The 56,466-nt window shown below is 52.3% G+C and overlaps 1 protein-coding gene across 2 annotated transcripts; it reads left to right on the forward strand.

Moving 5' to 3' along the window:
* The first annotated feature begins 10,084 nt into the window (after positions 1–10,084).
* IL4R (interleukin 4 receptor) lies at positions 10,085–33,651 on the forward strand. Of its 2 annotated transcripts, none has more exons than XM_058680429.1 (10): positions 10,085–10,215; positions 22,839–22,926; positions 23,554–23,692; positions 23,928–24,088; positions 25,876–26,024; positions 28,154–28,310; positions 29,098–29,197; positions 30,609–30,687; positions 31,317–31,366; positions 31,868–33,651. In XM_058680429.1, exons 2-10 carry the CDS (start codon positions 22,857–22,859, stop codon positions 33,279–33,281), a joined length of 2,319 nt encoding a protein of 772 aa, XP_058536412.1. In that variant the 5' UTR covers positions 10,085–10,215; positions 22,839–22,856; the 3' UTR covers positions 33,282–33,651. The 2 variants fall into 2 exon arrangements, with proteins under 2 accessions (XP_058536412.1, XP_004587175.2); XM_004587118.2 differs by having other exon boundaries at positions 23,937–24,088.
* The last annotated feature ends 22,815 nt before the right edge of the window (positions 33,652–56,466 follow it).

A 56,466-nucleotide genomic window follows, 5' to 3' on the forward strand; every position in this document is an offset into this window, starting at 1 on the left:
TGTCCACATCAAGGACCTGGGTTCAATGTCAGTCCAGTTCTGGCTCCTGATGCCCCCTGGGGGACAGCTGGTAACGGTCCACAAGCACTGGGGTCTCTGCCACTCCTGTAGGAGACCCACATGGAGTCCCTAGCTCCTGCCTGCAGCCCTCGCTGGAGGCCATTGTGGGCATCTGGTGTGTGAAGCAGCAGATGGAAGCGCTTGCTCTATGTCTCCACCTCAAATAGATTTAAAAAAAAAGAGAGTTCTACAGAGGCAAGGAAAACACTTAGGTGAGAAACTTGGGTCCCACAAAGACTGTCAGAGAAGGAATATACTAAGTTACAATAAACATACATGTGTGAAACATTCCCGATGGAACAGATAACTGTTGAGGCCACGTCAGCCGGGACGTGTTGGGTGCTGTAGAGTGTGCAGACAAGCAAAAGGACAGAGACAATGATGTTAGGGCAGACCACAGGGTTGAGTTGTTGGCAAGGGAAGGAGGCGAGCAGGAATTCGGTATCGTCTGCTCGATTTCCTTTGAAACCCACAACGGGTCCAAAAAGCAAAGTCGAGGCAGTGTTTGGAAACCATCAGGATGAACTTGAAAATGCCTGTGTGTGACGCAGAGTGTGCTGAGCCAAGTCCAGGAACCCCTGGGTTGCAGGGTGGGTGGGAACTTGCACTATTTTGGGCTCCCAGACCTGACACCGCGGGCAGGCACTTGAGTCATGGAATAGGGCACAAAAGCCACACCTGTTTCTTGCTATCCCTGTTGGATCTCGGCAAGGTCTTGTTTCCTGTAGCTTTCTGTTTTGAAATCATTCCAGGCATACACAAAAGTTGCTAGATGAAGAATTCCTGTAATCCCTCCTTTGCTGGTTTCCCAAATGTCTCCACATCTGACCGCATATGTGGCCTCTTTTCCTGTCTTTTCCGCAGCCTTCCTTCCTCATTTCACAAAACAAACCAGCCGAGGGGATAAGCTTAGATTTCACTTCGTTCTCTGCTTCCTTTCGAGAATGGCCGGTGACAGCTGTGTGTTTGGCACAGGGATGAAAGCGCCCCTTGCAATGCTCATATCCTATATCCGGATCGGAATGCCTGGCCTGTGTCCCAGCTCCTTGCTGACCATCCACCTTTCTGCTAATGCGTCCCGTGGTTCTGTCACTGACGTGGGATCCAAATGGAGCTCTGGGTTCCTGGATGTGATGACCCAAGTCTGACTATTGCAGACATTTGGGGAAAGAACTGGCCAATGGAAACTCTATTTTTTTTTTCTTTGCCTCTGTGCTTTTCAAATAAATTTTTTTTAGAATTAATTCATAACTGGCCTAAGATAACTTTATGCAAATTAATAGCAACAGCCTTGGTAAATGACTGTAATACAGTAGGGGTTGAGAGCATGAATTTTGAACATGCTGATTTGAGTCCCAGCTGCTCTAGTTCCAACCCTGCTCAGTGCCGACGTACCTGGCAAGCAGCAGCAGATGGCCCGAGTACAAGCCCGGATAGAGTTCCAGGCTCAGCAGCTTCGGTGTGGCCCAGACCTAGGCTATTGTGGCCATTTGGAAAACAAACCAGCAGATGAAGAGCTCTCTCTCCCCCACCCAACCTTCTCTCTGACCCTCTGCATTTCAAATAATAAATAAATAAATCTTTTAAAAAGTGTTTATGGTGGGCCTGGCTCGTTAGCCTAGAGGCAAAAGTTCTCACCTTGCATGCACCGGGATCGCGTATGGACACTGGTTCGTATCCTAGGGGCCCTGTTTACCATCCAGCTCCCTGCTTGTGGCCTGGGAAAGTAGTCGAGGATGGCCCAAAGCTTTGGGACCCTGTACCCCTGTGGGAGACCGAAAGGAAATCCCCGGCTCCTGGCTTCAGGTCATCTCAGCTCTGGCCGTTGCAGCCACTTGGGGAGTGAATCATCAGATGGAAGATCTTCCTGTCTTTCCTCTTCTCTGTGTATCTGACTTTCCAATAAAAATAAATAAATCTTAAAAAGAAGAAGAAGAAGAAGAAGAAGAAGTAAACCTAAAACAAGCAGAAGAAAAGAAATACTACAACACTAGAATAAAAATAAATGAAGTTGGAAACAAAAGTTGAGAAAAATCACTGAAACCCAAGGTGTTTCTTTGAAAACAAAATCCAGGAAAGTAATACCCCTCTACCTAAGCTAAACAACGAAAAAACAGAGCAGATACAAGTTAAATATCAGAATTGAAAAGAGGAACATTACCACTCACCTCAGGGACAGGAAATGGATAATAAAAAATCTTTTAATATGTACATATTCACAAATCTGATAACTTAGCTGACATAGAACAATTTCTTGAAAGGAACTACCTAAGGTTACGGTGTAAAAAAATGGGATCAACAAGTCAGCATCTTTCATAAAAGAAAGCAACACTTCCAGATGGTTTCCATAATGAAATCTACCCAATAGCCAAGGAGGAAGTGACACCAATCTTTTATGATCTTTCCCAGAATTGAGGAACAGAGTCCTATTTCCTAACATCTTCCGGGAGGCCCGCAGATCCTAACACCAAAACCCAAGATAGACGTCGCAAGAAAGAAAACTTACAGACCAACATTTCTCATCATTTCTCGTACAGGAGCATGAAACATGCTCAACAGAATCCTAACAGATCGAATCCAACAATGTGTAAAAAGCCCGAGACGTGACAATGAAGCAGAATGTTATCCCAACCAAAGCGGGTGATTCAGCATTCCAAAGTCTATTAATTTAATCAATCATATCAACAGGTTAAAGAAGAAAAAATTATGGATGGCTAACAGATCCAGAAAAAAAAAACTCTTGTGAGAGTCCCACACCCATTCAGGAAGAATGTGCTCAGGGATACAGGAACAGAGGGCCGTTTCCTGAGCTTGATGAAACTGTCTACAAAACTACACTTAACCTAACACCCGGTGATGAGAAATATGGTGATGCTCCCCTAACAGCCAGGAACAGGGAATGTTTCAGGATCCCCCTTCAACATCAAACTGAAAGTCCTGCTTATGGATGATCCAAACAGAGAAAGCCAAGGTTACACAAACTGGGAAAGAAGCAGCCAAACTGTCTTTGTTTGTGAATGACATCATTGTCTATGTGAAGGATCTTGGAGTCAACCCAAAAATCCTCCTAGATCTAGTGCTTGTGAGTAGTAAGGTTGTAGGCTACAGGGCAATATACCAAAGGCAATGGGATACCAGGAATGAACAGTTGGAATTTGAAATTTAAAATATGATGCTATATACTTTACCGCCAAAAGAAAAAGAGAGGAAGGGAGAGAGAAAGACAAAATCTAAAAAAGAAAGGAAGGCAAGAGAGGAAAAGAGAAAAAGGAAGAAAAGAAAGAGAAAGAAATTTTGAAACATCACTATTGAGTACTGGATCTGTATAACAAAAACTTGGAACTCTGATAAAGTAACCAAAGATATAAATAAAGGAAAAGGGGGCAACACAATGGCTAAAAGAATGGTGTTGTAGTGACCAGATACACCAGCATAGTCAGTGATCAGCTCCACCAGCAGTCAGGTGGGAAGGGGAGTTCAACAGGAGCTCAGAAGGTGAACCCAGGCATAGAACTTCCCCATCCTAACAGAAAGTGGAAACAATGGTCTTACCCACTTTCCCGTAGCCCTTGACCCTTTGCGCCCTGATCAACTATGTAAAGATTATCAAAATAAAATAGTAATAAAATTATCGTTAAAAAAAAAAAGAATTTCCCCATCCTGCTGATATGCCTGATTCAACTACAGCAGAAACAGAGTGGCAGAGCCTCAGCAGGTGGGTGTTCAGAACCCCAACAGTGCCACATCAGGCACCATTTTGCGTACTAAAGACCTGTAGACCAGTGGGCAACAAAGCTTCGAAACTGGCGCTAAGAAGAGGAATCTGCTAACCAGAATTGCAAGGACCAAAAGAGAGAGACAGAGGCACAATGAACATTACTGATGCTTCCCCTGGAAAGGAGCAAAAGCCTTTGTCAACCTCAGAGTTAACTGGGGAATACATTGAGAAAATTGGGGATAAAGAATTTTAAAAACTTGTTATAAAGCTTCCTAACAACAACAAGAAGAGCATACGGGAGTTGAAGAAATTTAACCCATATGTCACACAGAAATAGTAACATTGAAACAAAATCAATTTAAAACTCAGTGGAAAGCCTCAATAATAGAATGAATGAGGCAAAAAAAAAAAAAAAAGAATCTCAGAATTGGAAGACATTTCCTTCAATAATGGAAGAAAAATAAAAATGCTGGAAGAGGAACTGAGTCAAGCTAAGGAAAGTATTCAAGAGTTATAGGAGTTCCAGAAGGCACAGAAAGAGAAGCTGGGTTTAAAATGTATTCAATGAACTAATAAAGGAAAACTTCCCTGATTTGGAGAAAAAATTGGGAAACAAAATACAGGAGGGACACAGAACTCGCAACAGGGTTGACCAAAAGCAATCTTCGCCATGACACATGATAGCCAAGCTCTGTTCAGGTGAAAACGAGAAAAGATCTTTAAATATGCATGTGAAAAATTGATTAACATATAGAGGAACCCCAATCCGGATCATCCATGACCTCCCAGAGGAAACTCTACAGGCCAGGAGCGAATGGAGCAACTTATTCTAAAAGGAAAAAGTTGTCATCCCAGAATAACTTACCCAGAAAAGTTTTCCCTTGTCTTTGAAAATAAAACTCTTCCACGGTGAAGAAAAGCTCAAAGAATTTGCCTCTTTCAGACCTGTCCTAAAATGATACTTAAAGATGTTTTATTGACAAACGAATAGAACCTACCCAAACCAAAAGCACAGTGGGTTAAGCTGCCACTGCTTACAACACTGGTAGCTCATGCCAGAACTTGGGCTCCAGTCCCAGGTGCTGAGCGTCCAATCAAGCTTCTTGCTAATTAACCTGGGAGGGCAGTGGATGATGAGCCAAGGACTTCAGCCCCTCCCACCCGCAAGTGTTTGTGCAACTTTATTCGTAAGTGTCTCAAACTGGAAGCAACCAGCATATCTTTCCGTAAGTGAATAGATATTGGGTCCATGCATACTGGGGAGTGTTATCAAGCAATGAAGAGAGACAGAGAGAGGGGGAGGGAGAGAGAGAGAGAGAGAGAGAGAGAGAGAGAGAGAGAGAGAGAGAGACAAACTAGACATGGAAGAATACAGATGAAGTGTGAGGGACACCCCAGGGGACACCCCAGCATGATGCTGCCATATCCACACCACACTGGGTGCTACAATTAGCAGATGCTGAAGACCTCTAGATAAAACGTTGTTTATAATTTGCATGTAACCTACCTGCACCGCGCTGTGTCCTTCTGATGATTTAGGGCACCTAATGCAGTGGCAATCCTATGCAAATAGCCACACCAAGCAGAGAACAATGACAAGAAAGAGACCCTGTTCAGTGCTGACACAAGGTTGGCTTAACTGGTGCAATCTGTCTGAGGCTGACTTAACCCACAGACAGGACACCCATGGGCTAACGTACATCCTGAATCTGACCATATGACGTTCTGAAAAAATAAAACCCCTAAGTCAGCGAACTGCTGAGTGGATCCCCCAGGTGTAGGATGAATAGGGGGAAACAGAGGGGACGTCAAAGGAGGTGGAGCTGTCCTTTCTCTATAGGTGGTCACATGATGCTGTGCACCTGTTACGACCCTCAGGTCTGGACAGGAGGAAGAGCTAGGCTTGAGCCGTTATGCATGAATGTTGATGCAGGCATGGATTCCAGACGCCAACCACAGAGGATACTGAGGGCAGGGGCGGGAGTTGAAAGTGAATGCACTGTGCCATTTACTTCATTTCCTTGTGAATCTACCACCATCCAAACAAGGAAAACCAAGTCAGTGTTTGAAAACTTGGAAGACTGCCTTCAAAAGAAGTGAGTGTATTACATTAGAAGGTGAGATAAGCTGAAATGAATCGAGATTCGGGAAGCCCCTGGCTTGGAGTTGGAGTTGGAGAGGGGGGTTGTAGAAATTTGGGAAGCACCCAAGCCTGAGCCAGGGCAGCCCCGCTAGGGGAGGCAGGAGCGTGGCTGGTAGAACTGGGTGCCAACCTACACTTCTATTTATGGTCTGGGCTGGGTCTCACCAAGGCCCTGTTTGCCTTCGCATTCTCATTTGATCTAACCTCAGGCTTGTAGCAAAGCTGCCAAGTGTTAGGCTCAGGGGAGATTGAGGGAGAGAAAGAAAGACTTTTTGTTCAGGTAAAGACTTTTATTAGGGGAGTCTGATGGACTGCTCCACGGTGGGAGGCATCCTGGGACCAGTTCCACATGGTGGGGTGACCACGGGAGGGTATACAGCTCTGGGCTTCATAATCATAGGCATGGGAAATGGGAGAAGGTGGCAGCTCCTTGGTTTGCACATGCATGTGACATGTAGCATGGGGTACTCATCATGGTGGCCATTGACCTTTTGCACAGAGACAAGGTCAGGGTGATTCTACATTCCAAACATTCCTGGATGGGAATGTTGGCTGGACTTGGGCAGGGTGCTGGAGTCACTTCTCCTCCCAACCTAAGTAGATGGCAGTTTCCCAAAGATCTTCAAATCTGTCCATATCGGCCCCCTTCGTATCTGTCTTCCCAGCACTCAGCTGTCTCCCTTTCACCAACAGGCCGAGGGAGCAGGCTCTAATTGCACTTCTTTCTCACCCTCCTTCTAGTAAGGACCATCAGGGAAGGAAGCCTTTTGCTCAGCAGTCAAGGCATCCCTTAGGGCACCTACAGCCCATCCGGGGATGCCTGGGTTCCAGTCCTAAGGCTCCTGGTTTTAGTTTCCTGCCAATGTGCATGCACCCTTGGAGAGCAGCAGCAGATGGGTCAAGCAGTTGGGTTGCTGCCAACCACTTGAACATTCCAACCAAGTTCCAGGCTCCCAGTGCCAGCCTGCTTCAGCCCCCACAGGCATTTGGGGAGTGAACCAAAATGTGTGAAAGGAAGATCTTTCCTTCATCTCACTGTATCTCTGTCTTTGTTTCTGAGTCTCTCTGTCTTCCATAAAATACAAATAAAATAGGGAGGAAAAAGAATGACCATAGACTGCTATAGAGGTGGCAGAAGCTGCTCTTGTTTTGTTTTGTTTTTAAAAGATGTATTTATTTTATTGGAAAGGCAGATTTACATGGAGAGACAGAGAGAAAGATCTTCCCTAAGTTGGTTTACTCCCCAAATGGTCACAATGGCCAGAGCTGAGCTCATCCAAACTCAGGAGCCTCTTCCAGGTCTCCCACATGAGTACAGGGTCCCAAGGCTTTGACCCATCCTCCAGTGCTTTCCCAGGCCACAAGCAGGGAGCCGGCTAGGAACAGCAGGGAGATGAACCAGTGTTCGTAGGGGATGGAGGTGGAGGATTAGCCAATTGAGCCATTGAGTGCTTTCAAGTGTACCTTGCATTGTCACCCTCCCCTGGTCCTAGAAGGTGGCCTGTTGTCATTCTCACTTTACAGAGGAGGAAACTGAGGTCCAGGACTGGTGACCTGCCTTGCCCAAAGTCACAGTCCATGAGACACAGAGCCAGCTGGTGACAAGCAAGGAAAGAAACAAAATCAAGTGGAAACAAGAAAGAGGAAGGGAGCCCTGCTTGGGGCCCAAGAGGGGTTCCAGTCACACTCCCCAGGGGGCACCAGAGGGGTTCCAGTCACACTCCCCAGGGGGCACCAGAGGGGTTCCAGTCACACTCCCCAGGGGCCATCAGAGGTGGCCTTGGGCTGGCATGTCCAGTAGGGCTGGGTACAAACTGAAACACACCAAGACAAAGCAACAAGTCCATCTTGCAGAACCAAAGTCCAGGCTTGGCCAGGGGTCAGTTACCAATCATGTGGACATATAGTGAGTGTGCATGAGTGTGTGTGGTGTGAGTGGGTGGGTGTATGCAGATATGGGAGTCACATCTTGTCTCAAGCTCCCAGCAGTCCTTGGGAGGGTCCCTGTGTCTCTGTCCCTTCTCACTTGCTTGAAGCTACTTGCCCCTCTCTGCTCCAGCCAGTTCCTAGGGACGAGAAAAACTGGGCTGTGTCTCCCCAGCCCCAACCTGGGACCCGGCATTAGGAGGTGACAAGAAGCAGCTGCTAATCCCCATGCCACGTTCCCCTCCAGGGATGCCCATATCATACCTTCCACCCTTTTCCTCTACTCTGATTTCTTCCAGCAAACCGTCCCTGACTCCCAGGGCCAAGTCTGGGCTTCCCTCATGCGGTTGGCCATCGTGTCCCAGGTCGGTTTTGTGTCTTCAAGTCTGTGTCTTCAGCTCGTGTCACAGACACAGCGGGGCCGAGATAGACCAAGACACAGAAAGCAGCCAAGTCTTACCCAAGGGCCTAGTGTGGGCTTCGCTGGCCCCTGACTCTCTCTGCACCAGCCCTGGAAGCCACCGATCTGCCCTTTGGGGTGAGAGCTTGCCTCCACCCTCAGACTGGGAGCAACTTCAGGACAGGATGGGGTAGGGCGTACCTCTGACAGGCAAAGCAGCCCCCTACCCAGGGCCTTTGCATTGCTGCTCTGGGGAGATCCCCCTGCTCCCAGGGTCTCATCTTACATGTCGCCTACCCAAAAAGGAGTGGCCTTGACTCATGACCACACTAGCAAGCCCCTCAATTTCACTGTTTTTTTTTTTTTACAATTATTTTTATTGGAAAGGCAGATTTATAGAGAGAAGGACAGATAGAGAAAGGTCTTCCATCTGCTGGTATACTCCCTGAATGGCTGCAATGGCCAGGGCTGAGCCGATTAGAAGCCAGGAGTCAGAAGTTTCTTCTGGGTCTCCTACAAGGGTGCAGAGTCTCAAGGCTTTGGACCATCATCTACTGCTTTCCCAGGCCACAAGCAGGGAGCTGGAAGGGAAGTGGGGCAGTTGGGACATGAACCTGTACCCATATGGGATGCTGGCTCTTGCAGGTGGAGGATTAGCCAATTTTACTGTCTTCTTGGAGCCCCTCCTCCCCCCTTTTTTTTTCTGCCATTCTGTTCCATTGTGGATTTTCTTTTTTTTTTTTTAATAAAGATTTATTTTTTATTTTTATTACAAAGTCAGATATACAGAGAGGAGGAGAGATAGAGAGGAAGTGGAGCTGCCGGGATTAGAACCAGTTACCATATGGGATCCTGGCGCATTCAAGGCGAGGACCTTAGCCACTAGGCCACGCCACCAGGCCCTCCATTGTGGATTTTCTCCCTACCTCTCCTACATTTCCTGGAAAGGCAGATAGAAAAATCTCATCTCTGGTTCACTCCCCAAATGGCTGCAAGTGCTCACCTTGGTCCCAACCCAGGTCTCCCTCCCCTGACTTCTCCACCTGTCCCACCTTCTGTGGGTGACAGGGACCCAAGGACCTTGAGCCATCACTGGCTGCCTCCCAGGGTGAGCATTAGCAAGAAGCTAGAATCAGAAGAGGGGCCTGGGGGTTCACACTCAGGCTCTCTGAGTTGTAGGAGACTGGTGTCGCAAACAATAATTTCACCGTGGTGCCTGACCCAGGCCGCTGGACCACACTGTCATGATGTTCAGGAGTGGGTAGGGAATCTGGAATTGAATCCTGGCTTCTCAGCTTACTGCTGTGCTAATTCTGAGCAACTTTCGGCGTGCCTCCAACTCCTCCTTTGCAAAATGGGTGGGTCACAGAATCACATTTCTCCTGGGGAGCTAGAGGATGAAAAGGGGTCCACCTCGTGCAGCACCTTGGCTCAGGGGTAGGGCGGATTGCATTAGCTGCTGCTGCGTCACAGGGTGATTTTACTATCTAAATTCTCCTGGCCGCTCAATAAACATTTATTATAACAAGGAACAAACATCAGGCCCTTAGAAGCTGGGCTGCCGGTAAGGAGGTTTGGAGTCACTGTTGCCCAAGATCTCTGCCCCACGCCACTCCACGCAGCTCCTGTCCCCTCCACAGGTGCAGGGGACAGAGGCACAGCCAGTCCCAACTGGCTTTGGGGGCTGGTGGGCCTTTCCTTAGGGAAGGTGCGGCTGCTCGGACCGCAGCCAGGGACCGGGACTGGAGGGCTGACCCTGGGCACCCGTGGAGGAGGCGGAGTCCGGAGTCCTGGGCCTGGGCGGTGCATGTAAATCCGTGGGGCGCCGGGGCGGAGCGCAGGAAGCCGGGGAGGGCGGCGTCCCGCGCCCAGGAAAGCCCCAAGCCCGGCGAGCCAGCGCCGGGCAACCCAGAGCTCCCCTACTTCCCGCCTGGGCGCCCTGTCGGCGAATGGGACTGGAACGCTCAGGTAAGACCCTGGGGTGAACTTGCGAGTCCCAGCTCGGGGAGAGAGATCACCCCGTGAAATGCTCGACCACTCCGGCGGAGGCCCCCAGGGCGATCGCGTGCGGGAAACACCCGCGAGCTCGAGGCCAGTTTCAGGCTCTGGCTGTTTTGCCGAGGCGGGCAGCATGGCGCAGGACCCGGAGAGTGTTGTGTATTTGTATAGGGATTGGGGGCTGGGGGACTTGACGCTGAACTTGACGTTGTCTCTGAGCCCCCCAGCAAGGGACCGCCTGCCAGGGACTTGATTGGGGACATCATGGGCGCTGTGGAATCGAGCTTAGAGGACCGGGCAGCCACCGCGTCTGGGCAGCCGCTCCCTGCCTTGCGCCCACGACGCGGTGGGGATGGAGGGCAGGTGGGCAGGTGGGGAGGCCCTGGGAAGTGTACCGTCAAGAGCCAGACCCGTTTGACCTTCGGCCTTCGTCTTCCAGTGTTGCCGCGACGTGGTTGTTCCGATTCCGTGTTAAATCAGGCTATTTCCCAGAACTGTCGCAGCGGGGAGGGGAGGGAGGGAAAGAGAAGACGCCGCCTTGACAATTCGCAGAGCAAGAGTGGGTGGGGGTGTTCTGAGGCCAGGGCTGGCGGCTTACCAGCTATGAATATCAAAGGACCCCCAGCCCAAGGACCCCCAAAATAGGTAGTGGTTGATGGGTTTGTTTGCTTATAATACAGATTCCCAGGCTTTTCCCCTTAGATGCAGATTCAGTAAAACCTGGGACTCCGATTTTTTTTTTTTTAATGAAATCTAGATTGCTAGGAGCTAGATGGGACTGGAGGATAGGGGGCAGGCCAGCTGGGGCCCAGGGAATGTCCCCAGGCCAGACCCATCCCTACCTGAACCCCGCCTTTGCCCCTCCCCAGCCCAGTGCGAGATGAGGACCCTCCCTCCCTGCAGCTCCTCCCCTAATGGCCTTCTGGAATTCCCATGTTTTTATCAAAATCCTGGAGTCTGATGGGCAACCTGAGGTTCAGCGGCTGGATGGGGGGAGCTTTCCAGCCAGTCGAGGCCTGCAGTAAGATAGGGTGGGTGGCACCCACCCTGATTTCTTTTAAAAAGATTTCTTTTTAAAAAGAAATATCCATTAAGCTCCATGACCCTTTGGCTGGCTTGCCCCTGGTACTGGTGTTTGCACTCTGAGGAGTAGCTGCACCTGGAGTTAGAGGGAGGCGGTCTGGCAGGGCTGGGAACTTAGCAGGGGGTGACCGCTGGCTCCCACCCCACCAGAGCAGTGGACAAATCTTCAGGCAGGTTGTGGCAGGGGAGGGGCTGGGCCCTTAGCCAGCTTCACACATGGGGTAGGTGCCAGCTGATGAGACCAACCTGCCGGGATGTGGACCTGGCGTGGCTGGCTGCCTGGAAGGTGGGGCCTCCGGACCTCCATCGGAAGGCAGGAGTGCAGTTTTCTTAGTATTTGTAAAATTGGCCTCGCATGCTGATGGTTAGTGATGTTGAGTCTAGGATGTCTAGTTTATTTGAAAAGTCATAAAGTTTAGAGACACACAACAGAGAGTTCACCCTCCCTCCTCAGATGCCTGCAGCAACCAGGGATGAGCCAGGTCGGAGCCAGGAGGCCAGGGTGCCATCCAAGCACTCAAACGCTCACCACCTGTTACCTCCCAGTATGGCACACTCGTGGAAAGCCGGAACAGGGAGACCCGGCTCTCCAGTGACGTAGGATACAAGTGTCCTTGGTGGCTCGGGAATTATGATGCCCAGCACCCGTCTTAGCACCCGTTTTCAGTAAGACGCTTAGCACATTCTCCAGCACCTGGAAGGCCCACACCAAGTACTCGCAACCGCAGTCCCATCAGGAAGTCCAGTGGGAGGCTCAGGGTCCAGTGCTGACTGGGCAGAACCTGCAATGGTCTCCCCCTCATTCTCAGGCTGCTGGTGACTCCTGGCCATTTGGTTCTGTATGACAGGACAACTGCCCACTCCGCCCCAGCTCCCCTCAAGGCTCCAAATCCTGAGCTTTCTCCTAATAAAAGCTAACGGTGCTGAGCCGGGAGTGAGCAAGACGGTGCGTGAGCAAGTTTGCGAGGATCTGTGGCCTCTGGTTTTTGGTGCTTGCTGTGGAGGTGTGAGCTGCCCCATCTCGGAGTGCTGTGCCAAACCTCCCCTGACCCCGGGTCAAGGAGGGGGCAGGTGGGGTGATGGCCTTGCTGCAACCTGAATCATCTCCGAATCTGAAACTCATCTTGACAACAGAGAGCTAGATCTGAGCTTCCAATTTGCCAGGGACAAGATTCGAGGCAGAAAAAGTCGGCTTGTGCTGGGAGCTGGCGATCTCACGGAGTGGTAGGGAGGCGTGAGTGGGGAGCGTGCCTTCGGGTCTCAGGGTACCTTCCCTGCTTCTGGAGTCAGCAGAGGAGTTTTTGTGCACTTTAAAGAAAATATCTATATTTATTTGAAAGGCGCAATGACAAAGAGAGAAAGATCCTATATCTACTAGTTGAGTCCTCCAAGCACTACAATCAGCCTGGAACTCCATCTGGGTCTTGCACAAGGGTGGAAGGCACTTCAGGACTTGGATCTTATCTTCTGGTGCCTCTCCAGACACATTGATAGAGAGGGGACTGCACCATTGGAGGTGCCTGTGGGGCACACCAGCACTGCAGGCAGTGGTCCACCTGGCTAACCAGCAGGACGACTTTTCAGAAGCCGAGAGGGGAGTGGGGGAAATTTAGCAAGAATATGGCCTGGCTGAAGGGTAAGCAGAGCTTCAAGGTGGGTTTGGAAGTGGGGGTGGGGTGGGAGGTGCATTTGAACTTGGCGGGGGGGGGGGGTGATCAGGGGACCTCTTCTGGGGACTCCTGTCCCTGCCTGGAATTCTCAGGTTTCAGTTCTTTATCTGTTGAGTTCAGTGGGGGTCTCATTAGTTACAGCCATGGGTTCACGTTAAGCAGAATTTGAGAACAAAGTATGTTTAGTTAGGGTTTAAGATCCAACCACTCCCGAGGGAAGGAGAGAGAGAGGGGTTTCACCATACAGTGTACCTGCAACTTCCGTTCCTCAGAAGGGGAGGGTGAGCCCAGGAGTAATTGGTCGGGCCCCCCTGGAGGAGGTGACCTCTGAGAGACACCCCAGGCCCAGGGAAGGGAGTAGGCAAGGAGCAGGCAGGACCCCACTTCTGGCCTTCCTGCCGGCCTACATGCTGGTGCTGTATAAACGCGCCTGCTCTTGCCTTTCCAAGAAACGGTGATGGCTCTGCGGCTTCTGCTTGAGGCCTGACTGACTCACTCTCTCTTGGGGTCCGGGGGGTGGGGGAAGGGGAGGGAACTGGAGCCACCTCACCCCATGTGGGCTGCTTCAGGGACCTGTGTGGGCTGTGTGCCAAGACCAGGCAGGGTGCTTCCGGAAGCCTGGCTGCATGCTAAGGCCAGGCCAGGAGCTCCGTGTAACCTCACGGCAGGGGCTGGGCTGCCTGCTTCTGAGGAGAGAGGAAGCAGGCAGTAGGCAGGGCTGAGGAGCTGGGGCCTGCTAGGGTCTACAGAAACCCAGTTCCAGGAGAGGAGGGGCCAGAGCCTGCAGCCTGCAGAACGCATCCCCCTTCCCTTTGCCCAAAGCTTGAAAGTCTGAAAGTCACCAGGGCTCCTAGGAGTGGAGTGACAACTGAGGTCTGTGTGTCTGTGTGCACACTCGGCGAACGTTCTGGAGATGAGGATACGGGAGACCCAGGAACAAGGTGCTAACACGGGGAGGGGGGACGCTTGCTGCTGCTGGTCCAAAACCTGAAGGCAGATGAGCAGGGTATGCAGGAGAGGAGGGCTCCAGATGGGAAACACACCTGTGGGGGCCCTGAGGTAGGGACAGTGTTGGTGTACCTGAGAACGGGTGTGGTTGGACGGAATGGAGGTCAGGGTAATTTGCAGGTGCCAGACACCTGCCTAATCTCCCTGAACTTTCGTCATAACACGGTGAGTTCCAGCCACTGTCTGTAGATGCTATGACGAAGGCACAGAAAGGTTCAGTAACCAGCCAGGGGTCCCACAGCAAGGCAGGGCACCTGAAAGGTGTAGAGTCCTCAGGCTGTTCGCCATTGTGTGTGTGTTTTGTTTTAATTTAAGATTTGTTTATCTTTATTGGAAAGTCAGATTTACAGAGAGGAGGAGAGACAGAGAGGAAGATCTTCCGTCCGCTGATTCACTCCCCAAATGGCTGCAACAGCCAGACCTGAGCTGATCCAAAGCCAGGAGCTTCTTCCATGTCTCCCAAACAGGTGCAAGGTCCCAAGGCTTTGGGCCGTCCTCGACTGCTTTCCCAGGCCACAATCATGGAGCTGGATAGATAGGAGGCCGGGCCGCTGGGACACGAAGTGTGTCCATACAGGATCCTGGCACGTGCAAGGTAAGGACTTAGCCACTAGTGGCTAACACGCCAGGCCGTCACCACTGTGTTTAAACACAGTGAATACTACCTGAAGTGCTGAGGACCCTCCCACCGTGAGGCAGAAGGGATAGCGCCAGAGCTAGAGAGCTAGACAAAGCAGGTGATAGACAGATACATAGAAAGAATGAATGCATGAATGGAATGTAGGAACTATTCTCATTCCTTGGCTCTCTCCCCCAAGGTTGGGCTGGGGCTGAAACTGGGAGCCAAGAGCGTAGTCCAGATCTCCCAGGTGCAAGTAGGAATCCAGTCCCCCAAGCTGTCACCTGCTGCCTCCAGGGTGCACCTGAACTGAGAACTGCAGGCAGGAGCCAGAGGCAGACGTGGAACCCAGGCACCCACAGTGGGTCCTGGACTCAACATCTGCTCTCGAGTTGTACGTGGTTACCCTATTGACTGTGCACCTGCCATCCCCGTGCCCAGCCCCCCTGTCAGTGTGGTCTGGCTGTGGTTGCTTCCTACAAACCCCACATTGCACAGGATCTGATTCGTCTGCAGATCAGCTTTCGAAGGAGCAGTAGCTCCCCAGCATGGTGGGTGGGGCGGGAGTTGCCAAGTGAAGGGGCACAGCAGGTCTGTGAGGCAGGCCCTGTGCGAGGCATGGGCAAGCAGGGGTGAATGGCTGTCCAACCGTTTCCCCAAGGTGGTGGCTGAGGCCTCCACTGCTGACCCTGCTAGGAAACAGCAGATTCCTGATCCAAACCCAGAAACCCAGAAGCCCATGCCACGGACTGTGGTTCCGAGCTTCTTGGCCTGGGGGATTCAGTTTGAAGGAACCCAAGTGTCCACTGGACAACCAGGGAACAGAGGCCCCGATAACCATTTTTGCAAATCTCGTGGGAGGCCTGAGGTTCTTGAAAGAGGAAATGAAACTTCTCCAGGAAGAGCAGTGATACAGTGCCTCCAACCTGGGCCTCAGTGGCCTTTATAGACCAGGAATTGGAATCCAGCTTCCTGGGGGACCCCCTACCCCACTCGCATGGTGACCTGGCCCTGACCAATACTCTACCATCATGAGTCAGGCAGCCATAAAGGTCACAGCCTGTTTGCTTGTCCCGTCAGAGAAGACCCAGGAGCTGGTACTTCTGATAATGCAGTCTGTGGTCATACCTTATCATGGCCATATGCTGCCCAGGGATGGCATGAGGCTTTGCCAGTTAAGTCTCCCACCTGTCTCACTGCATGAGCTGCTATCAGTCAAAGTTCCCTCCATCCTGAGATTGCCTGTTGGAGGCTAGTGTGTGTCTGTCTTGTTCCCCGATCCGCTCAAGGCTAAATGGTTATCATTTTTCTTCTGCATACAGCTTTGGCTTCACCCCAGGAGTCTGGCCTCACTGCCCTTCTCTGCCCAAATAACATCTTATTTCTCTTTCCATTTCCATTTTAAGGGTTACTTCAGAGTATTAGGTGCTTTTCAATGTTTTTTGAGGCGGGTGGAATTTTTTTTTTAAAGTTTTCTATTGTTGGCTCCTATATTGGGTCTTTAGAGTGATTGTATGTGTAGCTTCTATGACAGAGAATGTGTTGAGGTGGCCTTGGCTAGACTTTCTGGTCAGTATTTCTGAACGAGTCTTGTGTGTTTGAAAAGAAGGTATGTTTTCTGCTGGATGGGAAAAATCTATGAGATATCCGCTAGATCAAACTTACTGCTGAGAGAGGGATCTGCCAATTCACTCCCCAAAACCCCTAAAGACGAGGCCTGGGGCAGGTTAAAGCCAGTAGCTCCACCCGGCATCTCCCACGTGGGTGGCAGGGACTCAAGGACTCCAACCAACCACATCACCTGCTACCTCCCAGGTGCGTTAGCAAGGAGCTGAATGGAAAGTGGAGCAGCTGGGACCTGCACCCACGTTCTAATATGAGATGTTAACATCCCATAGCCCTATAACACCTGCCCCTTTTGTGGAAATTTGTAGAAAAATGGCTAGGAAAAGGCTATGTCAGTGTCCCTTTGTGTGTAACTGTCACTGAGTTTATATACATTTATTGGATTTACTTGAAAAACAGAGAGAGAGATCTAAGTGTCACATGGAAGGTCCAGACTGGGTTCCTGGCTCCTGGCTCCAGCCTGGCCCAGCCCTGGCTGTTGCTGGTGTTTGGGTAGTGAGTCAGCAGGCAGGACATCTCTGTTTACTGCCTGTCTCTGTCTCTCTGCCTCTTATTAAACAAAACAAAACAAGCAAAAAACAAGAGCAAGGCGTGACCACTCCCCCTAGGATGTGCCCTCTTGTCCCTTGCCATCACCCCCCACAGCAAGGACACAACCCTGACTGAAGGTGCGTGGAACCCGCACCCGTGCTAGGAACAACCTAGAGTATGACAAATGGGAGAACTTGACCGAGAGCCTCCTCTCAGCACACCTGTCTGCAGATAGGCAAGGGAACAGCTGAGCTCTGATCTGCGCCCCTGCTGGCCCTGCCAAAGGGGCAAAGTCCCAGGCATTGTTGAGGCAAGTCCACTGTGGAGGGCAGGGCTGGCTCCTCTCCAAAGCTCTCTGAGCTCCCCGCCCCCCCTCCCCGCCAGGGAGGCCTCAGCCTCCTCCTCTTTGCAGGGGGCATGTTGTACCACACCTTCCTGCAAGTGGGAGAGACACACCCAGATTATTGAGTTCCTGGTTGCCTACTCTGTGCCAAGGACCTACAGCCAGGAGGCATGGGTTCAAACTCCAGTTATTATTTTTTTTTTCAAGATTTATTTACTCCCCAGTGACCACAACGGCCAGAGCTGAGCCATTCTGAAGCCAGGAGCCAAGAGCCTCTTCCAGGTCTCCCACGTGGGTGCAGGGTCCCAAGGCTTTGGGTTGTCCTTTCTTACCTTCCTAGGCCACGAGCAGGAATTCGGATGGGAAGTGGGGCTGCTGGGACATGAACCAGAGCCCATGTGGGATCCCGGCAAGTACAACGCAAGGACTTTAGCCACTAGGCTACTGCGCTGGGCCCTCCCATGCACCATTTCTACCATATGTGGGGTTGGGGAGGGGGTTGGGATTCACAGCAGTGCTGTGTTTCTCAGTGTTGGGGTCAGGGTTGAACAAGCATGGGAGTGGGGGTGGGTCTAATGCTACGCTGGGTCTGATGAGTCAGGGATGGAGGCTGAAGTTGGGGGTAATGGGATCCATGGGCTGAGTGGCCTAGGGTGCCTTGGCCTGCTGGGAGGGGGGACCTGGGGACAGTTGGTGGGGGAGACATCTGCCAGCCTCAGGTCCCCGGGAACTGTGATAGTCTTTGCTAATACAAGCAGATGGAATCAGTGTGTTGGTGTCAGGTGGCGTCCCTGCTCCTAGGGCCTCGAATCATCCCCACAGGGTCCCTGCCACCCAGCTGGCCTTCAGGGACACTCCATGCCAGAACTGATGCATGTTGACTTGGTGGTGAGAAGTGGATACTGAAAGGCTGGGACGTGGCAGGGGACCCTTTGGACAACCAGCAGATGTTTCTGGAAGCCCCTGGTGTGTGCCAGGCTCTGTGCCGGGCTCTGGAACAGCCTCTGGCCTTGTGAGAGAGGGCATGCCTAACCCAGGTGGTGGGATGGCACCTTTTGGTACGAGGCAGGTCAGGCAGCAGAGAGCGGGGGGCGGGGGCCCTGGCAAACTTCCCTTCTCAAACTGGACTTGGCTTCCGGGATCCAGGGTGGGAGTGCTTGGGTCCCAAGTGTCAGTTGCAGATGTTTGCACTGCTGTGTCACGACAAGACAGTCACACCTCCAGAGCCCTCAGCCTTTGTGTCCAGCCTGAACCTTCAGGCTCTGCACCCCTGGAGCCACTGCCCAGCCCCCAGTTCCCTGCACCCCATGTAGCCCCAGACCCCTGGAGCATCACTCCTGCTTCAGACCCCTGAGTGCTTCTCCCCACGGAACCTGGGCTGCTGTCTACCCACACCCGCCTTCTCTCCCAGAACTTCCCCTTCTCAAGGGCCCAGCTAGGCAAGTGGGAAGCGCGCCCCCTCCCCAGTCTGGCTATTCTTGTTCATTCTTCTCTCTTCTCATGCCTCTCTCACAAACCTTTTGAATCTGTACAATGGGCTCGGGCACTGAACTTGCCTCCCAGGGAGGTCATCGGGCAGCACTGTCTAGGTGTTGAGCAGAAGGTGACGTGCAGGTGGCTGTGCTGTGAGCACCTGCCCTGTGCTGAGTGGGCGGAGAGTGTGGGGGGTGGCGGTCCCTGGAGGCAGGGCAGGTGATCGGAGCGGAGCGCAGGTGCCAGAGCTTTTTGCATCAGGGGACCTGCAGTGCCCTCACCTGCCTGCGCTTGTGTCATGCTGAACCCCTTGAGCCCCAGCGGCCCGTTTCTTACACTGGCCCCTCCCCCATCCACACAGAGCTCAGGCGGAATGCTCTGTGCCTCCTGCACCCTTAGCCCTCCGCCCCAACACCTACCAGCCATGCTGTTGGGGAATCCTGCTGATGGAACCTTCAACCCGGAGCCAGGTTCCAGCCAGTCCCTTTTACCATCCTCCTCCCTACACCACTGGGGTAAGCCCCTGTATCTGGCATGGAGCCAGAACAGCAGCCTCCTCACTGGCCTTGTCTCTGCCCTTGACCCATGACCTTTCATCTCCCACCCCCAGCCAGAGGCTCTTTGTTTTTTTTTTTTTTTAAAGTTTGTTTATCTGAAAGGCAGAGAGAACAAGAAAGAGGGAGAGAATCTTCCATCACTGAAAGATCTTGGTCACTTGCCAAATGCTTGCAGCAGCCAGGGGCAGCCAGGGCCAAATCAGATGGAAACCAGGAGCCCAGGACCCAGTTTGGCTCTCCTCCAACGTGGGTAGCAGACACCCAAGCACTTGAGCCATCGCTGCTGCCTCTCCAGACATTATACTGGAGCTGAGCCAGAGGCCAAGGAGCTGGGACTCGATGCCAGCACTGTGATATGGGATGCAGGAGTTCCCAACTGGCAGCTTAGGTAGCTGTACCACAACATTGCCCTTCTTCCCACCCCGACCTTTTAAAAGCCCCATTGTATCACTTTGCTTGGAAATCTCTGGTGACTCCCAGTCTCACTCACACAATTTGTGAAAGAAAAGAATGAATAAATGGATGGTGGGTGGCTGGATGGACAGATGGTGGATAAATGAGTGAGTGGGTGGTGTAGAGCCTCTGTAGAGGCTGGCGCTTAGCAGGTGCTGGGGAAGTGCCAGAGGCTGAGAGCTGGGAGCAGACAGCAGGCACTCAAGGCAGGCTGGGCACTCTGTCACTCCTGCTGAGCAGGGCTGGAGCAGCCTGGCAGGACCCAGGTTATTTGGGGACATCACCATCTGCGGTGAAGCTGCAGATGCAGCGGCCGATGCTATAAACCCTGGCTGGCCTGCTGCTGCCCTGGGAGCAGCCAGCATGTCCCTGGGCCCCTGCCAGCTGGGCCCAGATGTCCTAGACACCAGAGTAAGCTCTAGGGTGGCTTCAGAGCAGGAACTCTCAAGACAGGTTCTGAGTCAGGAGGCAAGAAGTGCGGGAGGCCCCTGCACCTGGCTGAGCTGGGCAAGCTGTGGGTACCTGCAGGTCACCACAGTAGGCTGCCAGCTCTGGCCATGGTGACCATTTGGGAAATGAACCAGTGAATGGAGGATGTGTCTCTCTCCATCTTTCCTCCTCTCTGTAAAATCTGCCTTTCAAAGGAAAAAAATAATTAATCCTTAACAAGCAAAAACACCTCGGTCCTCTTGGGCATTGGATGCTCTCAGAGGAGACCAGCCGTTCACATACCTGCACAGGTGAACGCCTACTGCAAACGGCAAGTTATCATTTACAGCCTTCTCTGTAAGCTGGCAGCCTACTGTGGGCCACTTCTGTGAGCCATGGATGCCCTTCTGTGAGCCCTGTCTTTCCCACAGGGCTGTTGGTCTTAGCGAGTTGAAAAATCTCTATCTGTTAAGGCCATGAACCCTTTGTGATGTGGCTTTCTGCCTTTTCCTAGGTTTTTTTTTTTTTTTTTTTTTTTTTTTTTTTTTTTTTTGTCCACGTTCCATTAATTTTTAAGATCTTTGATCTAGGGATGTTGAAATTTTTTTTTTTTTTTTTTTTTTTTTGCAGTCGAATCTTGTTAACTTGGCCACGTGCATCTCAAAATGAAATGAACATTCATGTGTGTAACTTCACTAATAAGATTTGAGATGGTGATAACTTCTGGGCCACAGGTGCTGTGATAAGGGCTCCAAGGAGGCCTCTCCAAAGTATGGACGGCTTGAAGGGGGAAGGGAGCGAGAGAGGGTATCCAGTTGTCAGGGGACAAAGAGAAGGACATGAGGAGGGGGCATCTGAGGGTGGTGGGCTGGATCATCAGGGATCTTGGATTTTATTCTTCATTTTTGTAAAGCTTTTTATTTTCAGATCGTTGCAGATGCGTGTGCAGTTGTAAGAAGAGTACTGTCTTTCTGTACCCTTCAGATCCCGCACTGGCGGTCGTTAGCTTACACATCCTGACCTGGGTGTTGCCAGGATGGTCGCTGGGCTCCCTGAATGCATGTACACGTGTGTGTGTGTGTGCACATGTGCTCACAGTTAAATCACTGTGTGTGTGCACATGTGTTCAGTCTACACAGCTGGATCCCATGGGGGGTTTCTGGACATCCACCCCGCAGACAAGAGACCCACAAGGCCTCGTCACCACAGGGAGCCCTCCTGTGCCCTTTTATGGCTGCATGCAAGGTCCGGCCCGCCCACCCCCGCCCTCAGCCTCGGGCAGCACTGTGTCTGTTTTCTGTCACACTGCTCACAATCTCAGGAAGGTGTCATGGGTTCGTGGTGTGTGCAGTGGTGTGTGATTGCCTTTTTGGGATTCGCTGTTATCACACAGAGGCCTGGATTTCATTCTGAGTTAACCCTTTGCCTAGATGAGGGGGCCTTCTTAAAGAGAATTGTTTATAAAATTTGAGGGTTCAGCGTGATAGGTCAATGGCTAAGATCCTCACCTTGCATGGGCCAGGATCCCATATGAGTGCCAGTGTGTGTCCTGGCAGCTCTACTTCCCATCCAGCTCCCTGCTTGTGGCCTGGGAAAGTAGTCAAGGATGACCCAAAGCCTTGGGACCCTGCATCTATGTGGGAGACCCAGAAGATGCTCCTGGCTCCTGACTTTGTATCGGTTCAGCTACAGCCATTGTAGCCACTTGGGGAGTGAACCAGCAGATGAAAGATCTTTCTGTCTCTCCTGCTCTTTGTAAATCTGATCTGCCTTTCCAATAAAAATAAATAAAAGCTTGGCTCAGCACGGGGCGCTCTTTCCAGCAGCCATCACTTGGGAGTGGGTGCCTCATAAGACAAGGAGAGCAAGCCAAGGGTAGGTGGCAACGTATCACTGAACTGAGGCAGGGGACCCCTGAGGTGCTTTCCAGCCCCTGCACGCCCTGAACAGCGAGTGGAAATCATCACCTCGGCCACATGTGTGGCCCCCAAAGCTGATTCCTTTGCTCAAACGCATCTTTGTCCCCCATGCTGCTAAAATGCAACACCCAGGGCACGTGTCCTGGTGCAATGGGTTATGCTACCGCTTGCAGTTCCTAATGGGTGCCAGTTCAAGTCTCGGCCACTCCACTTTCCGTTTGAGACCTGGCTGTCTCTCTCTGTCTCTGTCTCTCTCTCTCTGTAACTCTGCCTTTCAAACAAATCATAAGTAAATCTTTAAATTTTAAGAAAGAAAGGGACTGGAGTGAGGGATGGGAAGCAGGTTGGACACAAGTGTTTGGAGAGGCCCCTATCTGGGAAGTGGAGCGCAGTCCCCCACCCACCCGCCACATCTGCTCGCGTGGGACTCCCCAGCTTCTGCCCACAGGGGGTTCTCTCTTCCTCATGCAGCCCAAGGCGTTTTTTTGTTTGTTTGTTTGTTTGTTTGTTCCAGAAGCCTGGGTACACTGAGGCAGGCCATTGTGTTCTGGTCACCAGTTCAGGGCTCTGCTCATGTCACTCAGAAGAGATGGAGGCCATTTGGGATCCCATTCGCAGATAAGGAGACCAAAGAGGCACCAGAGGGCAGCTTGCTGGCTCGGGGTTCACAGATGGTCCAAAGTGGGAGGTTGACCCCTGGATGCGGGCGTGGAGGGGCCTGGCTCTCCAAGGGAAGACCACCCAAAGAAGTAGCTCTTGAGATGTGTGATCCTGGCTCAGGATGGAAGGCTTCTTGTAAGCAGGGTCAGAAGTGAGCTGCCTCCTGAGGAAGGTGACAGGGGTCCAGGTGTGCGCTGACCTGCTCTCGCTCTGTCTCCACAGGCCCCTCCCCATCTCCCGATGGGGTGCCTTTGCTCTTGGCTCCTGCTCCCTGTGAGCTGCCTGATCCTGATGTGGACGGCAGGCTCTGGTAAGTCACTCCCTGTATGTCAGTCCTTCTGGTCTGAGGGGCCTGGGGTATGTCCCAGAACTAAAACATAGATCCGTGAAGATTGCGTCGTTAGGCGAGGGGACGGGGCGGATGGAAGTTGAAGTTGAAGGTGGAAGTTGAAGCCCTTGTCTAACAAATTAGTTCCAGATCCCTGCTGCTGGGCGCCAGCAGGCCGTGGAAGGAAACAGCATGGGACAGCAGCAGAACAGCTGTTTAGGGGAGCAGGTGACAATCGGGGGTTTGTTTGCTTGGGGTGGATTGGACGGCAGTTTAATCAGCTCAGATGGGGCCTGGTGCTGGGCACGGACCAAAAACACTCCCTAGGGAGCAGGTGCTGAGTGGCCTAGAGCTATGGCGAGGCAGGGAGTCAGGGGAGAACAGCTCCTTCCCCACCTCACACCTGCACTGGGGCAGGTGCTCGCCAGGAGCCGTCCCAGGGCAGGCAGTGAGTGAGTCCTGGTCCTGGCCCCAGTGCTGTGGAGCATGGTGTGCACTGGTCCCCGTGGTACCTCCACCGTGGTTTTCCGACCTGTCCCTTTGGTCCTGATTGTCCTCTTGGCTTATGGTTCCTGATGACTCAGAGAGGGCACTCCCATGTCTCCCCAGGGAGTATCCGGGTCCTGCACAAACCCACCTGCTTCTCCGACTACATCAGTATCTCCACCTGCCGGTGGGAGATGGACCGTCCCATCAACTGCAGCGCTGAGCTCCACCTGTCCTACCTGCTGGACTTCGTGGTCCCTGAGTAAGCCTGTGCTGGTGTCAGGGGCCGGGGAGGCTGTGCCCAGTGGGGTTGGTCCCAGGAGATGGTCTGCTCTAGGCGCTATGCCTGGTGCAGGTTGCTGGGAGGGGTCAGAGGTGAGCAGGGGTGATTGGGCAGCTGGAAGAGCAGGTGGCTGGCTCTTTGGGAGAGGAGGGGCGTGGCAGTGTCCTGGAGGAGTCGGGCAGGCTGCCTGTGACCAAGTCTGACTCAGCATCAGTATCCACAGAAACTACACGTGTATCCCCAAGAACAGCGAAGACACGGTGTGTGTGTGTGACATGTACGCGGAGTACATTGTTGGAGGGGACACCTACAAGCTGGACCTGTGGGCAGGGCCACAGCTGCTGTGGACAGCCCTCTTCCAGCCCAAGTTGCACGGTGAGTGGGTGGGGCCGGGGCCGGGGTCTGAGTGGTGGAGGGAGCCAGCCTTCTCCATTTTCCCATCCTCAAAACGGGAACCCCACCTTCCACCTCGGCACAGCTGTTTAAAGCCCCTGAGTTAAGTGTCCAGGAAGGCGTGTCGGGAAGGGTCATCCTTAGTAGTAGACACACTGGTTGTGCATGGGAGATGCTCCTTCCACTTCCCGTTGCCTCTCTCAGTGGCCTTGACCACGGCAGGTGGACCCCCTGCTGGGACCCTGCGGTCCTGCAGGAATTCCGCCATGAGCTTGCTGCAGCATGGTGAGGAATAGAAGGCTCTACTCACGTATGGCTGTGTCCTCACTGAAGGTCACACAGCCTCTCTGAACCTCAGCTTCCAAAAGGCATTGTCAGCCCCATGTGACGCTGGAATAACTTCTGGCTCCTGTCTCACGTCTTAACGCTACTGTGCAGTGGAAGCAACATCCAAAGACCGCCCCTCCCAGGGATTAAGGTTTTCAGAGCAGGCAGAGCTGGCCTCGCCCTGGCTGTTATGGACTTTTGGGGAGTGAACTAACAGATGGAATCAATCTATCTCTCTCCCTGTCAAACAAATAAATGTTTAAAAAAGACTTTTTTTTTTTTTTGGTGCAAAACAAAATTTGGAATCCTTCTCTGATTTTCTTGTAATACGTGATTTCCGTGAGCTTTCAGGCACCTCTTTGTATGCATGGATTTGCACATTTTTTGTGCATGGAAATTAACTCCGTTGTTTTTAATCCTTTTTCCCCACTGACATGTTGAGGTGTGCTCTTATGTGTGATCTCATGGATATGGTTGCTTAGAAAGAGAATTAAGTTTTAAAGCAGGTGGGTCAAAATCCAGAAGCAGGAACTTGGCAAATGAGAGTGTGGCATGCAACTGTGGCCAAAGTCCGAAGATTGCATTGTGATGTGGCTCATCCTTTTGCACCACTGTAGACAGGAAGCTAGAGACACTGAAGTGCTGTGTAGAATTCTGTGCTTTAAAAAAAGAAAGGAAGGAAGGAAGGAAGGAAGGAAGGAAGAAACTGGGCCTAGTGCGATAACCTCGTGGCTAAGGTCCTCACCTTGCACGCACCAGCATCCCATATAGATGCCGATTTGTATCCCGGCAGCTCTACCTCCCATCCAGCTCCCTGCCTGTGGCCTAGGAAAACAGTAGAGAGTGGCCCAAAGCCTTGGGACCCTGCACCCGTGTGTTTGACCTGGAGGAGGTTTCTAGCTCCTGGCTTTGGATCAGCTTAGTTCTGGCCATTGCGGCCCCTTGGGGAGTGAGTCAGTGGACAGAAGATCTTTCTTTCTCTCCTCTCTGTAAATCTGTCTTTGCAATAAAAATAAATAAATCTTTTTTTTAAGTGACATTTTTGTCATTGTCTATTTTTTAAATTATTTTCATTCTTTTCTGTGATACAGATAGGTACAAATTTTTTCCTTTCCTCCTCCAACCTTCTGCCTCCACCATCCCCCACCCCTATATTATTACAGCAGTTTAGTCCTCCAGCAACAGTGCTGTATTTTTTAAAGATTTATTTATTTTTATTGAGATACCATTGTCTCAAATAGCGGCTTTAATGCTGAGCCCCAATTGTGTGGAATTGGGGGAATTTTATCATCATCATCATTGGGCTCCCCCTCTCAAGTTTCTTAATGTCCATGGGGCCCCCTGCAGGGCTCTGTGGCCATGCTGCGCAGGCAAGGCCAAGGCTGGAACATGCCTCCACCCCCTGCATCACCCCTCATGCACCCCTCTCTTCCACTCCACAGTGAAACCCAGGACCCCCGGCAACCTTACAGTGCACGCTGACTTGGACATGTGGCTGCTGAACTGGAGCAACCCGTACCCATCAGGGAGCTACCTGTTTGACACGCTGTCCTACATGGTCAAGGTCTCTAGTGAAGAGGACCCTGCCGATGTAAGGGGCTTGCTGGGTAGGGGCGGGGCCGACAGCAGAAGCTGCCCCCCTGTTCTGCTCAGAGGAGTGGAGCCCTCTGGGCCTCCCAGTTTGGGAGTGTTCCCAGTTTGGGAGGGGGGCAGTGCTGTGTGGGAGCGGGTGAGACTGCAGACACATGACGGTCTCCGGTTCCGAGAATCTGAGGCCCAAAGCAAAGCGGTCACTCACTGGGTTGCTCAAGGCTGACCCACGCAGGAAGAAGACTTGATGGACGTCTTTGGACAGATAAGAGGCTGTGGCTTAGAACTTCCCTGGAAAACACAGGTTCAGCCATAGGTCAAGGCCACCCACAGTCCCATTCACTTCTGAGGACACCTGTGGCAGGTGCTCCTTGTTTTTCCAGCAGCGGTAGTGGGAAATTAGTTTCTTTTTTGCAAATTTTTATTAGAAAGGCAAGTTTACAAAAAGAAGAGGCAGAAAGATCTTCCATGTGCTGGCTCACTCCCTAAATGGCTGCAAAGGCCAGAGCTGAGCCAGTCCAAAGCCAGGAGCCAGGAGCTTCTTCTAGGTTTCGCATGTGGGTACATGTGGGTGTAGGGTCCCAGGGCTGTGGCCTGTCCTCCACTACTTTCCCAGGCCACAAGCAGGGAGCTGGATGGGAAATGGAGCTGTCGGGACATGAACTGCCACTCCTATGGGATGTTGGCACATGCTAGGCAGAGGATTAGCCAGTTGAGCCATCAGGCCAGGCCCAAGAATTTTGTTTGTTTGTTTTAAGCAAGAGTGACAGAGAGGAAGAGGCAGAGGGGTCACGGGTCTACTTCCTAAATGCCCACAAGGAGCCAGGCTCTGCCAGGCCATAGGATGCCAGGTTTGAAGGAAAAAGTCACCATTGGTTTTTCCTGTTGGTGGGTCAGGAGTGACAAAGACTCCCACCCCTAAAGCTGCCCTTCCAAGCAGCTGGCTGAACCTAAAGCAGTCAGTGTGGGAGCTGGCTGCATGTTTCCCTCTAACTAATCACAGGCCAGAGAATGGGATTGCTGTGATCATTTTAGACCAATGAGCATCAACATTGGCTTTGTGGATTTGTTTACCTGTCCTGATTGGTGGAGGGGTAGATGTTGGGCAAGTGACCTGGCTGTGGCTCAAACTGGGTAGAAAAAGAGAATGTGGGATTTGGGGGATAGAGCTGTTTGTTCCCCTCAGTGCAGACTAGATAATGGAGAGGGCATTTTGATTTGGGAATTGAGGGTTGCTTAGGGGTTTTTAGACAGGACATGAAGAGGGGGAGGGCAGGCCAGGCAGAGAGGGAAGAGGCTTGGAGGTTCATGGAATGATATGGTGGGACATATGCAGTGAGCACATAGACAGAGAGGCTCCCAGTCGGACGAGGGCTGTGAATGCTGTGGTCACCATTTCTCAGGTGCCCGTGGCAGCTAGGCACTGCACGAGTGACTGGGCAAACCCTGCATGGGCCCCTCCAGTTTAGAGATGTGGGCGTGGGAAGAGTGACCCAGCTGGACATGACTGTCCTAGGCCATCACACCTGTGCATGGTGTAATCTGCCACCTCCTCACCCACTCCTGCTGGAAACAAGTCCAGGTCCTGCCCATCCTCTGGGTGGTACAAGGGCAGGATCAAGATGGAGACCAGGATGTATCTTAGAACATAGAAGGCAGCAGGCAGCTTGGGCTCATTTGCATCTCATTCTCTGAACAGTGGTTCCTGGGCTAAGGTTCCTGGGGACGAGGCCTTGAACTTTAGTCTTGACCGTGGAGTCACCTGGGAGCCCCTGAGGGATGTGTTGGCTCCATTGGGGCTGCTGGAAGAGCACCCAGTGCTTCTCTGGGCCGACCCTGTTCCAAGCACCCAACCTCACAGCCACTCAGGTGGCAGGAGACCCGACGTGGAGGTCCAGAAAGGTCATGTCACTTCCGTAAGATCACACAGCAGGAGTCAGAAATAGGGGCCATGTTCAGACAGCGTGACCTGATGTGGAGCAAGGACAGAATATCCCTCCTTGAAGGTGGTGGGGGGCGGTTCTCGGAAGGTCCGAGAAGGCCAGCAGCCAGGATAGAAAAGGGACATGCCCTCCCTCACCCCACCCCCGTCACAAGCAGGTACGCTTACGGCTCGCTCTCCTCTACCAGGTCAAAATCTACAACATAACCTACCGGGATCCCAGCGTGCGCCTGGCTGCCAGCACCCTCAAGGCTGGGGTCTTCTACACAGCGCAGGTGAGGGCCTGGGCTGAAAGCTACAACAGCAGCTGGAGTGACTGGAGCCCTAGCGTCCGCTGGCAGAACCGTGAGTACTCAGAGTATCTGCTCTGGGCTCCCGTTGCATGGTGGCCAGAGGCCTTGGGGTTGATTGTTTCTCACCGCGAGGAGCAGCATTAGCGAGGGGCGTGGTATGTTAGCCAGCACCACAGGGGCAGGTGGGCCCACCTGTTGCATGGCTGAACCCTCCTTTCTGCTCAGGGAACAGTCCGGTGTGAATGCTGCTGGCTGCTGAGTGGCTTTGGAGGGGCTGTCATACTTCATCTTGTTATACTCCAGGACCAAAATCCTTAACCGTTTCTGTGCCCTGGGTCCCTTTGGCAGTCTGGCAAATGCTACAGAGCACCATCTCAGGAGAGTATTCTTTTTGATGTATGTATTTATTTGGAAGGCAGAATCATTTACACACACTCAAAGAGAGAGAGAGAGAGGACAGAGATCTACCCTCCCTGTCATGGTGATGTTTGATCTTCATGAACCACTGCATGGAGAGAAAGGCAAAGAAATGGTGCTACAGTGGGGGTTACACCCTGGGCACCTCCTTTACCAGGAGGCAGAAATCTTTCTAGAAGCTTCCCAGGACATCCCCAGGGCTACCCAGCATGAAATGTATAGAGTCGGGCTTTGAACTCGAGTGGTCAACACACTTGGCCTCTGTGTTTCCAGTAGGAGAGCTACAAGTGCAGCAGGTTGGGGGTGGGGTGGGGGTGAGGAGGTGAGTTGGGCAGGGCTACCAGGACAGGAAGGGTCTGGGAGCAGGAGGAGGGTTGAGGGCGGGGGGGTCTGCAGCTCTGGGCTTCCCTTCCCACCTGCAGAGTATGCGCCGCCCTTGGAGCAGCGCCTCCCGCTGGGCGTCAGTGTATCCTGCGTGGTCATCCTGTTCGTCTGCCTGGCCTGCTATTTCAGCGCCATCAAGTGAGTCCGGGGCGCAGCACGGGACACCACCCAGCCCGTTGCTCTGTGTGTGTGCGGGAGGCATGGGATGGAGGAGGACAGGGAAGGGCTGCTCTGCTCTGGCCCCTCATGGTCTCCTGAGCAGCTGCTCGGCGCTGAAACCAGGACAGGGACTGTGGAGACCTGCATCCCAGTATGGAGATGGAAGATGCTCCATCAGCCAGGTCCCCAGGGGTGTGGGGAATGCAGGGCTCCAGGTGATCCCTGGGCTGCATCTCTTTATCACCTCAGGGGGCCCCTGGTTCTGTGTAGACACTCAGGCATGGGGCCGGAGCCGGACGAATTTGAGACGGTTGCGCAGGTAGACAAGGCATCTGGCTTTGAACCTGGTCTTGGTGCTGGTAGCTGGTAACTGACAGGGCTTTGCCGGTTGGAATCAGCAGTGGGGACACCAGGCAGCGGCCACAGAGCCCAGGCCCCAAGGGACGGTTGAGGGAGGGCTGCCACGTGGTGGAAGAGAAGTTACAGAGTCACAGTGTCTCTGGCCTCAGTCTACCTCTCTCTGAGATGGGTCCAGCTAGACAAGGGATTGACACAGGGCAGGTGCCTGCCCTGGGCTTGATCGTCAGCGACCCAGATGGCCCTGGGCTGGTCATCACTCCCTCCAGACACAGTGTCTCCTGGTGCTCCCACCTCCTGGCTGTGTTGGTCTCAGAGCCTTGCTCCCTGGACCGCCCCATTCCCAGCCCTTCCCAGCACTCTCTCCTGCACCACCACCCTCCAGCCCTGCTTGGAAGCCATCACCCACAAGATGTCCCTAGGCACCTGCCCCATTCTTCTGCACATCCCCTTTTCTGCTCATCACCACGAATGAATGGATGAATGAATGAAGTGGCGTAATCGCTTCTGTACCTGTTCCTCGCAGCCCCTTGCTTAGTTCAGCTGCCAGGGCAGGGGTCTTGGGCACGCTGTGTTGCCAGCACTGAGTGAACACCTGCTGATGGGCAGGGATTGGCAGCTTGTCCCTCCCTCCCTGCCAGGGCCCCGTGGCTCCAAGCCCACCCAGGAAGAGAGTCTATTTTCTTAGATGTCCCTCAGCCTGTGCGCAGGAGTGTGATGGAGAAAAAAATCTCACTGTGGGGCCTCATTCCTGGTGGGGTCCAGGGGAGAACAGAGGCGACCCCTGACTGCTGCAGTGTGACCCTAGCTCTGCCACGGTCTCCACTGTCCCCCCTACCTGATGGGGTCTCATGTGTAGAATGGGCTTAAATGAAAGACATCTTGCTGCCGGGTCAGGATGGGACTTCGGTGGTCCGCCAGCCAATGGCGAAGAAGCAGGTATGGGAGACGAGACTGGGACAGTTTGGGTAGGAAGGATGCCTGCCTGTGGAGTTGACATCCCCCTCCAAGCCCTTCTTCTGTTGTCCTACAGGATTAAGAAGGAGTGGTGGGATCAGATCCCCAACCCCGCACGCAGTCACCTTGTAGCCATCCTCATCCAGGAGCCCCAGGTAAGACGGGGTGCGGGGCTGGGTTGGGGGAGCTGCCTGTGTCTGGACACCTCGGGAACCTGGACGGGTTGGCATGGTGGAGAAATATTTTGGAAGGCTTTAGAGGAGGCAGGCCTAGTAGCTTCCTGTGGTCCCAGGAACCCAGAGCTGCCCCTGCCCCTCCCTCTTCTGGCCCTGAAGAGCTGCTGAATCTGCCAGGGCCAGGTCCCCTGGAGGGGAGTGACTCTCCAGGGTTTTGCCCTCCCCTGGAGGGGAGAGAAGATGCCCTGGGTCACCCATAGGACATATCCCAGGAAGCTGCTTTTTTAACCAAAAAAAAAAAAAAAGAAAAACAGGTATTTATTTTTATTGGAAAGGCAGATATACAGAGAGCTGAGAAAGAAAGATCTTCTATCCACTGGTTCACTTCCAAAGCGGCCATAATGGCCAGAGAAAAGCCAATCCGAAGCCAGGAGCTTCTTTCTGGTCTCCCAGGCGGGTGCAAGGTTCTTACTGCTGGTCCTGGACTGCTTTCCCAGGCCACAAGCAGGGAGCTGGATGGGAAGTGGAGCAGCTGGGATATGAACTGGTGCCCATATGGGATCCCGGTGCATGCTGCTTCTCACTGCGTGCCTTCTCTTACATTTCAGATGTCACCGTGGGAGAAGAGGTCCCCGGGCCAGGACCCAGCCAAGTGTCCGTGAGTGTCTGGGCTTGCCAGGGTCCGGGGGAAGAGGGAGGCGTGGTAACCTGTGTGCACCCAGAAGATGACAGAATGGGCCACATGCCTGCCTCCATGGCTGCCTGGCATTTGAGGGTAGCAGCAAGCTGGGCAGGCTGGCTCTTGGACCAGCAGGGTCAGGTACAGGCAGAACCCATGTTTGAGAGTACCCAGCTTGGGGCAGCCATGCCAGTTGTTAAAATATTCCGCCCTCCTCCGAGTGTGCCCACACCCCTCCCAGGGGTTATAGTGCCTAGCTTTAACCCTTGCCTTCCCATAGCATCCCACGTCAGCCCCATCCTTCCTGACACAGGCTTTTCCTCACCCAAGAGACCAGGTTTGTTTTAGAGGTCAATGGGTTATTAAGTCAGGTCACAAGCTACCCATCCAGGGCAATTTGAAGTCAGGTTTTGAAGGGTGCATAGGAGCTCATTAATCCTCAACACTGGGCCCTGACCTGACACCCTTTCGTGATTACAGTCGCTGGAAAACATGTCTGAGCAAACTCCTGCCTTGTCTCCTGGAGCACAGCATGAAGAGGGATGAAGAGGCATCCAAGGGAGCCCGAAACGGGCCTCATCAGGGCCCCAGCAAGGCCGCATGGTGCCCTGGCATCGCCAGCAAGATAGTCCTGTGGCCGGAGAATATCAGTGTGGTGCAGTGCGTGCAGCTGGTGGAGGCCCAGGTGCCCGGCGAGGAGGAGGTCGTGGAGGAGGACAAAGCAGGCAGCTTCTGCTGCAACTCGCCCACAGGCAGCCGTGGCTTCCTGGAAGGCAGGGAGGGCATCGTGGCCCGCCTCACAGAGAGCCTCTTTTTGGACTTGCTGGGGGACCAGGATGGCCACTGCATCCAGCCGAGCCTGGGGGAGTCGTCAGGTGGGACTGTGCAGAAGCCCCGGGCCCAGTCCCCAACCTCAGAGCTCACCATAGAGGCATCTGAGCCAGGCGAAGTGACTTCTCCAGCCTGGAACCCGGCTGGTGCAGTGATCGTAGCAGATAACCCTGCATACCGCGGCTTTCAGGCCCAGTCCCCAAGTCCTGCCGAGCCTTCTCCTGACCCCACATTGCTGGCCCAAAGCCTGGAGGAAGTGGACTCCAAGAGTCCTGGCAGTTCCCAACCTGCCAAGCTGGCCAGCATGCTACAACCTGAGCCAACTTCAGGAAGCTGGGAGCAGGTGCTCCGCCAATGTCTCCTGCAGCATGGGGTGGCCCCAGCTCCCATTCCCACCGGTGGCTACCGGGCATTTGTGCCAACCACAGCAGAGAAGCCAGCCGGCCCTTCTGCAGAGGCTGGATACAAGGCCTTCGCAAGCTTGCTGGCCAACGGGTCTGTCTGCGCAGAGACATCGGTGCCTGGGGCCAGCGGTGGGGAGGGGGGTTATAGGCCCTTCCAGGAACTCCTTCCCAGCACGTCTGGGGAACCAGCCCTGCACCCTTTGCCCCTGTTTACCTTTGGACTGGATGTGGGGTCTCCCAGCAGCCCTCAGCCCTCACAGCTCCCCAGTAGCTCCCCAGAGCTCCTGTGTTTGCAGCCAGATGGGGAGAGGCACAAGTCGCCGCCGCTGTCTCCGGAGCAGGCCACAGAACCCTTCAAGGATGACCTGGCCAATGGCATCGTCTACTCAGCCCTCACTTGCCACCTGTGCGGCCACCTGAAACAGTGTCACAGCCAGGAGGAGGGTGGCCAGGCCCAGGTGGTGGCCGGTCCCTGCTGTAGCTGCTGCTGCTGGGGAGAAGGCCCCTCACCCCCCAGGAGTCCCCCCAGGGCTCCCCAACAAGCTCACCTCCCTGCAGCATCCTTAGAGGAAGGAAAGGCCTCACCGGGCTTCTGGTCTACCCTGAACAATGCTCAGCACTTAAGCCAGACCCCTCGGGTGGTGGGTCTGGATTCCTAGGGGTCCACATGCACAGGGTTTCCTAAGTAGCAAGCCTCTTGTAGTTGAGGTTTTCAGATGAGGTCTGAAGGTATTTCCATGCCAGGCAGACAAATTTCCCAAAGATGGGGAGAGCCACGGCAGGAAGGAGTGACCTTGGCCAGACCATGGGCCCTAGGGACTCTCCTGCCATCAGTGTGTGCCACATGCCATGAAAATAGGGGCCACTGGGCAGCTCTGACCCCACAGTGGTACCTGCCAGGGTATGCTAGCCCCTAGCTGCCCCAGCAAATGTTCCTGTGACAGCCCGTCAAAGGTTATGCATTCATGCATGAAGTCACATCCTGCATTTGGGACCTGGGGTGAGCTACCTCCAGCGACCTGAATTGGAAGCAGCAGGGAACCAAGCTGGGAAATCTGGGGAACATGGCTGAGGGAGGGTGCTCCTTTGGCTGCCATGGGTCGATGCCAGTGGCTGAATCAGTGCTGTTGATGTGCATGGTCAAGCGGGAGCCACACAGAAGGAAGTGCCCAGCAGGGACACTTTGTTGTCAGATGCCCATGGGGACCCCTAGGAACCGGGCAACCCCCAGAATCAGCTAACCTCATTCCTTTGCGGCTACTCTGGCCCAACACCTGCTGGCAGCCACTAAGAGCTAGGTGATGCATGCCGAGGGCCGGGCAGTTGAGCTGTGAGGCACCACTTAACCCTGCATACTGACCCACACTTGGGGGGGTAGGGGGACTGGCGAGCAGGATCTTGTGTCCAACAAGGTTGGTTGTGTCTCCAAGACTTCGCCTGGTGGCTGTGTGTGCTGGGGAGGGGGCAGAGTCCATGTGTATAAATAAAGGCTGTTTGTTTTCCGTCTCTGTCATGTATTAAGCCAACATAAGCCAGGTGCCATTCGCTGGGAGGGCTTGACCTCGTGAATTCAGTTGTTCATTCTGGAGAAGCAGCGCACGGGAGGTTATGTAACTGACTGTCCTCCGTGTGGCTTCCCCGACTTTGAAGCTCGGCGTGCAGTTGTTTGTTGCCTGAGGAGGAATCCTGTAGGAGCAGTGGCGGAAGTGAGCCAGGGCGAAGTAGGAGGAAGTGAAGGGTGTGTTGGTAACCTCATCGCCAGGGAGGGCAGCTGGCGCCAGATACCCTCGCACGGTGCATGCCCGTTTCTCCCCCAGAGGGGCGGGAGCCACAGCCTTGGTGCTCCAGTTCCCAACACTCATTCTACCAGGGCTGCTGCTTCAGGAAAAAAAAAGAAGAAAAAAAAATCTTTGGATGGAGAGCTGGGGAGACGGTAGCATGTGGAGGAGATGTGGACATGACCCTGGCAGTAGCTTTAGCCAAGGTCACCCAGTTGGGTCATGCCAAGCCTGTAGGGAGATACAGGCAGCGTCTATCTCCATCAGGGAATCCGGTGCCCAATATCCCAGGCAGGTGGCCTGAGCCCAGAGCAGGAGCAGCAGGGGGCTTGTGTCCATGGTCAACTCAGTTGTGAGATTCCTTCCTAATCCAGCATCACAGGGAGCTCACCGCCTTATTCGCTGAATAATTTATTCTAACAAAAGTATGCAGTGCAGTGAGCGTGTTTCCATCACTGCAGAGAAAAGAGGAAGTGAGGAAGTATTCGGCCCAGAGTGGCAGGGCGCTGTCTGGCCCCCTGCTGTGGCATCCTTGTGACTAGCCATTTGCTTTCTTTCTCTACATAGTGAGAGTGCCACAAAACACCAAAAGGGGTGTCTCCTGGATGAGCAGTGGGTGGTGAGAGAGAGGTGGAAAGTGGGTGGTGAGGGGGGCATGGAAAGGAAATGCCGTGCCCCGGCCAGGGGAGGTGCTGACAATCAATGCAGCAGCTGGGCTTGTTCTCCCATTGCACGGCGTGGTTCCCGGCAGTCCAAGCTGTGCCACACACAGGAGCTCGCTGTGTGAGGCCCAGCTCTGCGTGTCTACGTGACGACGCAGATCACGAAGCACGTGGGTGGTCTCCCCAGCTGGGCGTGCTGCCTTCACATCTGTGCCACCACACCAATAATCCACCGTTCACTTACGTGTGCTGGTTCGCGTTTCCACCGCCACTTCCAACACTGCTCGCTTCAACAGCCAAGGGGGTCTCCGCGACAGCGTGGTAGGCTCCCATCTTCCCTGGCAGGCTGATTTAGTTCACAAACCCCTTCCTTGTGTTGAGCCCAAATCTGTCCCTTCAGCTGCCCATCTCCCAGCATGCAGTGTGCAGGTAAGAAAAGGTAGTTCCAAAGAGGGGAATGGATCAGCCCAGCGTGCCCTTGGGAGAGCAGCCTACACTCACCTCCTGGATGGTCCACTCCCAGGGTTTGAACTCCAGTCTGACCACAGCACACCCAGCAGATCTGCCATTTCAGGCAGCACACAGCACCTGTTCAGCTTTTCACCATGTCTGTGTTAAGCATTGTCTCGGACATAGCAAGCTGAATAATGAGGCTTCAAACAGTGAAAATGGGTTTGTGTGGCTTCCAGACACACAGCTAGCTGGGCTGGGATCTTGACATGGATTCAAAGCTCCCAGAATCTTTCTAAAAAATATTAAGCTTTATTGCTTTTTATTAGGCAAATTTACAGAAAAGAGAGAGAGATCTTCTGTCTGCTGTTTCACTCCTCAAATGGCTGCAGCAGTCCCAAGATGAGCTGATTTGAAGCCAGGAGCTTCTTCCTGGTTTTCCATGTGGGTGCAAGGGTTCAAAGCCTTGGGCCATCCTTTGCTGTTTTCTCAGGTCATAAGCAGCGAGCTGGGTGGGAAGTGGAGTAGCTGGGACATGAACAGGTGTCCATATGGGACGCCATTGCTGCAATATAGAGGACTAACCCGTTGAGCCACCGTGCTGCCTCCCCCAACCCTTCGCATCCCCCAAAAGATCTTAGGTTGCCAACTGAGCTTATGTTCCCAAATTGGTGGGGCTTTGGGAAGGGGAAAGAACTGAGCAAAACAGCTCCCCATCTCCTACCTGGATGTAGGCACACCTTGCCCAGGCTTACGGAGGCAGAGGAAGGCAGGGCATTTCGCCTTTCCCACTTCCCCAGTATCTCCTGAACACCTGCTACCTGCCAGGTTCTGAACCGGTGCTGAGGACCCATCTGGGAGTGAAACAAGGCCTCCTCCCTCCCCCATCTCATCAGGGGCCATTCAGCAGGCAAAAGCTGCCAGCAGCAAAGGCAATCAGGGAGGCTTGGAAGGAGAGGATGCTGCAGCCGGCGGAAGCCAGGTTGAACTGGGAGAATGATCAGGTTGAATCAGAGTGCAGAACAAGTACAAATCCCTGAGACTTGAGGGTGGGAGCCACTGTAAGCATAGACTGGGTGTGACCTGAGGGGGTGAGGGGATGGAAGTGGGCTGCTTGGCTTAAGTACCCATGAGCTCCGCCCACTCACAAACCTAGTCCAATAGCAATCATTGGTCCATCTCTTCAGTCCAGGATTGGGAGCCAATGAGAGGACCTGGAGACAGCAGAAGTATTCCTCTGTTTGAGACCATCCAAGCTCACCGAAGGGAGCTGGATTAGTGCTTCTCCGCCCCCCTCCCTGCTTCCTGGGGGTCCTTGCTGGTACCCTGGAGTCCGTAGCTCCTAGTGGGCGTGAGTGGGTTCACCCCACACTCTGGACACAGGTCACACACCAGCTGCACTGCTGGGTGGCCTTCCCTGGACTTCCCTTAATCAAGGGCTCCTAAACAAAATCTCAAATTCTTCTCCTGACAGCTCCCAGCTCTGCCTTCCTCTTCTCCACGAACCTGAAGCTTTTGAGGGTGTGAGACCCACCTCTGCGGCACTCAGCTCCCACCAAGCAACACCAGCCTTGTCATCACTAGCGTCTCCTCCAGTCGGGGGTTGGACAAAAACTTAAACACCCAGGGTCTTCGGGCGATTGCTCTGGCTGTCTCCCAGCTCCCTTGGCACAGTCCCCTCAGAGGCTCCCCAGGCCTGTCCCTTCCCTTGGTCCCCAAACCCTCAGACCCTGACCCGCTCCCTCCCTGGGGCTTATTCCTGCATCCTTCATCCTAGCTTTTCCTTTCTTTTCTTTCTTTTATTTTTTTATAAAGATTTATTTATTTATTTATTTAATACAAAGTCAGATATACAGAGAGGAAGAGAGACAGAGAGGAAGATCTTCCATCTGATGATTCACTCCCCAAGTGACCGTGCCGATCCGATGCCAGGAACCAGGAGCCTCTTCCAGGTCTCCCACGCGGGTGCAGGGTCCCAAAGCTTTGGGCAGTCCTTGACTGCTTTCCCAGGCCACAAGCAGGGAGCTGGATGGGAAGTGGAGCAGCAGGGGTTAGAACCGGCGCCCATATGGGATCCTGGTGCGTTCAAGGCGAGGACTTTAGCCGCTAGGCCACAGTGCAGGGCCCAATCTTAGGGTTTTTTTTTTTCAGCCACTTCTGGAGAGGCAACTGGTACACCCATTTTCAGCTTCTGATCAGGACTCAAAACTTCTGTTTGCAATGCATATAAGCAGCTGGATCAGAGAACAAGAGAACAATGGCTCAAAGAACCATGGTCGCTCTAATCCCTTTCACAAAAGCAAGTCTGGAGCTGCTGGGCTTGGCAGAATTCTCCGCTCAGGTGCGGTTCTGGAAGGAGCCAGCAGCTACTGCCACGAAAGAGCTCACTTTCAAATGGAAATTCCCGTGGTGAATGTATTTACATGTATTTGTATTTGTCAACATGGAAATTGTATTCCAGCACCACCTTCAAGGCCCTGGGCTATAACAAAGGAGAGGATAGATGGGGTGAGGGGAAGGAGGGGGAACATATTGAAATTTGTTCCTGAAACTGGAGGTAGAAGCAGGTGGAGGTGTGAGCAAGGCAAGATGCTAGTTTCCCAGCAGTCCAGGGGATGTTCGGCCTGCCAAGTCGGAGGGAGGTTGCGGATGGGAGATGGGGGAGTCCTCCAGAGGTCCTGATATGGGGGCTCCCTGCTCGCCCTGACCCTGTCTGTCATCAGCCTCACTTCACGGAGATTTGGGGAGCAGCAGCTGCAGCAGCTTTACAGCTCGCCTCTTACCTTTTTCTGATTACTCAAGCTGCACATGCGTACCTTTTGCAATTCAGAGAAAACGCCGAGATATAAAGGGGAAAGTGAAAAACCAACGGAAGTGTCCTCGTCCCCCACCTCAGCACCTGGCATCCCACGTGGGCGGGCCCCGAAATAAGCTTCATTGTTTTTGATTTTGCAAGAGTCCTAGCATCCTGTTCAGTTACCTTTGTGACAACGACGTTCCCACGAAAGTCAATGATTCAGAAACAAAACAACCACCCAGGAGTTTCTGAGCCTGCGCTCTGCCCTCCCAAGCTGCTGTCCCCTCAACCTGCCCTCTTCACCCTGTCCCTTCCCAGCCCGGTCCCTGCTGCCCCCTGGTGGCTGCACAGACTCCATACCAACCTCCACCTTCCCCGCCGGATCCCACCCCCCTGAATCCAGAGGTGCAGCCCAGGTCGTGGGGGTGCACCCGGGAGCAGCTGCGTGGTCGCCAGCCAGCCTGCGGTCTCCCTTGACCTGCCTCCTTCCTCGGTTACATGGACCTGGACGGGGCAGACATCAACTGTGCCCGTAGGTGGTGGACACCTGACAGTGCTGCCCCAGTCTGCGGGCACTGTCAAACCGTAGGGGACAAGTTGCAGGGACAGGAAGCCAGGGTGGTCTCGGTTTGTAGGTAGTGTGGGGCAGTCGGGACAGAAAGAGGCAGAACAGCATAACGCCGGCGCCTCTGCACGGTGAGCTGGCTCCTGGTCCTGTTGTGTCCTTGCTGCTCTGGGACATGCATTCTCTGACCACAGCAGCATACACATCCTCACCACGCTCTCTGCATCTCCTCCCCTTACACTCTCCCCTACGCACCTTAAAGAGTCTAGACTCATTCTCTGCTCCCTAGAGCCCTGAGGTCAAAACCAGTGTCCCCAGAGAAGGGGGGGGGGAGAGAGAGAGAGAGAGAGAGAGAGAGAGAGAGAGAGAGAGAGAGAGAGAGAGAAAGAGAGATGGGAGCAGCAAGGAGGGGCACGGGGACCAACCTATCCTAGCTCTATTTGATCTCTGACCCCAGCCATGAAATCATCTGAATCCCAGGCCACAGACTGACTTTTCTTTTGTAAAGATTTATTATTTTTTAAGATTTTATTTATTTTTATTGAAAGGCAGATGTACAGAGAGGAGGAGAAACAGAGAGGAAGATCTTCAGTCTATTGATTCACTCCCTAAGCAGCCACAACTGCCGGTGCTGAGCCCCTCTGAAGCCAAGAACCAGGAGCTTCTCCCGGGTCTCCCATGCAGGTGCAGGGTCCCAAGGCTTTGGGCCATCCTCAGCTGCTTTCCCAAGTCACAAGCAGGAAGCTGGATGGGAAGTGGGGCTGCCAAGATTAGAACCTGCACCCATATGGGATCCCAGTGTGTACACAAGACGAGGACTTAAGCCACAAGGTTACTGCACCTGGTCCAAGATTTATTTATTATTTTTTTTATTGGAAAGTCAGATATACAGAGAGGAGGAGTGACACAGAGAAGGGTCTTTCATCTGCTGGTTCATTCCCTAAATGACAGCAATGGATGATCCAAAGCCAGGAGCCAGGAGCTTCCTCCTGGTCTCCCACACGGGTGCAGGGTCCCAAGGCCCACTGTTTTTCCAGGCCACAAGCAAGGAGCTGGATGGGAAGTGGAGCAGTCGGGACATGAACCAGCACCCTTACAGGATCCTGGTACCTGGAGGTGGAGGATTAGCCAGTTGAGCCAACACACCGGCCCTCACAGACCAACTCTTAACCCCATACTATTGACCTGTTCATGGTCCTGACTGTGTGCTGACCCTGGCCACATGCTGTTCCTTGGTCCAGCTCTGAACTTTGCCCTCAGCTCTGGGCTGATTCCTGATGTAAACCAGCCTAATCCCTCACTCAGGGGGTGTGCAGGAACATACCCCCCTCAGCCACCCTCCCCACTCCTCCCCACCACCGCGGCCTTTGCTGATTTCCCATCTGTCTGCCCCTCCTCTGTGCCACAGTCAGGGGCAAGCTGGAATATTTCCTTCCTGATCACAAAGAGCGCCATGAAAAGAAAGCCCCACAGCCACCTTCTTTTCTGCTTGAATGTGATGTGTGGTGTGTTGGCAGCCATTTTATCACCCTCAAGCAGGGGGCAACCTAGGAGGTGAGTGTGCTGTTACGGCAGAGTGGAGGAAGTCCAGGACCCAAGTCCTGGATGGCCTTACCAAATGATCGAAACCACCTCTGGGTCTTTCTAACTTCGTTAAGTAATTCATTCAAGAGACAGAGAGAGCTCCCATCCACTGATTCACTCCCCAAAGGAGTAGCCACCCCCGCCCTCAGCAGCTCTACAGAGGTGCTCATCTTACCCACTCCCCAAGCCCAGTGCCAAGGGCTACCATCTTGAATTTCCTCCTCACCTGTTTGCGACAGGAAGCCCTGCACCCCAGGATGATGTCCCAGTTCTGGTCTCTCCTGCAAGCTTGAGCTGTCCCTTCCCTCCACACTCCGAAGCCCATCACACCCCAGTACGTCTGACTACTATTCCTTTCTGCTGGCTGGCTTTTGTCTTAGTAGCCTACGGTTGCCGCCTCTCTTTGTTTCTCTTCCCCAACCACAGCACCCACTAGCATCTCCTCTCACTGCCTGCACTTCCTCCTGACGCCCCCACTCCCTGCTTCACCCTGCTGAGGCCAGCGCCAACCACTCCCTTGTCCCCCACACTTGACCTTCACCTTGCCTGCTACCAGCCGCTGGCACCTCTACAGGCTCTTATCCCGGGGTGTTCTCCATGGCACACCCCCTGCACCTCCTTAAGCATTGGGCGGGGGGAACCTCACAGACCATCTCAATCCCATTCTTCCCTTCTCCTCTAGCCAGTGAATTCCTGCTCCTCCCGTGCTCAGGGCGGGATACCTAGTGCTGGGAACCCTGAGGTGAGCATAGGTGGTGAGCAGGCGGGCACAGAGACCCACCCTTCCCCAAGGGCCCTTCCCTCCTCCTCCGGTCAGCCTTCCCACACTGCGCCTCCAGCTTCAACTGCCCAACGTGGCTGTGGTTTTATGGTTTGCATGTCATAGTTCCCTTCTGTTGATGGTAAAGGGATACTGGTTTTCCACTTGTGAGAGTGGCCATGTGCCTGCTGAAAGAAGAAATGTATTTTTTTTTAAAGATATTTACTTTTTTTTTTTTATTGAAAAGGCAGAGTTACAGAGAGGAAAGACAGAAAGATCTTCATCTGCTGATTCATTTCACAAATGGCCACAACAGCCAGAGCTGAATCAATCCAAAGCTAGGAGCCAGGAGCTTCCTCCAGGTCTCCCACACAGGTGCAGGGTCCCAAGGCTTTGGGAATGAACCAGCAGATGGAAGATCTTTCTGTCTCTCCTCTTTGTAACTCTGCTTCCCCAATGCAAAGCAAATCTTGAAAGAAAGGAAGAGAGAAAGAGAGAAAGAAAAGAAAAGAAAAGAAAAGAAAAGGAAAGGAAAGGAAAGGAAAGAAAAGAAAGAAAAGAAAAAAAGAAAGAAAGAAAAGGAAAGAAAAGAAAACAGCACAAGAGCTCCCTGCAAACGGCTCTGCCCCAGCCCAGGCCAAGGCATAAAACTTCCAACAAGTGTTTGCTGACAGTCTCACCCTCGACAACCACGCCCCCTGTGGACAGTCCTCTGGTCTGTGAGTGATGGGGTGCTGCCTACTGATCCCTTCCCATACGCTGACATTTGATTCAGTCAAGCTCACAGCCAACTGGCTTCCCCCGGAAACTTCCCCAACCTGCCACATGCTTTAGAGGCTTAGCATAGTGGGGAGGCTGAGCACAACCATGATCACAGGGCGCCTGACTCACATTCCCTCGGACTCAGTTGTCCCAGCTGTACAATGGGGTGATTGGAAACCTGAAAACCCTCCTCCCCCAGAGGCATCTGAGGGCACTCCAGGCAGGACACGCAGAGGGCAGAGCCTGTGAGCCTGGGCTGTAGTGAGCCGTGTTGAAGGGCTTTCTCACGCTCTAGGCTCTGCTTGGGAAACTCTCTTCCAGCCTCACCCACCCCCTCACTCGGTGAGATGGAACTTAGGTGCCACCTCCTCCAGGTAGCCCTCTGGGCTAGGAGCCTCTCGTCTGAGCTGTTCAGCATTTGTGCAGTATTACTCAGCACTGCCAAGACTGGTCCAAGACACTTCTGGGTGCCCAGGGCCAGGCCCAGGGTTAGTGCCGAGTTAGAAGACCACATGAGGGTGGGTCTGGAGGCTGACAAGCAGTTTCAGTTGGGTTGCTGGCTTTTCTTTTTCTTCCTTCTCTTTTTTTAAGGTTTTATTCATTTTTATTGGAAAGTCAGATATACGGAGAGCAGGAGAAACATAAAGGAAGATCTGTCCGCTGATTCACTCCCCAAGCAGTCACAATGGTTGGAGCTGTGCTGATCCAAAACCAGGAGCCAGGAGCCTCTTCCAGGTCTCCCACGCGGTGCAGGGTCCAAAGGCTTTGGGCCGTTCTCAACTGCTTTCACCAGGATTAGAACCGGCACCCACATGGGATCCTGGTGCTTGCAAGGCGAGAACCTTAGCTCCCAGGCTACCCTGCCAGGCCCTTTTTTCTTTTTAAGATTTCATTATTTGAAAGGCAGAGCAACAGAGACAGAGGGAGAGACAGAGCTTCTGTCTGCTCACTCACTCCCCAAGTGGCTGTAACAGCCAGGGCTGGGCTAGGCAGCAGCCAGGAGCCAGGAACTCCATCTGGGTCTCTCACACTGGGGCAGGGACAGTCCTCTGCTGCCCCCCAGGTGCACTAGCAGGGAGCTGGAATGGAAGTGGAGCAGCCAGGACTGGGACTGGCACTCCGATATGAGATGCCAGCGTGGCAAGTGCAGGCTTACCCCACTGGGCCACAATGCTGGCTCCTCTCCTGGGTGCTTCTAACCAGGACTTTTTGCTAAGACTTGGGCCTCCAAAGCTCTGGCTTGAACCTCTGTGCATTTCAGGAGAGGCAGGGAGCAGAGATCAACCAGTGATTGTGCTGTGGTCAGCTGCGCGTCCCCTGATGTCACCTTGGCAGCTCACTGATGGCCACAGTGGGACAGTTCACAGCACCGGAAGCAGCTGACCTCACCTTTCAGGTGTGTGTCTGTGTGTCTGTGTGTAGGTGTGCACGCATACATGTGCATGTGTGTTTGTGTCTATGTGCACATGTATGTATGTATGTGTTGATGAAAGGCTACCCTGAACATGCCTGGTTGTGAGTTGAGAAGAACAGCTGCCAGCTGCTTGGGTCTTACCAGGGTATGCCTGGCCACTGCCAAGTTTAGGATGAGTGAGTCTTCCTGTCTGAGCCACACTCAACTCTCCTGGCTGACCCCACAGCTGCCTAGACAGCTGGAGACCTTGGGCAGCGGCTCTCCCCAGGCTGTGAGCCACCGCTGTCAGCCAGATGGTTCTTGGTAGACGTTTGTGTAAGTGTTTGACCTTTTCCCCATGAGAATGCGGGGAAACCACGGCAGCTTGAAGTTGAACTGTAAAGCGGAGGTTCTTTGAGAAAGAGAAGCTGATTGAAACTCACCACAGCTGCCTGGAAGCCAAGTCCTGGGCATCCAAAGTCCCCGCTGGGCAGCCTCTGAGCCCTGGGGGCGGGATGGGCTGGGGACCAACACTCTCAGGTGCAAGGGGTCTTCAGAGAAGAGGAAGTTGGCAACTTCAGGGGCAGGGACTATCGAGCAGTGGGAGGCCTTGAGGGGCACAAGAAGCACTAAAAGGCTTACACTCACTGGGGTGTGTACATAATTACAAATACCCAACCATGGGTCACACGGGTGCTGGTCCGGGTCTTAGAGACATCAGTGAGCCAGCAGGGATGCAGAAAACAGTACTGCTGACTGGTGCCTCCCTGCTTTCTCCTGCCAAGGTCTCAGGTCATGTCTTGTGGCTTCTGCAGAAAGGAGGGTGTGTGCACAGGCATGGAGCAGGGTGTGGTGCTCCCATAGGCCCTGCATGCACAGGGGGTGTGGGGCGGGGTGTGGTGCTCCCATAGGCCCTGCATGCACAGGGGGTGTGGGGCGGGGTGTGGTGCTCCCATAGGCCCTGCATGCACAGGGGGTGTGGGGCGGGCTGTGGTGCTCCAATAGCCCCTGCATGCACAGGGGGTGTGGTGCTCCCAAGACCTCCACATGCACAGGTAGCATGGGGTGTGGTGTGCTGCTTCCATAGCCCCCGCATCACAGGGAGATCAATGGGTAGCCAGCACCACACAACTTCTTTGCCTGCTGTCCGTGCAATGGCCCCTGCCCACTCTGCGCAGCCTGCTGTGCCACAGCTGCCACCATGCCGGGGCTTGGCTTGCTCCACAGTTGCATCCCAAGCTCCCAGCACGGAGTGCACTTCCAAAAGCTGATGGAGGGGCTGGCATTGGGGTGCAGTGGGCTGAGCGGTGGCTTGCAACACCAGTACTCCATATCAGAGTCCGTACCAGAGTCCCGGCTGCTCTGCTTCCCATCCAACTCCCTGCTAATGCGCCTGGGAGAGCAGGAGGCGCGTCGGCACCTGCCACTGAACGGAGCTCTTGGCTCTTGGCTTCAGCCTGCGCCAGCCATAACTATTTCAGCCATTTGGGGAGCAAACCAGCAGACAGAAGATCTGTGCGTAGGGGTCTCTCTTTTTCTCTTTTTCTTTCCCTCTCATTCTGTTTCTCTGCCTCTCAGATTAACTAAATCTTTTTTTTTAAGTTCATGGAAATGGAATTTTAAAACTGCCAACTTGTTTGGTGCAGAAATCTTTGAAATCCACGCACAGATGGCCCAAAAAACTCATGAAAGTCTCACATTCATGAAAAACTGCCTTTGTTTCCTTTTTTTTTTTTTTTTTTTTTTTTTTTTTGCACCCGTTTATACTTTCCTTCCATTCTCCTTGAACTTCCTGGATCACCTTCCCCAGTGCCTTGGTGTCTGCGACCACATGCACACGCACGGATGTGAGGAAACCTGGGGCGTGCTAGGCTGGGCGTATTAGCAGGCTCACAGGTGTCCATGTGCGAATGTCCTCGCAGATCTGGGTTGTGAATTCGTACTGGCACCTGCCAGGCAGGAGGACCCTCACTCCGCATGGGTGGTAGAGGCCCATGTGACAAGGTGGGAAGTCACACCTCCACACACAGGGGGTGTGGGTGGGACTTGCGGAGAAAAGTTACCATGTGGTGATTTTTACAAATGTATTTATTTTTATTGGAAAATCAGGTACACAGAGAAGAGGAGAGACAGACAGAAAGATCTTCCATCCACTGATTTACTTCTCAAATGACCGCAACAGCCAGAGCTGAGCCGATCCGAAGCCAGGAGCTTCTCCCGGGTCTCCCACATGCAGGTGCAGGGTCCGAAGACTTTGGGCTGTCCTCAACTGCTTTTCCAGGCCACAAACAGGGAGCTGGAAAGGAAGCGGGGCTACCGGGATTAGAACTGGCATCTATGTGGGATCCTGGCACCTGCAAGGTGAGGACTTTAGCTGCTAGGCTACCACACCAGGCCCACAACATGGTGGGTTTAATAGTGTGTAGGCTCTGAAGCCAGATTGTCCAGGCTTGACTCTTGGTGTTGTGTCTTCCTGCCTGTGTAACCTTTCAAGACACCTGCGTGGACATCAAGATGACCGCCCAGGTATGTAGGGGAGGGCGTCATGGCAGTCTCCTGTTCCACTTCCCATCTAGCTTGGGTCCTGGCCACTCCCATGGGAGACCTGGATGTAGCTCCTGGATCTTGACATTTGCCTGGCTTGGTCTGGGCCACTGCAGCCATCTGGGGAGTGAACTAGCAGATGGAATATTCTCTTTCTCTGACACTTTCAAATTCATCAATCAATGTTTAAGAAAACAGCAACTTGGGGTCCTGCGGCGTGGCCTAGCAGCGAAAGTCCTTGCCTTGAACACGCCGGGATCCCATATGGGCGCCAGTTCTAATCCCAGCAGCTCCACTTCCCATCCAGCTCCCTGCTTGTGGCATGGGAAAGCAGTTGAGGACGGCCCAAAGCTTTGGGACCCTGCACCCGTGGGAGACCCGGAAGAGGTTCCTGGTTCCCGGCATCGGATTGGCGCGCACCGGCCCGTTGCTGCTCACTTGGGGAGTGAAACATCGGATGGAAGATCTTCCTCTCTGTCTCTCCTCTCTGTATATCCAGCTTTCCAATAATAATAAATCTTTAAAAAAAGAAAAGAAAAGAAAAGAAAACAGCAACTTAAGTGCACCATGCCTTAGTTTCTTCGTCTATAAAATGGGACAATAACGAATCCCTGCCCCCGCCCACCCAAAGTTGTTTGGGGGGAACACATGAGACAGGAGCATCAGGTACACAATGAGCCTTCCACACATGCCCTTGTTGCTGGTGGCATCTGAGTGCCACAACGCCAGCACCTGCATGTCTGTGTGACCCTATTTGCCCTCGCCAGCCCTAGACTGTCTTTGGCGGGCACCGAGGTTAGCAGGTGGGTTTCAGGAAATGATCCATTAGGCCCTGGCCTGAGACAAGCGGAGGAAGGGTGGCGGTGGAGGTGGGGCCTGAGTGTAACTCTTACTGTAAACTTCATCTCCTCCCTCCCCACTCATCTAAAATAACTTGACCTTTCCACGGTTCCCTGACTCTGGCCTCCCGAGCCGATGGGCCCAGGTCCTTACCAGGCCAACTTGCTGGGCTGTGGAGAGGCAGAAAGGAGGGGAGGGGCAAGGCCCTTACCCCAGGGTCATCCTGGAATGTGTCCAGGGGCAGCTAGGGGTGTGCCCATCAAAAGGCCAGTTACCTCCATTTCTTGCACAGCCTCCCATATAACTGAAAAGGCCGAGAGCCTTTGAGGGGGTGAGAAGGAGCTCAGAGCGACGCTGTGCCTTGCAGCAAAGCGCAGGAGAAAGGCACCCTCCGGTGTGCTGGGGAAGATGCCCTGAGAGAGGCTGTGGACTAGAAGTGACCGCAGCCGGGGCCGTCATTCAAGTGCTCTCACCCAGCAGATCATGCACAGGTCAACACCGCCCTTAGGCCCCTAGGGAAATGCATGGAACTCAAGGTCAGTCCTGCAGGGATAGCAATCCACTGAGCCAGGGACATGCGGGGAGTACCCTGGGCACAGAGGAGGGACAAGTCCTCCAATTGAGAGAATCTGGGGAAACATCCTGGAGGAGGAGGCATCTGATTTGAAAGCTCAAGCATGAGAACCAGATCTGCAGGCATGGTGGGAGTGCAGGGTGCAGTCTATGCAGAGGTCCCCTGGGATGGGAAATGAAATAGGGTGGGGGAGGAGAGGGGAAGACTGGGTGGAAAAGCCGAGCCCCAGATGCTGCAGACAGAGAGCCAAGCTGCAGCAGTATCCATGGGCGACCGGATGATCCTTTATTCATTCACTCACTCATTCATTCCTTCCACAGTTACGCCAGGCAGCGAAGAGGGCAAAGCTCCCATCCTACAGCAGCTGATCGTCTGGGGTTAGACGGCTGTGCACTTGAACGGGCAGTGGTTTGGGTGTAGTGCAGACAAGCAGGAGAGGGCCATGAACGATCGGAGAACCAGTGAGGAAGAATGAACAGGTTAGGGGAAGAGCCCATGTAGAGACAGCTAGAGGGATAGCAGAGGAGAGTTTCAGGGGAGACAGAACAGCCAGTGTTGAGGCCCTGGGCGGAGCAGCCCTGTTAGTGGAGGAGTCGGCACAAGGCCAGAGAGACTTGGGCAAGAAGCAGCCGGATTAAGGAGTGCTGGCCGAGGAGGAACTGGCTCAGAGGGCTGTGTCAACCACAGGAAACACTCAGGGTTTGTTCTATGAATGACAGGTGGGTCGTGGATGGTTCTGAACACAGAAGTGACACCACCTGATTTGGGTGTTAAACTGGTCTCTTGTAGAGGTGGGTGCTGTGGTGCTTCGGGTTAATCTGTCACCTGGGATGCTGGCATTCCATGTGAGTGCCAGTTCAAGTCCCGGCAGCTCTATTTCTTTATTATTGTTAAAGATTTATTTTTATTGTAAAGGTAGAGTTACAGAGAGGAGAAAAATCTCCCCGTCTGCTGGTTCACTTTCTAAATGACCTCAATAGCTGGAGCTGAGACAATCTGAAGCCAGGAGCCAGGAGTTTCTTCCAGGTCCCACACACGGTTGCAGGATCCCAAGGCTTTGACCCATCCTCTACTGCTTTTCCAGGGAGCTGGGTGGGAAATGGAGCAGCTGGGACACGAACTGGTGGCCAGAAGGGATCTCGGTGCTTGCAAAGGGAGGATTAGTTAGTTGAGAGCCATTGTGCTGACCCAGCAGCTCCACTCCTAATTCAGCTCCCTGCTAATGTGCCCGGGAAAGGCAACAGAGTATGGCTCAGGTGCTTGAGCCCCTTGCACCTACATGGGAGATCCAGAAGAAGCTCCTGGCTCCTGGCTCCTAGCTTCAGTCTAGCCAAATTCTGGCCATTGTAGTCGTTTGGGGCGTGAGCCAGCATAAGGAAGATTTCCCTCTGTAAAACTGCGCCTTAAATAAATAGAATGCACTTTTAATAACAATGATGCCTGTGGTTGCAATGAGAATAGGATGTTTCAGAAGAGGAAGGGCCATGGCTGGAAGCGAGAAAGCTGATGGCTGGAGCCATCTAGATGAGGGATGCTGGTGGCTCAGAGCAGGTGGTAGCTGTGGTCAGGGCTGTAACCCCAGCTGTGCTTTGAAGGTAGAAGCAATAGGGATTTCTGGTGGGTGCGGACAGGAAGGGGGAGGTGAGAACGTGTGATTCACACCCTGGGGCCCAGGGCTCTCGCAGTCCACCGTTTGGCTTGGGCCAAGGCAGGTGCAAGAATGACCTCAAGACACGTGACCCTGCCTTTTGCCATTCACTCAGCCCTTCCAGGCATGGTGACCACATAGCAGTTTCGTAATTCTGCTGGGGGTGGGGGTGGTGGCAGGGAGGAGCCACAGTCACTCTTTGGGACTTCACGCCCAGTACTTTCTCCCTGGTTCCCCACACCCCTGCTGCTACTCCGGACTTGTGCTTTGTTTGTTTTGTTTTTAATTTATCATTATTATTTGATGATACAGTCCCATGGGCTCTGGGATTTTCCTTATCCCTCTCCCCATATCCCTTGCTCCCACACACAGATTTCCCGTATATAATTGCAATAGTATAGTTTTTCATAAACAGTCATAGATCCATCATTGTGGGCATGGACAATGGCAGAGACTTCAGCATCTTATTGTCAAGATATAGTTAACAGTTGCATATGCAGCCTATCTTTGATCTGGAAATAGAGACGCATACTGTGTTGTATCCTCACAACTGGATATGACAGTCTCCATTACACAGTCACTGTACATCCCCTTAAAGGAAAAGCCACAATACAAAATCAACAGCAGGAAGAAAAAAAATAGGAATTTACAACACGATGAAGTTAAGCAACATGTTACTGAGTGACTAATGTGTCACCGAAGAAATGAAAAGGAAAAATCAGGAATCTTCTTGAAGAAAATGAAGCTACTGTATGACCTATGAGTCAGTGAAGAATTTAATGGGGAAAAATTTGCTTTGAAGAGATGAAAATTAAAAAAAAAATCAAAATCCATGAGACATAGTTTCCGCTGATCTTTGCCAGTGAGATGTGTCTCCTGTAGGCAACAGATAGACGAGCTTTTTTTTTTTTTTTAAAGCTTTTATTATTATTATTATTATTTTTTATTATTATTATTATATATTGGATATACAGAGAGGAGGAGAGACAGAGAGGAAGATCTTCTATCCGATGTTTCACTCCCCAAGTGAGCTGCAATGGGCCGGTGCGCGCCAATCCGATGCCAGGAACCAGGAACCTCTTCCAGGTCTCCCACGTGGGTGCAGGGTCCCAAAGCTCTGGGCCGTCCTCGACTGCTTTCCCAGGCCACAAGCAGGGAGCTGGATGGGAAGTGGAGCTGCCGGGATTAGAACTGGCACCCATATGGGATCCCGGCGCTTTCAAGGCAAGGACTTTAGCCGCTAGGCCACGCCGCCGGGCCCGATAGATGAGTTTTAAATTTTGATCCAGTCTGCTTATCTGTGATGTTTAATTGATGAGTTTAAGCCATTTACATTCAAGGTTAATAAATGGGTGATAATTTGGTCCTGTCCTTTTAGCAATGGGTTTTTCATTGCTTGATTTGGTCTTCTATTATTTTACTGGGATGCTCTTCACACTTGTTCTTGGTTTTAGTGGGTGCTATTATTTTTCTCTGTCAAGAGAACATCTTTACGTATCATTTGCAGGGCAGGTCTGTAAGAGGCGAATTCTTTTAACTCTTCTTTACTGTGAAAGAATTTTGTTTCCTTTTCAAAGACAAAGCAAAGCTTTGCTGGATACGTATTTTGAGCCGACAATTTTTTCCTTTTAGAATCTGGACTAGGTCACTCCATTCTCTTCTGACCTGTAGCGTTTCCTCTGAGAGGTCAGCTGTGAGTCTGATTGCCATTGCTCAGTATGTCAACTGATTTTTTTTTCACGTGCATATTTAAGGATATTTTCCCTATGTTCAACTCAAGAGAGCTTGATTATTATGTGTCGTGGTGAAGGTTGCTTTTGATCAACCCTATTGGGAGTTCTGTGTTCCTCTTGTATTTTGTTTCCCAATTCTTTCTCCAGTTTAGGGAAATTTTCCTTTATCATTTCATTAAGTACATTTTTAAACCCAGCTTCTCTTTCTGTGTCTTCTGGAACTCCCGTAACTCTTACATTTGGGCTTTTAATTGTGTCCCTTAATTCTTAGATACTTCTCTTAGCTTGACTCAGTTCCTCTTCCAGCATTTTAATTATTTCACTATTGTGGCAAGAAAAATCTTCCAATTCTGAAATCCTTTCTTCTGCTTTATTCATTCTATTCTGGAGAATTTGCACTGAATTTTTAAATTTACTCCATTGTGTCCTTCATTTGTAACAATTCTGCTTGATTTTGTTTCAGTGTTGCTATTTCTGTGTGACATATTCCCTAAATTCCTTGAACTCTGTGTGTGCTTCTCACTGTTGATAAGAAGCTTTATAACAAGTCTTTTGAATTCTGTATCCCCCATTTTCCCAGTGCATTCCTCAGTTAACTCTGAGGTAGGCAAAAGCTTTTACTTCTTTGTAAGAGAGTCTTCAGTAGTATTCATTGTGCCTCTTTCTCTTCTTTTGCTCTTGGCCATTGCTGTTGTGTTAGCAGACTCCTCTCCTTAGGACCAGTTTCTAACCTGTATCATTCACAGGTCTACATTTAGATTTTACTGATTGCGTTTGCGATTGCAGTCGCTTGTGCCACTTCCTCCAGCGAGTTTCAGGTGTTGATTCTTGTGTTAGAATTCCACCACAGTCTTCATAGCCCCAGCTCCTGGCTCACCACGCTCCACCTTCTGTGATCCTATGCTGTGGCTGCACTACTTTCTGTACAACCTTTCTCCCACTTCCAGTTCGAGCAATTCCCACAATTAGGGAATTGTGTCCTAAATAACTAGGTTGTTGACGGTCCTGATCTTGCCAGAACCTGCTGGCAAGTTCTAGGTTTGAGAGCCACCCAGACCTATTTTGACCAGTAGGATGCCAAAGTTAGTATTGTTTTTCCTGTGGGACCAATGCAATGCACTGAGCTAGAAGTGAGTCCGCTCCCACCTCAGCGCATGCACAGCTCACTGTTGTCCCTCCAGCCTCAAAGCCAACTGTAAAAAAAAAAAAAAAAAAAAAAAAATGGCACCTGATGTGACACTTGTGGAGTTCTGGATCTGCTGGCCATTAGATCTGGGGGCTACTCAGACTTATTTTGTGTGGAACCTGTGGTTTGCGACGCTAGTGCAAAGTATTGAGCTAGAAATGAGTTTGCTCTCAGCTTAGCGTATGCACAATCCCATCCCACAGCCTTTGCCTTCCTACACAAAATGGTGCCCAATGCAGCTTTGGAGGAGGTTTGGGCTGTGAAATCCACCCTGTTCCTGCATGGCCTGTTTGAGGTATACTGCTCTGTCTCTGCTCGTGGTCAAATGAAACAAATCAGCAGGCAGTTCTATGCCTGGGTTTACCTCCTGAGCTCCTGTTGAACTCCCCTTCCCACCTGGCTGCTGGTGGAGCTCAGTTCACCACTCACTGACTGCCACTGGGTTATTCGGTCATTCCAATGTCACACCATTGTCTTTGCTGCTTTTCCATGTCTGGCAATCTCCAGGTGTCCCTCTGCCTGTCCTCTGCTTCTCCCTGGAACGTGCCCTCTCTGCTTCATCATGGTTAATGATTCTCCATATGATTAAACATATCCTTACCCTATAGCACCATCTTGATTCTGCAGATCCGTGTTTTGTTCACCCACCTGGCATCTGGTGGGAGGAGGGGCCAGGACCTGGGTGCTCTGCACTGCTGACCATGCAACTGAGCACAGACCACCACTCATACAGATGAGCCAGCCCCAGTGGTGACAATGCCTGGTATGAGAGCCTGGTGTGCAAAGTGTCACAGCCTTTCCTCCACCTTCCAGGCCTGCTTGGAGCCCACCCACAGGGCTTGGGGGGTCCCTCCCTGAGTGGCCTGCCAACGGGGTCATGGGCAGCAGGCAGCTGTGAAACTGAACTTGGCCTCCTCTGAGCTTCTGCTCTGCAAGCAGCCCCCTTGTCTGGGCCACGTGCTTCATGATCCCTCAGGGTCCCTGTGTCCTCTCTCTTCCACTCCTAGTGAGTCTCTCCCCCAAGCCCGCCCTGGGGCTCCTCCTAGCAGAAGGGAAGCTCCTGCCCCTTAGACACTGCTTTCCCCTGCAGGCCAGGGCCTCACCACTTCCCCCTGGTTCCTCTCTGCCCACGTTGGTCTTCCTCTTCTCCGAATGGGATGTGTGGCGGCATCCCATGCCTCTGGCTCACTGTTGTTGCCCTTGGCCTGGGCAGATGCTTCCCCTCCTTCTCCTTTCAGTTGGCTCCCAGCTCCACATTTTTCCAGCTCTTTCTTTCTTTGGGGCCTAGCTTGCTGTCGTTTTCTAACTTCTTGAGATGGGACACTAATCTTAAACTTCTAAGAAACACATTTTTTAAGGCTACAAATTTCCCTCTAAGAATTGTTTTGGCTGCATAGAGACAGAACTGAAACCAGAACTGACCCAGCAATTGCAACTACCAGTGTGTGCAACGGACTGTGCCAGATCCTATATTGGCAAGCACACACGAGAATCAGGTCTGGGATCACCTCAGATGAAGTTTTTGTGGGAATCTCCACAAGTGGATTGCTGGACTCAGAACCCAACCATGGGGAGAATTACAGGTTCCATAGTCTGACTGTGGAGTGCATGTGTAGGAGCTTGGCTTTCTCAGTGGCTCAGACAGAGCAGTGGACAGCATATCCAGGTGCACATGGAGAAAATGGCAGTACATCGGAGCCTGCAGAGGGCACCTGGTACCACAACAGAGGACAGAGGAAAGAACAAAAGGACCAACTACCGTAACTGAGTGTTGGCAGTGAATATCTGGGTGAAGCATGTCAACCAATGGATTCTGGAGAGATTTCATCCTGCTGGGAGTAGCAAGATTGGCAGTAATTCGGGACTGTTGAACTAGCAAAACCTCTTGAGCAGAGGACCCTTGAAGTTTGCCCCACATCAGGGGCTCTAGGATGGCATTGGGTCCTCTATACCAGGGTACAGAGGTGTTTGGGAGGCTGGGTGTGGCTTCTCCCCTTGTCTCCCCACTTCCCCCAGAGACAGGAAGGAAAAAAAAGAGCGAATGTGGACACAATGGTCTTACCCTTCCTGTAGCGCTTGGTCCTTTGCACCTTAGTCATCTATGTAAAAATCATCAAAAATTGAAAAAAAAAATTTTTTTAGAGATGTATTATTTTATTTCTCTAAAAGTCAGTGTAACAGAGAGCATCCATCTACTTGTTCTCTCGCTGCATGACTGCATCTAGGCTGAAGCCAGGAGCCTAGAACTCCCTCTGGGCCTCCCATGGGCATAGCAGGGATCCAACCACTTGGTCCATCTCCTGCTGCTTTCCCTGGTGCGTTAGGAGCAGGACTGGAAGTGGGGTAGCTGGGACTTAACCACTGCTCACACGGGATGCTGGCATCACAGGTGGTGGCTTATCCTGTCAGCCACCCACCGACCCCACCTCTGTGGCTTTAGTGTTACCCCTTTTTGCTCCCTTTGTTTGGCAGTCCTCCCTTGCTTTTCTTTCCAAAATTGGAAAACAGTTTTATTATTTTTCCCTGATTCCAGAAGAAACGCATCATTTTTAAAAATCCAGCAGTATGTGTGAAAGGCCCAGGTCAGGAAGCTCCACATGTTCGACCTCTGGTGAGGGTTCTGGGTCTGCACCACATCACGGCAGATAAGACTGGTGGGTAGAAGCATGTGTGGGGGAGGGAAAGATAGGCAGGGTGAGACAGGAAGTCAGAGCATGGGGGTGGCACCAGTCTGACACTTCTTAAAATAACTTCCTTCCGCCAGAGAACTGATTTCTTCTAATGACCTTAGGCAAAGTCCCAACTCTTGGGAGTCCCACACCATTTCATACTGCAACACTGGGGACCAGGCTTCCAACACATGGGAGTTTTAGGGGATTAAACGACATGTAAACCATAGCAATACCAAAAAAAAAAAAAAAAAAATCCAAATGAGGGGATGTGCTGGGGTCTGTGCAGTGGGTGTGGATGACACGAAGGTGTGGAGAGAACAGCTCCCATGTTGGCAAGGCCACGAGGAGCTCCCAGCTGTATGACAAGGCCTGGCGGATGTCTCTCCAACCACCCCAACGCAGTCTCACCCACTTTTGCATAGACACTCAGTCATCCCACTAAGAATTCTGTAATCTGTTGAGGCATTGTTGCTTGCCTCTGTGAGATGGCTTTTGCAACCAATGTGAGCTTGGGCATTAATGCTGCTGATCACGTCTTGGTGAATGGGCGTTGAACAATTTACACACAGGAGTACAATTAAGCCCATGCCATTTCTGAACACCTTATCGTGTGTCTACCCATTGCTCCGGAATCTGACCCAGACATGTAGCATGCCTTCTGGGAAATGGCTTGATAAGTATCCTACAAACTAATGGAACTGATGGAAGTATGAGCTGAAACTGCTATAGCAATAAATATAGTTACTGTGACCTTAAAGGTTAACCTGCAGGGGACCGTGCAGTAGGTGTAGATGGCACGAAGGTGTGAAGAGAACAGCTCCCCTGCTTGGCAGGGCCCAGGGGAGCTTCCAGCTGTTTGGCAGGGCCCGGCGGATTTCTCTCTGACCACCTTGATGCAGTCTCACCACCCTTTTGCATGGACACTCAAGCACCCCACTAAGAATCCTGTAATCTATTGAGGCATTGTTTGCCGCTGTGAGATGGCTTTGGCAAGTAATATGAGCTTGAGAGTTAATGTTACTGATAATGTCTTGGTGAGTGGGCCTTTAACCGCGCACAGGAGTACAATTAAACCCATGCCATTTCTGGACACCTTGTTGTGTACCTACCCATTGTCCTGAAATCTGGCCCAGACATATAGCATGCCTTCTGGGAAATGGCTTAATAAGAATTTTACAAACTAACAGAATTGATGGGAGTATGAGTGGAAACTGCTATGGCAAAAAATATATAGTTACTGTGACCTTAAAGGTTAGCCTGTCCTTGCAACTTTTAGAGCATAGAAAATGCAGCTGTTTTAGCCGTTTTTATAATTTTTTTAACTAGAGGAAATTTAGGGCAATTTTACTAACATCACAGAGATATACTTTTGATTATTGTTTAATTGTATATGGGGTTGTAGGGTTTGCAGTTGTAGGGGGATTTAATGTTTGAAACTTTTGCCTTAGATCCTTATGTTCTTTTCTTTTGATGTATCTTTCCCATTATGTGATAGATAAGTTGTGAAAATAAAATGTAGTAGGTAGGAACGTTTTACTGATTAGTAGGTAACCATCTGTGCCTCGGCCTTGGAGTTCTGGCTGTCACCTAATGGCTACTTCTGAAGAATGAATAATGGCTTGCTTTAAAGAAACTGATTATAGTAACTTACAGAATTATCTTTAAGAGCACCTGGTTAACCATGAAGCAAAAATTAATTGGACGTCTGTGTATGCTGTCTTAGTTCTAAAGTTAAAGATAAAAAATCAAACGTTTGTGCAGAGGCTAGTGATGTGTCTAAGTAAATAAAAAGAACAGCTTCTTTTGGAGAAAAAAGCATATAGCAAGAACGCACCAAGTGTCTGTGTCTTTCTTTATCGCCGACGCCACGCACCCTTCCCGAGCTCCGAACTCTCG

The sequence above is a fragment of the Ochotona princeps genome, chromosome 24 (assembly GCF_030435755.1).
Source record: "Ochotona princeps isolate mOchPri1 chromosome 24, mOchPri1.hap1, whole genome shotgun sequence".
Taxonomy (NCBI): Eukaryota; Metazoa; Chordata; class Mammalia; order Lagomorpha; family Ochotonidae; genus Ochotona; species Ochotona princeps.

Excerpts from the sequence above, each read along its gene's own strand:
- IL4R (XM_058680429.1), top strand. The coding sequence starts at position 22,857 with ATGGGGTGCCTTTGCTCTTGGCTCCTGCTCCCTGTGAGCTGCCTGATC. Across the intron at positions 23,693-23,927 it reads CTGGACTTCGTGGTCCCTGA|TATCCACAGAAACTACACGT; the intron begins GTAAGCCTGTGC and ends ACTCAGCATCAG. Across the intron at positions 28,311-29,097 it reads TAGCGTCCGCTGGCAGAACC|AGTATGCGCCGCCCTTGGAG; the intron begins GTGAGTACTCAG and ends TCCCACCTGCAG.